Source organism: Dendronephthya gigantea, unplaced genomic scaffold (genome assembly GCF_004324835.1).
Source record: "Dendronephthya gigantea isolate DGI-Jeju-01 unplaced genomic scaffold, DenGig_1.0 000176F, whole genome shotgun sequence".
In the NCBI taxonomy this organism is placed as follows: domain Eukaryota; kingdom Metazoa; phylum Cnidaria; class Anthozoa; order Malacalcyonacea; family Nephtheidae; genus Dendronephthya; species Dendronephthya gigantea.
Genome location: NW_021163186.1, coordinates 315,615 through 387,703, shown reverse-complemented (window position 1 = coordinate 387,703; position 72,089 = coordinate 315,615). Strand labels below are relative to the sequence as shown.

At 36.7% G+C, this 72,089-nt stretch overlaps 5 protein-coding genes across 28 annotated transcripts in view; 3 read left to right on the top strand and 2 right to left on the bottom strand.

The window, feature by feature from the left end:
• The window catches only part of LOC114538147 (interferon-induced very large GTPase 1-like), a 7,888-nt gene extending 1,207 nt beyond the window's left edge, over positions 1-6,681 (bottom strand). Inside the window, exons 1-3 of one of the 2 annotated variants that reach the window (XM_028559261.1) lie at positions 6,595-6,681; positions 5,020-5,102; positions 1-4,570 (exon numbers count right to left, since the gene is read on the bottom strand). The exon at positions 1-4,570 is cut by the window's left edge and continues 1,207 nt beyond it. In XM_028559261.1, the coding sequence (XP_028415062.1) occupies positions 1-4,570; positions 5,020-5,098 (4,649 nt within the window). In that variant the 5' untranslated portion in view covers positions 5,099-5,102; positions 6,595-6,681. The remainder of the gene's footprint in view (positions 4,571-5,019; positions 5,103-6,594) is intronic. The other variant, XM_028559262.1, reaches the window with a different exon arrangement.
• A 41-nt stretch (positions 6,682-6,722) lies between these two features.
• LOC114538148 (glutamate carboxypeptidase 2-like) lies at positions 6,723-12,134 on the bottom strand. Of its 3 annotated transcripts, XM_028559264.1 has the most exons (9): positions 11,482-12,134; positions 10,693-10,906; positions 10,374-10,577; positions 9,868-10,153; positions 9,488-9,772; positions 8,735-9,094; positions 8,208-8,508; positions 7,350-7,697; positions 6,723-6,787 (listed from the first exon to the last, which is right to left on the bottom strand). In XM_028559264.1, exons 1-8 carry the CDS (start codon positions 11,715-11,717, stop codon positions 7,358-7,360), a joined length of 2,226 nt encoding a protein of 741 aa, XP_028415065.1. In that variant the 5' UTR covers positions 11,718-12,134; the 3' UTR covers positions 6,723-6,787; positions 7,350-7,357. The 3 variants fall into 3 exon arrangements, with proteins under 3 accessions (XP_028415065.1, XP_028415064.1, XP_028415066.1); XM_028559263.1 differs by lacking the exon at positions 6,723-6,787 and having other exon boundaries at positions 7,092-7,697; XM_028559265.1 differs by lacking the exon at positions 6,723-6,787 and having other exon boundaries at positions 7,092-7,697; positions 10,693-10,877; positions 11,482-11,559.
• An 867-nt stretch (positions 12,135-13,001) lies between these two features.
• On the top strand, positions 13,002-18,934 carry LOC114538160. Its single transcript, XM_028559279.1, has 16 exons — positions 13,002-13,685; positions 14,313-14,427; positions 14,536-14,744; positions 14,920-14,979; positions 15,363-15,421; positions 15,720-15,801; positions 16,002-16,166; positions 16,308-16,444; positions 16,671-16,782; positions 16,928-17,014; positions 17,109-17,379; positions 17,499-17,582; positions 17,704-17,776; positions 17,864-17,923; positions 18,060-18,244; positions 18,354-18,934. Exons 1-16 carry the CDS (start codon positions 13,173-13,175, stop codon positions 18,932-18,934), a joined length of 2,793 nt encoding a protein of 930 aa, XP_028415080.1. The 5' UTR covers positions 13,002-13,172.
• Positions 18,935-26,323: 7,389 nt separating this feature from the next.
• Positions 26,324-54,051, top strand: LOC114538181 (interferon-induced very large GTPase 1-like). Of its 21 annotated transcripts, none has more exons than XM_028559325.1 (8): positions 26,324-26,496; positions 29,809-29,965; positions 30,426-32,021; positions 32,460-32,957; positions 33,301-33,558; positions 33,995-34,576; positions 34,841-34,984; positions 35,586-40,510. In XM_028559325.1, the coding sequence occupies exons 2-8, from the start codon at positions 29,854-29,856 to the stop codon at positions 39,680-39,682; spliced, it is 7,287 nt and encodes a 2,428-aa protein (XP_028415126.1). In that variant the 5' UTR covers positions 26,324-26,496; positions 29,809-29,853; the 3' UTR covers positions 39,683-40,510. The 21 variants fall into 21 exon arrangements, with proteins under 21 accessions (XP_028415126.1, XP_028415122.1, XP_028415119.1 ...); XM_028559321.1 differs by having other exon boundaries at positions 30,426-31,778; positions 31,989-32,957; positions 35,586-40,509; XM_028559318.1 differs by having other exon boundaries at positions 30,426-31,859; positions 31,989-32,957; positions 35,586-40,509.
• Positions 54,052-70,244: 16,193 nt separating this feature from the next.
• The window catches only part of LOC114538159 (interferon-induced very large GTPase 1-like), an 8,004-nt gene continuing 6,159 nt past the window's right edge, over positions 70,245-72,089 (top strand). The window contains exons 1-3 of the mRNA XM_028559278.1: positions 70,245-70,443; positions 70,532-70,741; positions 70,951-71,157. Of these exons, the coding sequence (XP_028415079.1) occupies positions 70,245-70,443; positions 70,532-70,741; positions 70,951-71,157 (616 nt within the window). The remainder of the gene's footprint in view (positions 70,444-70,531; positions 70,742-70,950; positions 71,158-72,089) is intronic.

The following is a 72,089-nucleotide window of genomic DNA, read 5'->3' as shown; positions in this document are numbered from 1 at the left end:
TTGTAACCAATTATTCCCAGTGGGCGATGAGAGAGTGCAGAGTGAACATCGTGATTTGGGATGGCATGATCACATAAAGTCTCGCAAAATGGGCAAGAACATATGCAAGAAAACATAGTGTTTGACAAACAATCCACTGGAGAAGGATTCCATTGTCGAAACATTTCGAGATCAACCACAAGCTTGTTTAAAGATTCGAAATGACTAGATACTTTTTCATTAACTTCATTCCTGAACAGATCAATATTTTCCAGATTTTCCATTGTAGCCACACTAAACATTTCTTTCTTTATAGCCAAGGAAGGGCACTCTTCCACAAAGCGTTCAATCCAAAAGTCGAGTTTTCTGCTTCCAGTTGCTTGTGTATTCATCTTTTCTGTTTCGTCACTGGCCTTTGAAATAGCAGACAAAACTTCGTCTTCGAACCTTTTGACTTCGTTCTTGAGAAGTGAGTCGACAGAGGCAGGAATTCTTTCCAAACAGAATTTTTCAATTGATTCCATCAATTTTGTTCTGAGAAATCCAAGCTGATTTTCAAGATAAGGAATGTATGGTCCAAACTTACCATCTTCTCCAAGCTGAATGAGGACCCGGGCATGAAATTGACTTTTATTCTGGAACTTATTCTCCTTCGATATTTTTCTTGTCACTAGAGGGCCCATAGACGAATTTAGTGCGGATTCAATTTGGTTTTCAAGAACGTCGCAAAACGAAGTAGCTGCTAGCATTTCCTTTCCCATTTTTGTGCAAACATTAAGGAAGTATTGTTCCAATCTTGGACGCAGGTCTTTCTCCATCTGACTCCTAATGTCTCGTTCTTGACAAAAGCGTTCTTCCATCTCGTGAAAGATTGGGTAAGCCTTGGCAAAAGTGTGAAGCAAAGTATCACATTGTAAAGAATTCTTGAATTTGAAGGGGAACTTCTTGGTGGCTTCCTCTATGGTGGTAATCACAATCTGGGTCATTTGTATGATGTAATTGCAATTAAACCTAATCCCCGATTCTGAAGAAGCACTTCTCGCTAAATGAAGTGCTTTCGTTATCGAAAATTTTCTTATGCGTTTAGCGTCAGGGAGATGTCTTGATTTTTCTGCATTTTGCACCACTGACGGAGCCATTTTAAAAAATCCCTTCCAATTAATCTCAAAAGTAAGGTCATCAACAAAAATATCGCCTTTGCTGTCCAGATAATTTGATATAATATGACCTTGTTTATTTATTTTTTCTCTGATTTCTTGACTTAGGACAGGAACTTTCGTGGAAAGATAATCTACAATTTCTTTGTTTATATCAATCTTTATTTCTTGACAAGGTGGAACTTTCTCAATCCACTTCTGCCATTGTTCTTCGAAATCTTCATTCATTTTTTCCGCATCTTCAATATCATAGGCTGAAGTAATAAACGACTTAGCATTTTCTAGAAGCTCTTCTTCATAGGTGCGTCCCTTATCTTTGATATCTTGTACTCTCTGCAAGTGATTAAAAGTTGACAAGCATTTCTTCTTTACTTCTAAGATGTGTATTTCTTTCTCTTCTTTAATTTTAGTCAATATGTGTTCTTTCCACTGTTCAACAGTTGTCTTATCTTCATCCGTTTCGAAGAATTCGTTCATTTCTTGCGCCATTTCCCCTGCAAGATCTTCAGCTTCTTCATCTATTTTCGTTCTACTGTCTGCCCATCGCTTTTCACGCTCATCTGCTGCTGAACATCTTTCTAGAGCTACCATAATTCTTTTTTCAAGCTCGGCCATTCCTGCTACCATAATAGCTACGGATTTCTCGAAATATTTTCGGTCTAAAGACATGCGAGCTCTAACTTCGATCGTATTACGGAGACTAAATATGAAATCTTCCTTTAGAATCGCTTTCCAAAGATTGATGACCCTCCTTCGAAATTGAAATACACTGTGATATGCGCTTCGTTTTGAACACATCACGGCAATCACCTCTTTCTTTATTTTTTGAACCGCTTCTCCGTATTTAGGGTTCACTGGAGCCATTGGCGGATTTCCTTTCAGAAGAGAGGGTAAATAGAACACATCTTCGTTTTCATTGAATGAAATGATATCATTAAATTTGTTGTATTTGTCTTCACATTTTTCTTGAATTGCAGCAAGTTTCGTCATTTCATCCAGACCTTGTCTGAGGTTAAAACGGTTCCCAACCAATTTCTCTGTTGCATTAGTGGCTGTGACATTTTGGTGGACAAATTTGCAAGACTTTTTCTTTTTTTCCTCCACAAGCTTCATTTTCAAAAACGCATGCACAGCAATTTCCAAGAAATCTTTCATCGTATTGTGATTCTCACCAAAGATATTGACAATGGTTAAATCTGCAACGCCAATTGCAAAGGTTGCCAACTCATTATCATGTACTCGCAACTGAGGATCTGCTGATCCCCTTAGACCTTCAGTATCAATTACCAAAACGTAATCAAACTCTGACACAGTCTTCAACGAATCACTGACAGGAATAAGACTGGCAAAAACGCCACGAGTGCACCTTCCGGCACTGACTGGAAATTCTAAACCAAACATTGTGTTTAACATTGTAGACTTACCTGAACTTTGGATTCCTACGACAGAAATGATAAATATTTTGGCATTTTTCGTTTTATCCTCCAGCTTATCAAACACAGCATCAAGCCATCGCGGTGGAATGTAAAATGAATCTCCATCGAGTATCTCGAGAGGTTGTCCTGAAAGCAACATTTCCGCTGCAACACCTGCATAGTCGTATTTGCTTCCTTCAATCTCGTAAAGCTGAGCAAGTTCTCTGATGATGTGTTCTAAACCAAACGAGTGTTTTGAGATCGATTCCTCCAATTCTTTTAAACGTTTCTCTTCAGGCGCTTGTGTGTTTATTGTCTTCAATCCTTTGTCTCTTCGTGTCTCCTGCCGTTGTAGATCAAGTGAGAGAGTGCAATATTCTTGGTGCAATTTTGTAATGACCTCCAAAGACGTCTTATCCAACTGATGCTTTACTTTATTCAAGGCTTGATTTCGCTCCGTTTCATTCATATTTACCAAAGATTTGAAACAATTAATAATCCTTTCATCTAGATGTCTGAAAGATTCTTTTCGAGCTAACTCGTTTTCCCCAATTCTTTCCTGTATTTCGTTTTGATATTCTTCAACAGATTTGCCATCACGATGTTTTTGACGATGTAACTCACGTTCCAATTTTGCGAATTCAGGTACGTTCTTTTGCAAACTAAGAAGGTCTTTAGCATCTTCGATCTTCATTTTCAACCAGTTGTCTGCACCTTTTGAAAATAGTGTGTTTGTTTGATTTTCATCATGTTGAATCCCAGATTCGCTTGTCCAAGATGCAAGATCGACCAGAGGCTTTGCCGTCACATTGTTTATATTCTTTTGAATGCTTCTTCGAATAGTTTGAAGAAAATCATATTCATTGGGTTTTTTGGCTTTCGTTATCAAAGAAACCATTTTACCGTATTTATTTTTTAATTCTTTTAAGTATTTTTTATGTGCTTCTGCATTTATGTGCATCTGTGATTTTTCATTTGCATGCGCCTTTTCACAAAAGATGACAACGAGTTTTGCTCCGCTAACAGTAGCCTTTTCAATAATATCCGTCAAATTTTCAACAGGACACTCCGAGGGTAGCACTACACATACAACGGACGAAATTTTCAATATTACATTAAGCTGGATCTTGAAATTTGCAGCGTCACCCCGAAGATTTGCAAAACAAATTTCTTGTTGTAGTATTTGTTCACGATTCTCACCAGGAAGATACCAGCTCAATTCGACCAAACCATCGACAACTTTTCTTTCGATATTGCCACCTTTCATATCTTTGTGGAAGAAAAATCTATGGTCTGTGCTTCCATCGCTCATTATTTTGTTAATCAAGGAGGATTTTGACATGGTAGTTTGGTCAATACGGATGAAAGAAACCACAGGAAATTGATGTTCTGTCGCAAATACATGTCGTACGTTTTTGTTGTCATCTAAACCACTACTCCAAGACTTTGTGATATTCTCTAGAGCTGAGAGCAAAATTGTGACTTTTTCCGATGTCTCCTCAAGATTGGGCAGAAGAAATGGAACACTAAGTTGACATTCAGACAATTTTACAGCAAGATAACGTCGTAAAGAAATATCGGAACCGTAAAAAATACTAATCAATGCATCCATCGGATGGACTACAATTTCATCGGCATCAACAACTTCATCCTCGCTGTCATCAGAGTCGTAATTATTGTTGGTTTTACATTTATTTAAAGGTAATTCAAGAACATTGTGATCAGCTATCATGAGTTTATTGAAAATATATTGATCTAAACAGGTTAATTGATCATCGGTAAGTGTACGGTTATCGATTGTTCGTGCTTGTTTTAAAGAATATTTAGGTTTTAAATTAAGATCAGCCCGGAGTGTTGATAGTGCAGTGCTAGAGGTTGAGCATGTATCGTGTGTTTTTGTGGCCTCAGATTCGGCAGGTGTTGCTAAGGTATCTGTAGATCTAGATTGGATGCCTGGTTGATTTCCGCCTGTTTTTGAACCAGGAGGACATTCTTTACCAGAGAAGTTTGCAGCTGGCGCTACAATCAGAAAATAAAGCTTGGTGCAAACTTCAAACTTCATGCATTTGGGCCAAATGCATTAAAAAAGGAAAATAAGTTGTTTCAACTGAATATATATCTATCATTATAAACTAATCTAGCTTTTTAACATGCTGCTGACAAAATCTGGTTTCGCAACATACAGCAGAACTCTCATATTACACGAAGGCCGCGAACGGCAAAATTCAAGTCGAAATAAACCAAAAATAACGATAAACTTGAATGCAGAAACCTATCTGTACTGAAATTCAATCATTCTGGCAATTTTTACCATATACAGGAAAGCGCGCTTTTAAATAGGGCAAATTGGTCGGAATATTTCTCATAGGTCTATTTTGACTCAAAGCGATGCAGCTTCAGACTAGAGAAGATGATTTTATCAGTAATTAACGATACAGTAGATAATATTTTCGTTACATGAACTATACCAGTTTCGTCCACATGTTCCTTTGGTAACTTTTCTGATTTTGGGTGGTTTGAATAATTTTTTCCTTTTTCTCCTTCCATGCTGCTGCAAAATAGAAATTGAGTCGTTCATTGTTTGCAATATTCTACTGTAATTTATATATAAATATTTTGCACCAAATATGGTATAACAATTAACTGCCTGAAGTGTGCATAATTCAACTCGAAGTGAAGACCGTTTAAACCCCTAGAATTTACAAAATCACTAGTAGAGCCTATGCTTGATGATATTCAACTAAACAAACTGATATCACCTATGATTTGATATTACCAGGAATGTCTTTGATAATTCGCGGAATCTTGCAACCGCCCACACACACACAGATATAACAAGACACTTACAAAATTTTGGCGTTTTCAAATCGTTTTTCAGGTCTATCTTATTGTTTAGACGCCCTGTTCATACAACCCAAGAAAAAATATGCTGAACGTGTTAAATTAACTTCAACTTCTATTGTAAATTGACGGTGTTTGAAACCGTTTTGGCATGAAAACGCTCGACCGCGTTGGCGTTACCATGCATGCATGCATGTGCAAATATCCTTTATTGGCAGTTGTTAGACGATAAAATTTTCGTTCCCTGAAACTTTATAGAACGCTTTTTTTATCATATTTCGTTCATTATATTTATTATATTTCACTATGTTTATTATATTTTTGAAAATAAAAGATCACTTAAGGCGCTTTCCATTAAGCAGCCAAAATGGTCAGACCGGTCATATTTTAAATTGAAATCGAGTATTTCGTAAGACTATAGCGATGAAACTGCATTTCCCGTGCTATAGTCAGATGTAAATAACGATATACTTGAATGCAGAGTTCTTGAAACATACTAAAATACCAGTAATCTGAAGTACAACAGGACCGATTTGGCCGTTTTTTCCGCCGTTATAAAGGAAAGCGCCCTTAGTTGCTATGTCAGACGGCAAACGAAGACTCTTTGTTTGCCGTTGCCATGCATGCAGTGGCAATGAAGCCACGTTTTTGATCTAGTGATTCTGTATCATTTGTGTTGCTGGCTTCGAAAGACGACGTGTCTTCTTCGAAAGCCTTCGACTTTGTGTACAATATCTCAATCTCTAGCAGCTATTTCAGCTATTCATAAAGATTAAAGAGCTAAAATAAAAGAACAAACTGGCACATACATGCTTGTATATAGGTTAGTTATTAGTAACCTTGGGGATGAAAACCAATAGGCAATACAATAAACGCCAGAATAAAAGCATTCGTATATTATCACTCGTATATAAATGTAATACGTGCAGTATAGTGATAATAACTGCAGCTGGCCTTTGTCCTCGATATGCAGATGTTGCGGTGCATGCAAGACGGCTAAGACGTACGTGATAGCCTATAACATATTATATAGCGGTTTTAAACGAAGCGCGGAAACGAAAAGCATTTTTTACAAAATGGTAGTAGATATATACTATACTCAGTCTATAGGCTTATTTCACTATAATATTTACAAGGGATAACACATGAAGACAACAGCTCTTAATAATTATCGAATTCATAGAAGCGATCAATCTACTTACACTTAAATTCTCGTCCTTTCACTGAATTTCGCTGGCCTTCTGATCTTTGCTACACAATTAAACTTTCATACAACATTTGCAAGCATACAGTGGCAGTTTACTACGCACTTCTGGACGACATTTGGGATCGTTCATACATCAATAATAATACCCTTGTGTTTCTTTGTGCTTCGCTCATCAACTGGGTGGATACCTGAGAAACCCCAAAGCGAGGGTTACTTTCGATTTTACTAATGAGTTCATGAATAATATATTATTCATGAGTATACATATGCTGAATGAAGAGCAAAGCTTGGGACAATTGTATTGCCCTAATTTGAATTTTAAATTCCTAGATTGATGAAAATGATTGATTTTTCTTCACTAGGCTAGTTTATTCGCGCGACACGAAGCGATTGGTCTATAAAAAATCAGTCGCCGCAAAAAAATTTTATACGGAGACAACAACCATTCCAAAATGTTATTTTTCTGTCAAATTAAAGCCCCATTTCCCCGCCATATTCGTATGTTTTTCCCGCGTGCGTGATCCTTGCGTGACGCTCACGCAGTATGATCTTTGTACGTAGCTGGAGTAAGTAGTAGAAAAAATCCAACAATAATTGTCAAAAGTACATGTTACCAGGAGGAAGGCAAAGGCCACTTGCAGTTAAGCTTGAACACTCCAACAAGCATGGCTTTTAACAAGTTCATTTAAGGCCTAAAATTATGTCTATGTAATCTAATACCTGAGAACTACAAGTCACCGAAGTCCTAACCTCTAGTGTCAATCTTTAGCGTCTTTGTTCAAGCTTTCTACCGCTGACATAATCGACTTAAATACAACAGAAACCTGCTTTCTTATTTCTCCCCAGTCTCTCGAAGTCTCATTGCTCGGAATCATGAGATCAATAATGCCGGGGAAATGCGCACTGCCATAGTTGTTGTTGGATGGTGGCGCAAAAATAACATGTCGAGTGAAGCTTTGATTTGGAAGACCAAAACTGTAAATGAAAGATTTTTCCACGTTCACCATTCTGTCATTTAGATCACGTAGTTGAATGTCGTTCATACTTTTCACGGCTGTTTCCACCTCTTTCTGGAACTTCAGAGACGCGTTGTGAAATCTGCATAAGAAGGAGAACTGATTTCTGATGTGTACTGTGCTGTACTGTGTTGTAGTGTGTTGTAGTGTGTTGTAGTGTGTTGTAGTGTGTTGTACTGTGTTGTACTGTGTTGTACTGTGTTGTACTGTGTTGTAGTGTGTTGTACTGTGTTGTTCTGTGTTGCACTGTACTGTAGTGTGTTGCAGTTTACTGCAATGTACTGCAATGTACTGTAATGTACTGTAATGTAATGTACTTCAATGTATTCTACAGCTGTACTCTGATGCACTGTACTCTGTACTGTACTGCATTGTACTTTGATGTACTAAACTGTACTTTAATGTACTGTACAGCACTGTACTCTGATGTTCTGTACTGTGCTTTGATGTACTGTATAGTGTGGTACTGCACAGTTAATATACGGCAATTACTATGGAACGTTATAAACGGCTATACAGTACTATTATACAGCACAATACAATACCATACGGCACCATACGTTACTAATGGATTGTGACTTCACCCACGTACTTTGTAACAGCAGCATCGACGTAATCTAACGTGATGTTATTCCGCCGAAGTTCCGCGCCATGATTGTCATTCAAGATTTGAAAAGAACGTCTCAAAGTCTTCGAGTATTGAACGACATCAAAGGGTAACACGATGTCGTCAGCGATGGACATCAGAGCTCTTGCAGCGACCAGAGTTGTCGTGAGATGGTAGGAGAAGTCTGGGTCGACTAAACCTTGAAGCCACTTGTACGTGTCATGAACACTGTGGTATATTGGATACAATCTTTCACCATAATAAGACATATCTAACGACGGTACTCCTAAAGACAGAATTCAAAGTCGGACACAGAATTATACCTCAACTGAAATGTTTTATCTTGGGATTTAAGACAAAGTCTGACCACATGGTCTTTGAGATAAAAATATACTGAATTGACTTTTTCAACAATGTCGTCACTCGCGGAAGGTCTGATGTCTCACATTGACTACGAAAGGTACCCAAATTTCGTGAAATATCAGACAATAAATATTTCAATAAATTCTTACCAACGAACTGGTAGAAAGTGGCATAATCCGACCCCGCACCTAGACTTGGGAACATAATTTCACCATCTTTCCCTCGCCTTTTTTCCAGCATTCTTTCATAGACCGTTTGATGCAATCCAGGGCTATTGAGATGAGGATCTTGAACATTTTTAACAGTCTCAATGAGCGCTGTTTTCAACAATGGAGATCCTGAAAGATGAAGCACGTAGGTTCCGCCGACAGAGACGTCGACGTTGATGTAAGAGACGGCTTTTGTTGATAATGCTCGTTCGTGTTCCTCGACCCATTCGTTGGAGCCAATCAAGCCCGCTTCTTCGGCGCCCCAGCTGCAGAATTTGATAGTGCGACGTGGACGCCAGCCTGTCGGTGAATAAATTGAATTTGTTATGCTTTCCGTCACAGACAAGTCGTGGACAAGTCCTCTAAAGTCAAGTTCACACTTAGGATTTTTGCTGAAACTTTAAGTGCGATTTTCTTCTTCTGATAGATGTGAACGAGTACTTAGTTACGATTGCTCTGCTATATTATAAGTCATATTTGAACATCAGTAACTAATTCACTCGTTAACATCTATCAAAAGAAGAAAATCTAGCTTTAAGGCTAGTACTAGCAAGAAACAAACTTTGCTGGTTTCATTAAAGCATTTTTATCAGTGGTTCAACCGTTCAAGTGAGGTTCAGGTTCATATCGAGACCTTGGTAGTCCATTATCCCTTCGATCCCCTAAATATCCTTATTCCCCCTCCTGTCTTACCTTGCTTCAATAACATACTCAACCCGCGTGAGATTTCCATCATGGTTGCTGTACCACTGGAAGCATCGACAGCACCGAATCCCCAAGCATCCCTATGATTCCCTATCAGTACCCAACGATCCGGTTCTTCACTACCATAAATGGTTCCGATGACGTTGTATATATCCTGTCGTGTGTTGGGAAAATTAACTTCAATTCGTATGCTATTGTTCCCTTCTATCCCCGCATCACCCAGTCTGTAGGTGATATTCAATGTGCCCTTCCAACTCGTCGGGACCTCGCGACCTTAAGAATATTCAAAACTCCAATTTCTAGATAAGATATCTACAATTATCCACTCATTAGCTTACAATAACAAGATATCCTCAACTTTAAACTACCTTTCATTATTTTTAAGATGTTTACAGCGTCTCCGTAAGGCATAGGCGTCGCTGGAATCTGTGGAAGACCTGCGTCTTTGGGAGATATTCGGAACACGCCGTCGATAGACGGCAAACCAGGTGTGATCGGATCTCCACGAGTGGTGATAATGCTACCTCGCTGCACGCCGGTCTTCGGTAGCCAGATGTAGTTGGGATAAACTTTGTCCTGACCTTCAGGAGCATAATCTGCTGGATCGTTGTACAAAATGGCGCCAACAGCACCGCATTCATGCGCGTTTTTGACCTGAAATAGAAGAAAAAGGATTTGAACAACGTTGAAAAGGTCATCAGAGCAATGGTATTCTCACATCTGTACTAGGCGAGATGTAAAGAATGCAAAACTGACATCCTACAGAAGATGAAATGATTTAATTGCAACCTATATGGTCTGTTGTAAACATGCTAAATTTCCTATCGATTGATTTTCATCTTTTACTAACGATCGATCGAATATAGTTTCATACCATGGAGCCTCTGAAAATTTTTCCGTATCTCATGATAGCAATGCGCCCGTTACAGTTTGGAATGCCGAAGTTCTTCTTCAGGACTTCAAAATCCTCCGTTCGACCGTAATTGACGTAGAGCAACTTGCCACTTGCCGAACTCTGCTTCGAGTAGCCCAGAAATGGAGGAATCATTTGGTCATCATCCTCACTTGGATCTGCCAACTTTGGGACATCGAGGAAAAAAAAATAAAAAGAAAAGGTTGAATTACCAGCGAATGCCACAGTAAAGTATCTTTAAGGTAATAGATTTATTCTTTTGTTAATGGGCTTGACTTACCTCTTCCTTCCCAGAAAACTCGCGTAATACTTTTCTGCCAGAATCCAGAATTTGCACTTTGTTTGAGATGTTTGGATTGACGTATGGTAGAAGGACATTGTATTTTGGCATCTCAACTTCATCGAATTTATACTCCCTCCAAAGCCGGGCGATTTCGACTGCCAACTCTTTGGTTCTTGGAGTCCCTGGAACATGAGGTCGGGAAGAAAAGTACCTTTTGAAAAACGCAAAAACACAATTCAGGAACGGCGATGAAGATGGAAGGTGTATTTAACAAAGTTGTCAGGATTTTGGTTTCAGGATGGGGTAACCTTTTGAATAAAAAAACATAAGGTCAAGGAGGCAAGAGGACAATCAGGAGATTGCGACATACCGCATAAACAAGTCGATCTCTCGAGAACATACAGAGATCAAGCAATGAAGCTTATATTCTCGTACGCAGCCGGTAATTAGTCAAGAGATGCCGAGGGTTCGACCTTTTCAGCTAAATTTCCGGATATTTACAACAAATATTGTATAGGCATCGAATATTTTGATAACAGAAGGGTTTAATTACAAAACAGTAATAAACCGTGGCATATTGTTTAACTATTCCCTTTGCTTGTGCAAAATGTAGATTGTTTACGAGCATTAGGCTATTATAACCTGTTGTAACTCCATCCTGATAAGCGATATAGATTATGATGAAGATAATAGAAAGATATTCTTCCTGCTGTAAGTAATGCGGGTTTCCCAGCAAGAGAGATTTATTGATCTAGCCGTCTACAAGAGTAATGTTAGTTAACCTACTTCAAGGACTTTCCTATTTCCTTCTTGTCCAGGGTTTGGTAAAGCTTGCTGTGATATGCATCCTTTTTCTTTCGTTCCTCTTCGCGTTTTTCTTGAAATGAACGTGGTGTTTCAGGTGATTTCTCGTCGTCTGGAGCAGTGAAGAAGCCGATGAGAAATCCCAAAATAAACAACGTAATTCCTGCGATCACAAGAACAGCGAGTTGTCCTCTTCTAGACAAGCCTAACACAGTCATTTCAATGCAACTCCGGCGAGCTCTTTAACGTTGAATATACCTGAACAAACTGTTACAACTAGATAAAAATAAATTTCTAATTTGGCTACGGTATAAAACACTTCATTCACTTGACCATTGCTGAAATCACAGCTAAAATATATAAAAAGCGGTGTTTAATATGTAAATCGTCTGATATTTGATCGGGTTACAGGCCCAGTATCATGTTGCCAACTTTTATACATTCAAGTAATCCGTTAATTTTGTACTGATGACAGCTTAAAATTTCACAGAGACGAGACCTATTTGTCTCTTTAGGGCTCTCTATAAGATTCCAGCTTAGCAACGAAATGCATGAAATGATTTTAAAATGATTTTGAGGTATTGAAATAAGTATATAGCATACAACATTCTTAGAAGATTATAATATATGCTTGCAATGTAAAAAAAGGCGTTTACGTTAATAAATTAAACGTTAACAATGTTGAATATAACTCGTGTTGAGCGGCGGATCCAACGGAAATTCAAAGTACCTCAGTAACTATGGTATTGGATATAAATTTCAAATTTGTTTAGAATTCAAATCTACCAACGAAACCATTTTAAATCCGAGGAACCGGTTATTGGCTTTATTATCGTCAAGTCATTCGTGAAAAGTGAAAGTTGTTTTTGCAATCAATATAGCGTGTCGGTTTCAAGCGAAGCAAGGTAATAATATTTCATGAAATTATTTTCGACTTGTTATTATCTATGCCTAGTATTGGTAATATCTAATATCTAAATACATAATATATGACTATAGTTTATTGCTCGGAAGGCTTTATTACTACGATTCTGTTGTTTTATCGAACAACTTTCACTTTTAACAAAGAGCGACGTCATAGAACCATTTGTAATCATTTCAAATCATAATTACTCCGCCTGCGTATGCGCAGCGGAGTCTTAAAATGCCATGGTCTTTTTTCCTTTTCGTCGTTTTGGGCGACAGAAGCTGGCATTTCTACAGGTAACCCAAAACATTTTGACCGAGAAGCTCTGGTTTACACGGTCCACGGATGAATTAGGTACATCAGTTGGCATGCAGGCGGAGTGAACGCCTTGAGCAGGCGTCTTGTTTCCTTTTATTTAGTAGTCGTAGTTTTGAGCGACAGAAGTTGGCATTTCTACAGGTAACCCAAAACAACTTGATTTTTGACCGAGAAGCCCTGGGTTACACGGTCCACGGATGAATTATGTACATCAGTTGGCATGCCAACCTCGTACCCAGGGTCTTTACTCAAAAGACCCTGGGTACGCACCCGATGCACATGAAATCACCAGTATATATACTGACAAAATCATTGGCCGTGTCAGTATATATACTGCGTCATGGGATCCCCTCGAGTCCTCTCATGCATAAAACCGCAAATTATGCCGTTTGCATGTTCGTTGCCTTACCGTAATATTTACATGAATTGCGCTTTATCGAGTTGAAGTATGCCAAAAAGAAAAAAAACCAAAGACTTTTTGGAGGATTTGGGAAGCTTCGAGTTCGACGAGTTAAGCGTTAGTCGCACGGGGAAGATTGTTGAGGAAAACAAGCGTTTAGAGCTAGATTTTACAGGCTTTCTTAGGTGTTGTAGCAGCGAAGATGTGTCAGGAAAATCTAGCGACGCACATGTTCATGAGACAAGCGATCATGAAGCAGATCATTTGTGCGACGATACGAGTATTTTTGGAGAGAAATCAGACGAAGAAGGAGAAAGCCTTTCGTCGCACAACAAAAGAAAGTTGAGACTTCTTTCGTCGTGGAGAAAGGAGCGAGAATATTTGATAAGGGCATTCAGATTGTCAAGCTGTATTCCTCACACAGCATTTTGCTGCATTTGCTTGTCTGAAAATCCAGAATTTCGGTGTAAAGACTGTGGGCCTTACTCTTTCTTTTGCTGCAAGTGCTTGGTCGAAGTTCACAACACGAAAAATTATTTTCATACACCAGAGAAATGGCAGGTAAAGTAGGCCAACTGCAACCCATTTCAGTCATTCATGTTAACTTTATATTGTAATAATAATTGACTTCAAAAGGAATAAATAATGCAGAACACAAATATATGAATATTGCCCCCCCAACCAACACCCCCCCCAACCAACACCCCCGGGCCCCCCCAACCCCAATTATCATTCTGTCTCTGCCTCTGCATTGTGCACTGATGTGCCTGAGACTTTAGTATAATTCTCTGTTTATAGCAAGGCAATTTTACTCATCAAGAGTGAATGCTGTAATAATAGGTTAACAGCCCCATCTCTCATGCAATGTGTACCCTACCTTAGTATTATACTCTGTCTAATGCCAGACAGTATTGCTCATCAGAGGGCAAGGGCTGGCACAGTGTCGCTTAACATGGCCCACACATCTAGTTAACACAGAGCTGCTCCCAATTATCATTACTTGCCAATTTATTATTCTTAATTGATTCTTGACAGTGATTAATCAATTATGAAAGTATGATTTTGAGAGTAGTTCTAAGTGATTAAAAAGACCTAAAGTTCTTTTTAAGTTTTCAGTAACAAAGTCTTTCCCATAATTAATTTTTTGATATAATTGAAGTAAAGTAGACTATTTTATTGTTTTAATAGGAAAACATGTTTGTTAGTGTTAAAATTAAAACACCAAAGCTAATAAATCCACATCATCATTGCGAATTTCCTGACTTGGAATATTTTAAACCTGTTTTGATCACTGATAAAAAAGGTTGGTTGTGGATCAGGTTTTATATGCTTCATACTGGAAGATGACTAGAACAATAATTACTACTGTATGTATGGTTTCACTAAACAAATGTGTTTTTATGATACACAGGTTTTCAACACGAGTATCAAGTGAGGTTTTGCAGATGTAAAAGTGAAGCATGTACATTGGTTGAGCTGGGTCTCTGGCCTGCTACTCCTACCAAACCTGTAATGGCTTTTACATTTGGCTTGATGGAACTGGTGGAAAAAATGTTTCTTGTTGCTAAGGTGTCTGTTCAGCAATGTTGTGCATCCCTTCCTGCATTCTCTAATTTTCCTGTAAGTACATATAATGATAGCAAATATATAACTTGTACAGTTGTATGATAATATATTTCTCATTTGCAGTTAATACTCAATAATGTTACTTGAGATGGATTACTACTTGTCATTTTGTATCAATCAATTCTTTTGAAAGTTGAATTTCATTTATTTGTTATCAAATTTTTTTCAGAGACATGAAGTGGTAATTAATTACCACAATGAAGGACAACATTTTGTTCAAGCGATAAATGTATGTATAAAAGATTCAACAATTCTGCTCATGATGCAAGCAAATAATCTGTAATTGTTGTTTAACCAATTAAGCACCAGCACTCTGCATAGGACACAATGCTGCTCAGTAGGGTTAATTTGTTATAGAAAAGGGCATGGCAATTTTTCAGAATGTGGGTTTGGCATGAGATAAATGTATTTTAAAAACTGATGTCCAGACTTTAAATTTTTGAAGCTCCCATTTTCACATTTTTATAATTAGCTAATTGTTGTTTGCGGTTGATTAATATTCACGAATTGTATTGAAGAAATTAAATCTTAAACAGCTACTGTGACATTTTGAAGAGTAAACAATGTGTTTCCAATATTGTTTTCCATTTTGTGTATCTTTTTCATTGTTAGATTGTTCACAAGCCTATTGAAATTTATCGAAATATGTTGGATGCATTTGAGGAGTTTAGGTAAATTAATAAATTATTTTTGTTCATAAATTTCTCAAATATTTTTTTTAATTCTCTGTCTTTTAATTCTCTGTCTAAATATTGTATTTGCAGATAATTTTGATGACCACCTTTCTCAATAAGCTCGCTATATATTTTTATATTTCCAGGCCTGTTAATGCATTTATTACACTAAATAAACTTTGTCTTGTTTTAGAATGAATGCAGAGGGCTTTTCTTTTTATAATTTTAAAACATACAATGTTACCTATTAAATTAATTATTTAATTAATTTTGCACTTATTAAATAAACATTTAGGCATTTTAGGTTTGACTTACGTGAACTGAAGGATATATGTCCTGAACGCGATGGAGAAAATGTTTGTCCAGCATGCCCTAAGGTAATTTAAAGTTTTGGCAATACCCTGTATTTGCTGGAGAAACACAAAAAATAGCTACCTTAAATGACATAATGATCTATGGAATCACTGTTTCAAGTGAATTGGATAACGACCGCAATTTAGAGTTACCGTCTTTCGTATTTCCTTATATAATAGGAAGATATTGATTAATTCGTATTGGTTGATGAATTATTTTTAAGGAGAATGGTGTCTCATTTGAGTCTTTTGATGCTCTCTTTGGACTACCGAGAAAGAAATCATCTGGCTCTAGCGTGTTAGATCCTGTACGAACTGGCATTCTGTTTGCTGATCAGCATATAGTGGATAATTTTGTTGCCAATTATCAGGATAAGAGTTCTGAAAGTGTATGCAATATTTCTACTGTTTACAATTACAATTCCTTAGTATTTGAGGAATATTATACATGTATTATATATATTCCAAAACAAATTGAGATATTCTAATACATGATATTTGACTTGAAACAATATTTGTCAAAATTGTAGGATTGCAACAATTTCTTGGCTGGAAATGCATTACGATCGAACCAAAGGTTTGCAGGGTTAGACGAGACGGGGATATTCGGCAGGGCATGCAGACATGAGTTTCCGAAAGCTTTTGTAAATTTAAAACATGGTGAAAGGTACATTATGCACAGTACAATTTATGAATTGCTTGTAAATAAAGTAAACTAAGTTCATGGGTTGTATGTAGGCTCGAAACGTGATAATTTGGGAGTGCATGTAGTTGGTCCATGTATGTTTATGTCGGACACCAATATAAGAAAAATATGACTATTCACCCCTCCCCTTTCTAAATAAGCAGTTTATTTACAGCATATTAATTAATAAAATGCTTCTTGTATTTAGAATTTCGTACGCTGTTTGGCTTATTAAGGAAATGGTGTCAAAAACAAAGGAGGCGAATGTTAGCTACAAAGTCTTGTATGACATTTCTTGTATTCTTCACCGCCATTTGCAGGTAAATTGCATGGAACTTGTCATATATATACTCATTTTTATTTTCCGGAATATTTTTATTAATTTCTCAGAATATACCACATATTTCTAAAATGTATCCAAAGTTTACATAGCATTCAAGAATTGAAATATATTGTGTTGTTTAGAATTCTGCGGAGTTCTCAGACGTTTTAGACCATATCGATTTGGCTATCCCGGTATTTCATGTCTACGGTCATAAAGCTGAATGTCAGGTAGACATTTACACTTCTTTCGTACAGAGCAAGAATCAAAAGAACAACTAACCAAAAACAGTCAACTACATTATACGTATTCTCATTCGTTTAGATTATGTATAGCCCTAGACGCATAGCAGGATTCGGTCTCACTGATGGTGAAGTAATGGAGCGTTTGTGGTCGTATTTGAGGGGATTTGCATCAATTACTAAGGAGATGTCTCCTTCCAGGCGAATTGATGCATTAACTGATTGCTTGTTACATTATGGTCGACAAAGTAAGTCAAAACTTGGAGAAAGGTTGAGGAGACGAATGGTGCGTGCAATGGAACTGCAAAAAACGGCAACGAAGACATTTGATGAAATGGTGGATACTATTCCGGGTAATATATTATTTAACCCTGCAAGAATGAAGATTTATCAAGTTTGTTATTGAAAATACGAAAAATGTCATATTTGTATTGTTGCGTGGCATTTTAGATGTATTTTATTAATTGTTTAGACTTCGACATGTCCCATATTGACACTTGGCTGGCTGAGGAGAAGGAGTATTTCTCTCATAAACACGCTAGAAGTAGAAACGAAGGTATGTGCCTAACAGTAATACCTGGAAACATTCCCTACAAGCGTAACCCTCAGCCCTAAACCATGGGGTAGAAACTTGTTTACAGCATAGCAAATGTGCCATGCTTGTTTTTTTATTGTAGCTGGGCTGGTAGAGCGACTTGAGCCGTGGAAGGAACAATATTTTGGAAAGCTTCAACGATATTATTGTTTAAGGTTGGTTTACTTGCAACTATGTGATTATAATAAACTCAACCCACGACACGGTTTCAATTCTTTAAATTTGGGTGATATAATTTTTAGAGATGAAAGTGTTTTGCGAGAGTCGGGAGATGACAATAGCATCGTGGAAGAAATGTCCAAGTAAGTGATATTAAACATTTTCATTAACATCCACAGCACTTAGTAAGTGAGTAATTTAAAAAAAATTGATAAATAAATGTTGATATTGAAGTCTGCTGCTTCATGATGAATAATAAATATATATATATTCATTCAGATTAGATAAAATGCTTCTGGAAACTGAAAGAAATTTCCAGATAGTTAGATGGAAAAGATCCGATCCCGACTACCTCCACTTCAAGTTGCTATATTACCGTAAGCGCTTGGAAAGTCTCGATTGTGATCTTACCTCGTCTGCTAGAGAATACAAGTTTATGACAGAGTTAAAGAAAAAATATGCAGGTATATTTCAGATGATCAAGCTTCTCATATATTGAAAATCACTTCAAACATAGGGAAACTATGCAGTAGTTGTACGGTTTGAAAAACTGACGTAACGCTTCGTTTTTAGATGGTCAAGCAATAGCAAGCAGAATCGAGAGAGTTGTGAAAAAGCACACAAGGAAAATTAGGCGTTCCTTAAAAGAACGGGAAAATATTTGCAAGACATTACATGAACTAGATGATACGACAGAATACGAAACATATACCTTCAATGACGTTGTCTCTTCACTCATATTTGAACAACGTGGTACTTCCCAAACCGCTGTAGCTTTAGTTTCACAACCATTCAGGCAGCAAATTTTGGACTGTTACCAACTGAGAGAAAGATGTTCGGAGGAAATGGGGCTACTCGAGGCTGAGATGAAAAATGTAGTAAAATTTTATGTTAATGACATAAAAATTTTACAGAAGGTTGATACAGATCTGTATTCCATGGGCGACATTGCTGTTGTAAGACAAGAAGTAGAACAACAGAAAATCCGTCTTGGCGTGCTTATATCACATTTTCAACCGTTTACCAATGTTCGGGAACTTGTTGGTGATGAAATACAAATTTCGTATACAATAACAGAGGAGCTGAATAGTTACGACAGTGATAGCGATAATGTTGGCAACGATAGTGATGATGAAATGGTTGGAGCGTGCTAGGAACAAACCCACTCCCAGGGCTGGAGTCCTTGCAGAAAAAATATTCGTTGTGGAATTCCCACCCTGAATATATGAACGCAGCAGTGTCTTGCAAATTAGGCGATTCACGGATTTAATTGTGCATGTAAGGTTCTGTACATCATTTCAGAAAATAAAATAATCGCACATTGTTTATTTATTGTCATATTCGTAGCTGCAGCTTTTGTCAGTACAGACAATCTAATAAAACGTGTTTGTGTTAAAATATCCCAGGGGGTACTGCATTGTCTTCTAGATCTGACGTATTTATATGATATATTAAATATATTTAAAACACATTTCAAAAAGTTACACCTATTCTTACCAGACATGTCCCATATGCACCCTATATTTTCTAATATTTTCACAAAAATACGTCCTTTTTTGAAACACAGGGTGTATTTTCAAAATATATTACACAAAAACAACATTTGTGCCATATATTTCCGAAATTTACCCCTGATTTTGTAATATTTTTAAAAAAATGCGTCATTTGTTGAAACATGGGGTGTATTTCGAGATATACACACAAAAACAACATTTGTGCAATATATTTCCGAAATTTACCCCTGATTTTGTAATATTTTTATAAAAATACGTCATTTGTTGAAACATGGGGTGTATTTTCGAGATATATTACACAAAAACAACATTTACCATATATTGCCGAAATTTACCCCTGATTTGTAATATTTTTAAAAAAACGTCATTTGTTGAAACATGGGGTGTATTTTCGAGATATATTACACAAAAACAACATTTGTGCCATATATTTCCGAAATTTACCCCTGATTTTGTAATATTTTTACAAAAATACGTCATTTGTTGAAACACAGGGTGTATTTTCGAGATATATTACTTAAAAACAACATTCATACCATATATTTCCGAAATTTACCCCTGATATTGTAATATTTTTACAAAAAACGTCATTTGTTGAAACATGGGGTGTATTTTCGAGATATATTACACAAAAACAACATTTGTGCCATATATTTCCGAAATTTACCCCTGATTTTGTAATATTTTTACAAAAATACGTCATTTGTTGAAACATGGGGTGTACTTTCGAGATATATTACACAAAAACAACATTTGTGCCATATATTTCCGAAATTTACCCCTGATTTTGTAATATTTTTACAAAAATACGTCATTTGTTGAAACATGGGGTGTATTTTCGAGATATATTACACAAAAACAACATTTGTGCCATATATTTCCGAAATTTACCCCTGATTTTGTAATATTTTAAAAAACGTCATTTGTTGAAACATGGGTGTATTTTCTAGATATATTACACAAAAACAACATTCATACCATATATTTCCGAAATTTACCCCTGATTTTGTACTATTTTTACAAAAAACGTCATTTGTTGAAACATGGGGTGTATTTTCGAGATATATTACACAAAAACAACATTTGTGCCATATATTTCCGAAATTTACCCCTGATTTTGTAATATTTTCACAAAAATACGTCATTTGTTGAAACACAGGGTGTATTTTCGAGATATATTACATAAAAACAACATTCATACCATATATTTCCGAAATTTACCCCTGATTTTGTACTATTTTTACAAAAAACGTCATTTGTTGAAACATGGGGTGTATTTTCGAGATATATTACACAAAAACAACATTTGTGCCATACATTTCCGAAATTTACCCCTGATTTTGTAATATTTTTTACAAAAATACGTCATTTGTTGAAACATGGGTGTATTTCGAGATATATTACACAAAAACAACATTTGTGCCATACATTTCCGAAATTTACCCCTGATTTTGTAATATTTTTTACAAAAAACGTCATTTGTTGAAACATGGGGTGTATTTTCAGATATATTACACAAAAACAACATTCATACCATATATTTCCGAAATTTACCCCTGATTTTGTAATAGTTTTTTACAAAAATACATCATTTTTTGAAACATGGGGTGTTTTTTCACGATATATTACACAAAAACAACATTCCGACCAAATATTTCCGAAATTTAACCCAAGGAGTCAAAATTTAACATCAATTTGTTTCAACCTGTTTAAAAAAGAACCCCATTAGAACTAACAGATCGATAAACAAGTGAAATCATTTCTTTGTTTCAATCTTGTAAACAAGCATGCTACCATATTTCAATTCGCATAATTTTAATACCACACATATGATGTTGATTATTACATATATATTTACAAACTCAATAGCTTCAAATTCAGTGTTGATTATTCCAAAAATATATTTACAAGTTAAAGTGAGGAGCTTATTTGATTTAGTTAATTTTCTGTGAAGGGAAAAGATAGGTTCTAGGCCACTCATAAATCTGTCCAGCTACTACTCTATTTTCCCCATTTTTGTCCTCGTAGAATGGCCTGGCATCATCTGCGCAGGTAATCTTTACCATGGCTATTTTACAAGAATCCTCTCTAATATCTTTAAAGTGCAATTGCTGCCCGGGGAGAACAACAGCAGCACCAAATAATGTAGGTTTTCCAGCAAAAACCCCAATAACAATTACACTCTCGCCTACAAGAAAATACCATTAAAAAATTGCAAAGTGTATTGATTATTCATGTCAACACTCAAAAGCAAAATAATTGCCGGCTTTTGCCGCAAGCTTGGATTAGTTATATTTAAGTTCTATAGTATAAACAATGCCTGATTGCATTATAACAATCATGCTTTTATTTCGCTGACAAGCTACTGTACTAGATTAAACTGTTTACAGCTATTTAATTCTGAAGGTTTGCATAGGTATTTACCTGGAATTGGATTGTAGTCAACATTGGGAATCTGTAGATTCATGACACCATGTGGTTGTTGCTGTTGCTGTTGCCATTGCTGCTGTTGTTGTTGCTGTGGTTGCTGTTGTTGCGATTGCTGCTGCTGCTGTTGTTGTGGTTGCTGTTGTTGTGGTTGTTGTTGTGGTTCCTGTTGTTGTGGTTGCTGTTGTTGTGGTTGCTGCTGTTGTTGTTGTGGTTGCTGCTGTTGTTGTTGTGGTTGCTGCTGTTCTTGCTGCTGCCTCTGTTGTTGTTGTTGCTGTTCTTGCTGCTGCCTATGTTGTTGTTGTGGCTGTTGACCAACAACGGCAAGTTGTTGCTGCTGCTGTTCTTGTTGTTTATTCGGATTTTGGTGCAATGGCTTTTTAATCTATCAGACAAAGTGAAGAACATACATTAGATTATAATATCTACTCTTTACTAGTAAACTTTATCTACTTCTAAGCAAACAAATACATTTTCTATAAAGATGCACGTTAAGATGCCACTTACCACTTTTATAGCTTTTTCACAGGAAACTATAGATCTTAGTTGGTTGGACCCATAGTCTTTTGGATTCCTCAGCTTTAGACCAGCAGGCAATCCATGCAAAAAATATGGAGATGTCCCTTTAATCATCCGCTTATATGGCATCTTTTGTTCTGGTTTACCGACCGCTAACCCTACAAAATTAAAAGAGAAATATGTACACTATATATATATCATTCGACAAATATAATTTGTTTAAAATTAAAAAGTAAATTCTAGAGGTTGAAAGGGTCTTAATTTCGAGTGGAATTATCCACACTTCAAACTCAAGCCAGGAACAGTTGACGGAAATTTGAGTCAACTATCGGTCCTCTGCTAATCGAACCTACGCTTTTGCGATGCCGATGCAATGCTCTTGCCACTGAGCTACAGAGGTAACAGACAAGAGCACGCGTGGTTAATTCTAGAGGTTGAAAGGGCTTTAGAATTTAACTTTCAACCTCTAGAATTTACCTATTTCGAGTTAAGTGCCAAAAATCATAATTGTTTAAAAAGTAATCATAAAGTTTAACTTAGAATGAAAGAAACAAGGCTCAAATAGGGGTTCATACTTGAATTGCAAGTTTGAATTACTGCAATCATGTATATGCATGACACTCACCGTACGCTTGATTGAAAATATTTTTTACTTTTGTAACCAATCCATCACGATGTAAATTAGTTTCACCTTAGAAAAATGACAAAATAAAAAATAAGTTTGATGCAATCCATAATTATAGACTTGCAACCACATTGAATCATTGAATGATTCTTGGATTTTGCAACGTAGTGATTAATGAACTAATCAAAATTTATGTAATAATACATTTGCACGTTGCCATTGGTATCTTAACACATCAGATTAGATGCTTTCACTATGCAGCAGAAAAAGTGATTTTTCTGGCCCATTTGTCTAGTTTCAGGTTTTTCAACCCTAAGGAGTTTAGGCTTTGCATATCAAAGGAGAAACATCATGCAAAGAAAAATAAATTACGCACAACAAGAATAAGGAGAAATTTACTTGCAATGCTTGTGTGTGATGTTTTCAGCATGCTGGTGGCATTGAACCGAGTTGCAAATTATAACATCACCATATTTATTTTATCATCCATGACTTTGACACTTGGTACAGTATATACTGTATAGTGTATACACACGACCAATAACATACAATGAAAACAATATACTGAGTTGCGTACCAGGAGTTTTTGCCATCTCAGCATATATTTGGTTAAGGATTGCTGGCTTGTTAACAATTCTTTTCCCATTTTCAGACCCAAGGCGCTTTAATTTATTGTCATAAAAAAGCAAGGCACAACATTCCACCCCCAGTGATTCCAAGTAGTCAATCTAAGATATAAGACATTTGCATTTTAAATGTAAATCACAATAAAAAACACCACCAGGTCTGAGGATCTCAAGGGTAAAATATCAGCCTTGCCTTAAATCTAAGTTCCTCTTTTTCTTGGGGGGGGGGGGGTGTAATAAAATCGCCAGTATAACTGATATGTGATATTCCAACAATATGGAAGTAGATTTACATACATGTTCTTGTAGCTTAACCAAGGCATTATTAACCACTTCCATCCTTGACTGCGGTGAAGAAACCTTTTCATTTTCCTCATTTCTTGCCCTAGTGTTGAATTCTTCTTTTCTATGTACTTCCATATTTTTCCATGCCTTAGAAAAAGCTTTGTTTTTCTCCGCAAGGGACTGAACTTTTTTCGATTCTGTGTATTGAGAATTGATACCGTAGTTAATTAGTAATAGTAAGTGTACTAAGTGCACAAATTAACTTTTAACTATAGTTAGTGACAGAATTGACCAATCAGAGTCATGTATTTCTGAGTTAACTAAGATTTAGCTACGCAAAATGTAGTTAAGGGTTTATACAACCGGCCCCAGGCTGGTATCAGGCCTAAGGTACAATCAGGGGTGGATTGGAACCACTGCCATGCCCTTGAAATGATTAATGATTAACACAAATGTTCATGCAACAAAGTCTAGCAATACTATGGACATGTTGAAAACATCACACATGACCAAAAGTTTCCTATCCAGTTACTTGACTACAGTATTCATGGATTGATCAAAATTTATACAACCTTCACTCCTCATAAATTCACGATAAAAAATATTTGCTCCTGACAACTTTCTCCTCTTTCTTGGTGCTCCATCAGCTTTTGGTTGTTGACTCGTTTCAACAGATGATGCCTCTTGCTTCCTATGGTGGCCAACAGTTTTTACCTTTCGGTTTTGGTTGCGGATGTAATTCTAATAAAAATATGGAACGTTTTGTTTATGTGACTAAATGTTATCCCCACTATTGCAGTTGGCACATATTTATTTTGAGATAGTTGAATACTGTAAATAACATACTGTATGATGTAAATACAGTCAATAATATTTATGAAGAATTCATTATATCCAAAAACCCAAAAAGAATAGTTTTCAAAATTACCAAAATCATGCATTATACATATTCAAAATGATAACATTAACCCCATTAAATGCTAAAGTAGGGCACATCAAGGTACAATGCCACTCAATGAGTTAACTAGACACATTAAAAGATATGCCAGTTAACCAGTGCTCTCCCCATGAGTAAATCATCTGGAAATAGGCAGAATAAAAACTAAAGTGGGGTGCATCATGAAAATTTATGTGATTGGAAAATGCTGATTAGAAAAGCAAACCACTATATACTGTTTGATTTACTCAAGTTAATTAAGCACTACATGAACACATGCACTACGTGAAGCTGAAGAACTGCCCCACCCTAAGTATCACCAATAATATTCAAATTACCTAGAATTATGAATTTATTGCATGGAGTGGTTTTCCACAGAAGTTAAAACTTTATGATCAGCAAAATTATACTCATTCCTCTAGTAAGTAGGTAGAGCGCATTAATTACAATTATTGGGCATTGTCTGCATTGAATAACTCTTTTTACAAGAGCAGTGACTCCAATCAGTCCAATACCGAAAGTAGAACACATGGAGGTGAAAGGCATTAGTTTTCCTGATAATTTAACTTCCCATGACTCCCACTCATTAAACACCAACTCCACAAGCCAGGTCCTACTTCAAAGGAAGTGAAGAGCCTGGCAGACAAGGACAAGGGGTGAGTGATTACAATTTAAAAACAGAAGTATTACAATTCATATATATCCAATTATATTTGATACAGGTTTATAAACATTGCACCCTGCATTAGCATTTACCCTGAGCTTAAATATATAATATCACCACAGAAGTATTAAACAATGACTATTGTATGACTATGGCATTGCAAACCCACAGGTGACAATTTCAATATTTTCAACTACGCCTACGCAATGACGGAGATGGTATCTTAATATTAATGATACAAACGCCATCTACTGGCATCTACTAGTTAATATAGTTATGACATTCAAAGTATTGCGCTAGAATTTAATCAGTATTCCTGCGAGCACTTGGTTTTATAAATATATTTGGTATTGCGCCAGAATTATTCCAGCGAACACGTGTTTTTACAAATATATTTGATATTTATAATAAGAATAGTTTCTACTATAAGAAAATACATTAAATATTTTAGCAATTCTAAATTTCATGATACAACATTACCTTAACTTTATCCGCCGATAAGCCAATTTCTTCGGCAAGCAATGAAATCTGCGAAGCGCTTTGTTTTCCAGTTGATCGCAACCCAGACGACCACGCTTGTTCCAAACGAGCCTTTTGCGTAATGGAAAATGTGGATCTGCCTGCTTCGGACATTATATAATAAACAAATTAACTGAAAATACAAGCGCAAATATACAATATATGATAATGAAAAGATACCACTTCGCGACTTCGATACAAATGCGGCGCGAAAGACACAGAGATGGACTTGAGCCGCTAAACGGCATAATTTGCGGTTTTATGCATGAGAGGACTCGAGGGGATCCCATGGCGCAGTATATATACTGACACGGCCAATGATTTTGTCAGTATATATACTGGTGATTTCATGTGCATCGGGTGGGGTACGAGGTTGTTGGCATGCAGGCGGAGTGAATGCCTTCAACAGGCGTCTTGTTATCTTCAAACACTCACGCTGCGACAGTCAAATAAATGTCGCTTGGACAGACAACAGATCTAACGCTCTAAGTCGGATATTGTGAATTCTGCTTCGCTCCTTGGCGTCAAGTTTTGATCGCACCTTAAGCTTATATTCAGCAGTCGTTCGTCTGATTTTGTTCAACAAGAAAACATGTAAATGTAAGTGAATTTGTTTCTGTCTTCGCATACAAATTAAATATTTAAAATGTTTTTAATTTTTATGGTTTGCGCGTTATTTCTACGAAAACATTTTTTTAAGAAACCCACTAATTCACAGCGCAGTGCTTGCATAAATGATAAAACGACTTATTTTCTTGATGCATGGTTCTCGTGAAATATTCTTCAGACTTTTGTCGACGAGCTGAACCACTTTAAGTATGGTGAATTGCAACAATTATTCGGGGATGACAAAGGTTAATATTCATGGCGTAAACTAAATCGAATATCGACGTTACCATGCTGTGTCGAGTCATTGCCATCCCTGAAATGGTCGGTTCACGGTGCATCGTTACCAGACGCCCAACTTCATCATAGCCTAGTGTTGAAATAAAATCGAGATTCACATCTATAGAAGCTCATTCTAAACATAAATATAAATTCTTGCTCTGCTGGAAACCGACACGCTATTGATTACAAAAACAATTTTTAATTTCACATGACAATAAAGGCAGCACAAATTATTGCCAATAAATGTGAACTTTACAGTCTTTACGGAAAGGAAAATTCTTTTGAAAGGTGAGAATAAGGTAGTTCTTTGCTGTTCCAGTTAAACTCATAATCGATACTTTAGCTGATGGCGTAGCTGTCAGGTGGCAAAAATCTATCGTCTAGCTTTTTGTCGTTTATTAAATTTACATGTATATATTGATCTCGACTTTTCGTTTAATAAATTAATTCTATAGTTGCAATATCTGCATATATTATCGATTTAAAATAAACAAGACGTCTACTAGGCGTCGTAAATGTTCTTAATAATAAAAATGAACAATATACCGAACTATAGGTCGCATGTTGAAAGCAGGAGAAACACAGAACAGCCCATTTCAAAACCGCTCTATATCTTTTACTTAGGGTAGCCGGTGTAGGCTTACTGTGCTCGGCGTGTGCAGTTGTATGTATGTGTAATGAGCGTAAAAATAAAGATAGCACTTGCTAGCATTTTGATCGCTTTTTTGATTCTACTTTACTGCTTCGAAGGGAAGGTGAAACGAAATATGCCCAAAGTGAATACAACACGTGATGTAATAATAGAGCCAATGATAGAGTCTTGTTTAACCGTAGCCTAGCAACGTATCTGTGCGCAGGTCCACGATGAGGGTGATATGGCCTGCAGTTAGCGACGCTGGGGGTCGACCCGAGAGGAAAATAATAACAAGACGCCAATTCTCGCGGTAACTGCGTCGCGCCAATCGTTGCATGCAATATTTCCTGTCAATATTTATTCCTTTAGAAAAATGTTTCTTTCTTAGGGTTTCTAGTAAATAGAGCACTTCGTACAGAATATAGGGGTAAAACTGCATTATTGGTGCTAGGCAGATGTAGCTAACGATATACGTGAATAAGGCTGAGTTTGGAATCATGTACTCTAGGAATCTGTTTGTACTGAAATTCAATAGGATCGGTCTGGCCGTTTTTACCCTTGAAAGGAAGGTGCGGTTTGATTGAAGAATGGCATAGAATGGCATACAAGGCTTTCATAGCATACAAGACTTTCATAGCATACAAGGCTTTCATGATTCATGTGATCGTTGTCTGTAAACCCGTTTTAGTGTAGGTTTACCATGATCAGTGTGTGCTAGTGTATGCAGAGTGAGCATAATAATCAAACAAGACCGTAAATGTTCTTAATAATAAATATGAACAATATACCGAACTATAGTCGCATGTTGAAAGCAGGAGAAACACACAACAGCCCATTTCAAAATCGCTCTACATCTTTTACTTAGGGTAGCCCATATAGGCTTACTGTGCTCGGCGTGTGCAGTTGTATTTATGTGTAATGAACGTAAAGATGAGGAAAGCGTTTGCTAGCATTTTTATCGCTTTATTGATTCTACTTTACTGCTTCGAAGGTGAAACGAAATATGCCCAAAGTGAATACAACACGTGATATAACTAGCAACTTACCTGTGGGCAGGTTCCCGATTAGGGTGATATGGCCTACTAGGCGTTATATGATCGCGTCGTTCACAGCGGCGTAGGCAGCCCAGCTATGCAAATTTTGTGTCCTAAATGTTCTTAATAATAAAAATGAACAATACACCGAACTATAGTCGCATGTTGAAAGCAGGAGAAACAGACAACAGCACATTTCGAAACTGCTTGAAATCCTTTAGTGCAGGCTTACTCTGCTCGGCGTGTGCAGTTAGTTGTATGTGTAATGAGTGTAAAGATAAAGATAGCACTTGCTAGCATTTTGATCCCTTTATTGATTCTACTTTACTGCTTCGAAGTTCGAAGGTGAAACGAAATATGCCCAAAGTGAATACAACACGTGATATAACTAGCAACTTACCTGTGCGCAGGTTCCCGATTAGGGTGATATGGCCCGCAGCTAGCGACGCTAGGGGTCGACCCGAGAGGAAAAAAATAATAAAAAAAACCCAAGCCGAAACTATAGATCGCTGTCGCTACGCGACGCGATCAAAAAGCCGAAACTATAGATCGCTGTCGCTACGCGACGCGATCAATAGTAAAAAAAGCTGAAACTATAGGTCGCTGTCGCTACGCGACGCGACCAATAAGACGCCTACTAGGCGTTATGATCGCGTCGTTCACAGCGGCGTGGCCAGCCCAGCTATGCAAATTTTGTGTCGTAAATGTTCTTAATAATTTTATATGAACAATATACCGAACTTTAGGTCGCATGTTGAAAGCTGGAGAAACACAGAACAGCCCATTTCAAAACCGTTCCGGCTACATCTTTTACTTAGGGTAGCCGGTGTAGCTAGGCTACCTTAAAAAACATAGTCACACTAGGACAGCAACATAACTTGCATCGCCTGGTCAGAAAACAGAGTTCAGCGAGCAAATTGCACAATACCTTTTAGCATATAGTCAGGGAAGTGTACGCAGAAATATAAATGAAATTACCTATTGGAATACAATTATATTAGGCGTGCTCTGAATTCCTAACTTCATGGGAAACCATGCAAATACAACTCATGCATATACAACAGATTTAATTGAAGTTGAACTTTTTTGCGAAATATTTTTATTACGATACATTTTTGGATCAATCCCACAAATTTTCACTCGTCAAAAAAGCCACGCGATGCATGTGCGTCTTTCTTAGGTAATACAAACAATCACTCACACAGTTACATAATTTGCGTTGGCTGCATGGGCAGAAAACAGCGTTCGCTCTGGTAATTACTTAATATTTTGGCTACAACGTTTTTAATAACAAAAATTCTGAAAAACTTTTACAGATCTGACTTCATCTTGCTTAATTTTCTGACGTTCTGACAGAGATAAAACTGAAAATCATTAGCAAAAGTCGAAGCAAGGGCTGCGATGGAAGAAAAAGTTGATGAACCGGATTCAAATTTAAATTCAGTCAATTTCGAGAAATCGATCGAAGACATTCAAAAGCCTAACGAGAAAACAACCGAAGATTCGAGAAATGGTATGAAATGTATTTTGTATGATGTATATTTGAGTCTATAGTGCTAGGCCTAGGCTTGGGGTAGCAGAGAGGCAAAATTGCCGGGGCCCGGAATGCTCAGAAGGTGTCAGAACGTCAGTAATTAAAGTTTGCTCTCGCCTTTCGAAATCTGTCGCGGGCCCTGGGCTGGTCTCGCTGACCTTGGTTTAGTGAGACATTTGTGAAGATGGGGGGTAAGGAGTATTTGTTCGTTTAAGCCACGAGCAGGGCCTCCTTAACACACTGGGTAGATTTGGCAATGCGAATTACACTTTTTTACGACTGAATCACACAGATCACATTCCTTAATTTTTTAATAAACGCATAGGATTTAGGATATAAATCAGTGCCTGTAAATTATCCATGTGAAAGAAAAACATTAGCATGCATTTCTTTAAAACACACAGAGCTCACCTATCTTTTTTATCCATAAACCTAATAGAAGCCGTGAACTTTGCTCGTGATCTCACGAATCGTTCATCTTCAGTGTCAAATGGTGAACCGATACAACAAAAGCAGCCTTCAAGATCATCGGCAGCAACTGCAACAATTAAGACAACAAATACACACAAAATGTACACTTTAAACGATGCACGAAAAGTCGATAACAATAGACCAATCAGTGAAGAGTTAACGTCCCAAGATAAAATACCTAATTATATATTTAAAATGTTAATGTCAGTTGATTATCACGTACGTGAATTTCAATTAAAGAATGATTCGACCAAAGGTAATGATGAAGATTCGGACAAAAGTGAAGATGAAGACGATCTAGGAGTCAATCCGATGGATGCGATGCTTGGCATACTTCATCGATCAGATGACACTTTGCGACGTTATATTGTCAATAAATTATCTGCGTGCCAACTCAGTGTTCCATTTCTCCTGCCACACCCGGATGCACCTTCCGAAAATGTCAAAATTCTGCTCTCAGCGTTAGAAAGCATCACAAAATGTTGGAAGGATGGGACAGACACAAAACTAGTGTTTGCGACAGAACATCCATTTCCAGTGGTTTCTTTCATCCGTATTGGCAAACCTACCATGTCGAAATCATCGTTGATTAACGAAATCATGAGTGACGGAGAGAGCACCCATAACTTCTTTTTTAACAAAAAGATGAATGGTGGTCACGTTAAAAGAAAAGTTGTCGATGGATTGGTTGAAGTCAGCTGGTTTCTTCCTAGTGGAAGAGAGACACAGATATTACAAAATGAAATTTGTTTTGCGAATCTTCGGGGAGACGCGAGATATTTTAAAAAGCAACTTGACCTACTCTCAGCAATCTCATCCATAATATTTATCTTATTACCTTCTGAATATGGAGAAAAAACAGGCGAAACCATTCCGATTAAATTTTTGGAAGAAACGATATTTTCCATTACCAATTTTAATGGAAAAGCCATACTTATTTTCAACGAAAAGATACGACAAACAAATGCATTGGAGTATTTTAACGATCTCAAAAGTAGAAAAACAGAGTTGTCCTCGATAACAAGTGCAAAAAAGCAAAATTATCATCGGTTTCTCCTGAGTATACGTGAAAAAATTCAGGTAAATGTAAATAGAAAGCTTAAGGAATCATCACCTCTTGTGAAGCTGGCATCTCGAAAAAACCATGATCTTGATGAAACTCTCGCACAAGCAGTTTCAAACTTGGACCAGGTACGTGCAAAACAAGATGATACCGACCCTGAAAACACACGTGGAAAAGATTATATTTCCCTTGACAACACAAGTGGAAAAGATGATACTGAAACTAAAGACACGAGTGGAAAAGATGATATTCCCGTTGATGATACCAACACTAAAGACACAAGTGGAAAAGACGATATTCCCGTTGATGATACCGACACTAAAGACACAAGTGGAAAAGATGATACTGACACTAAAGACACAAGTGGAAAAGACGATATTCCTGTTGATGATACCGACACTAAAGACACAAGTGGAAAAGATGATATTCCCGTTGATGATACTGACACTAAAGACACAAGTGGAAAAGATGATACTGACACTAAAGACACAAGTGGAAAAGATGATGCTGACACTAAAGACACAAGTGGAAAAGATGATGCTGACACTAAAGACACAAGTGGAAAAGATGATACTGACACTAAAGACACAAGTGGAAAAGACGATATTCCCGTTGATGATACCGACACTAAAGACACAAGTGGAAAAGATGATATTCCCGTTGATGATACTGACACTAAAGACACAAGTGGAAAAGATGATACTGACACTAAAGACACAAGTGGAAAAGATGATGCTGACACTAAAGACACAAGTGGAAAAGATGATGCTGACACTAAAGACACAAGTGGAAAAGACGATATTCCCGTTGATGATGCCGACACTAAAGACACAAGTGGAAAAGATGATATTCCCGTTGATGATACCGACACTAAAGACACAAGTGGAAAAGACGATATTCCCGTTAATGATGCCGACACTAAAGACACAAGTGGAAAAGACGATATTCCCGTTGATGATACCGACACTAAAGACACAAGTGGAAAAGATGATACTGACACTAAAGACACAAGTGGAAAAGATGATACTGACACTAAAGACACAAGTGAAAAAAATGATGCTGACACTAAAGAAACAAGTGGAAAAGATGATACCGACACTAAAGACACAAGTGGAAAAGATGATATTCCCGTTGATGATGCCGACACTAAAGACACAAGTGGAAAAGATGATATTCCCGTTGATGATACCGACACTAAAGACACAAGTGGAAAAGATGATATTCCCGTTGATGATGCCGACACTAAAGACACAAGTGGAAAAGACGATATTCCCGTTGATGCTGACACTAAAGACACAAGTGGAAAAGATGATATTCCCGTTGATGATACTGACACTAAAGACACAAGTGGAAGAGATGATACTGACACTAAAGACACAAGTGAAAAAAATGATATTCCCGTTGATGATGCTGACACTAAAGACACAAGTGGAAAAGATGATACCGACACTAAAGACACAAGTGGAAAAGATGATATTCCCGTTGATGATGCCGACACTAAAGACACAAGTGGAAAAGATGATGCTGGCACTAAAGACACAAGTGGAAAATGATGCTGGCACTAAAGACACAAGTGGAAAAGATGATGCTGACACTAAAGACACAAGTGGAAAAGATGATGCTGACACTAAAGACACAAGTGGAAAAGATGATGCTGACACTAAAGACACAAGTGGAAAAGATGATGCTGACACTAAAGACACAAGTGGAAAAGATGATGCTGACACTAAAGACACAAGTGAAAAAAATGATGCTGACACTAAAGAAACAAGTGGAAAAGATGATACCGACACTAAAGACACAAGTGGAAAAGATGATATTCCCGTTGATGATGCCGACACTAAAGACACAAGTGGAAAAGATGATATTCCCGTTGATGATACCGACACTAAAGACACAAGTGGAAAAGACGATATTCCTGTTGATGATACCGACACTAAAGACACAAGTGGAAAAGATGATATTCCCGTTGATGATACTGACACTAAAGACACAAGTGGAAAAGATGATACTGACACTAAAGACACAAGTGGAAAAGATGATGCTGACACTAAAGACCACAAGTGGAAAAGATGATGCGACACTAAAGACACAAAGTGGAAAAGATGATACTGACACTAAAGACACAAGTGGAAAAGACGATATTCCCGTTGATGATACCGACACTAAAGACACAAGTGGAAAAGATGATATTCCCGTTGATGATACGACACTAAAGACACAAGTGGAAAAGATGATACTGACACTAAAGACACAAGTGGAAAAGATGATGCTGACACTAAAGACACAAGTGGAAAAGATGATGCTGACACTAAAACACAAGTGAAAAGACGATATTCCCGTTGATGATGCCGACACTAAAGACACAAGTGGAAAAGATGATATTCCCGTTGATGATACCGACACTAAAGACACAAGTGGAAAAGACGATATTCCCGTTAATGATGCCGACACTAAAGACACAAGTGGAAAAGACGATATTCCCGTTGATGATACCGACACTAAAGACACAAGTGGAAAAGATGATACTGACACTAAAGACACAAGTGGAAAAGATGATACTGACACTAAAGACACAAGTGAAAAAAATGATGCTGACACTAAAGAAACAAGTGGAAAAGATGATACCGACACTAAAGACACAAGTGGAAAAGATGATATTCCCGTTGATGATGCCGACACTAAAGACACAAGTGGAAAAGATGATATTCCCGTTGATGATACCGACACTAAAGACACAAGTGGAAAAGATGATATTCCCGTTGATGATGCCGACACTAAAGACACAAGTGGAAAAGACGATATTCCCGTTGATGATGCTGACACTAAAGACACAAGTGGAAAAGATGATATTCCCGTTGATGATACTGACACTAAAGACACAAGTGGAAGAGATGATACTGACACTAAAGACACAAGTGAAAAAAATGATATTCCCGTTGATGATGCTGACACTAAAGACACAAGTGGAAAAGATGATACCGACACTAAAGACACAAGTGGAAAAGATGATATTCCCGTTGATGATGCCGACACTAAAGACACAAGTGGAAAAGATGATGCTGGCACTAAAGACACAAGTGGAAAAGATGATGCTGGCACTAAAGACACAAGTGGAAAAGATGATGCTGACACTAAAGACACAAGTGGAAAAGATGATGCTGACACTAAAGACACAAGTGGAAAAGATGATGCTGACACTAAAGACACAAGTGGAAAAGATGATGCTGACACTAAAGACACAAGTGGAAAAGATGATGCTGACACTAAAGACACAAGTGAAAAAAATGATGCTGACACTAAAGAAACAAGTGGAAAAGATGATACCGACACTAAAGACACAAGTGGAAAAGATGATATTCCCGTTGATGATGCCGACACTAAAGACACAAGTGGAAAAGATGATATTCCCGTTGATGATACCGACACTAAAGACACAAGTGGAAAAGATGATATTCCCGTTGATGATGCCGACACTAAAGACACAAGTGGAAAAGACGATATTCCCGTTGATGCTGACACTAAAGACACAAGTGGAAAAGATGATATTCCCGTTGATGATACTGACACTAAAGACACAAGTGGAAGAGATGATACTGACACTAAAGACACAAGTGAAAAAGATGATATTCCCGTTGATGATGCTGACACTAAAGACACAAGTGGAAAAGATGATACCGACACTAAAGACACAAGTGGAAAAGATGATATTCCCGTTGATGATGCCGACACTAAAGACACAAGTGGAAAAGATGATGCTGACACTAAAGACACAAGTGGAAAAGATGATGCTGACACTAAAGACACAAGTGGAAAAGATGATGCTGACACTAAAGAACACAAGTGGAAAAGATGATGCTGACACTAAAGACACAAGTGGAAAAGATGATACTGACACTAAAGACACAAGTGGAAAAAATGATATTCCCGTTGATGATACCGACACTAAAGACACAAGTGGAAAAGATGATGCTGACACTAAAGACACAAGTGGAAAAGATGATGCTGACACTAAAGACACAAGTGGAAAAGATGATACTGACACTAAAGACACAAGTGGAAAAGATGATGCTGACACTAAAGACACAAGTGGAAAAGATGATACTGATACTAAAGACACAAGTGGAAAAGATGATACTGACACTAAAGACACAAGTGGAAAAGATGATATTCCCATTGATGATACCGACACTAAAGACACAAGTGGAAAAGATGATACTCCCATTGATGATACTGACACTAAAGACACAAGTGGAAAAGATGATACTGACACTAAAGACACAAGTGGAAAAGATGATACTGACACTAAAGACACAAGTGGAAAAGATGATATTCCCGTTGATGATGCTGACACTAAAGACACAAATGGAAAAGATGATATTCCCGTTGATGATGCCGACACTAAAGACACAAGTGGAAAAGATGATACCAACACTAAAGACACAAGTAAAAAAGATGATATTCCCGTTGATGATACCGACACTAAAGACACATGTGGAAAAGATTATATTCGTGCTGGCATTAATGCCCACCAAATGAGTGACGATGATTCGCATGAATTACGTCTAGAGTTTGAAATGAAATTTAGCAGTTGGTTAAAACTGGAAATAGAAAATATCAAAGACCTTCTAAAATTGCAAAAGCACATCCCAGTATTGGCTAAGTTGATACGTGAAAGATACTGTCCCAAATTTTTGAGCAGCAAAACCGAAAAAAGTGAGAACGTTCATGAAAATGTGGATAAAATTGATAAAAATATTAAAAGTGAGAAGATAGCTCAAAAGGAAACCCTCAAAAATATGGACGAAAGAATTCTTAATAGTCTTAACTGTATTGCAACGATGTATGAAATTGAGCGAAATTACACCGTGAATAGTTTGAAACATTGTTTGGATAAGATGTCTCTGCAGATCATGACCAATTTGCGAGAAGACTATGAAATAGCAAAGAAAGAACTTCGGAAGAAAGAAGAAACGAGTCCTGAGTCCGATCAACAATCGCCTGAAGAGAAACATTTGAAAGAGTTGGACGAAGCAATCTCGAAATATTCGTTTGGTTTAGAACACATCATCAGAGAACTTGCTCAGCTTTACGAGATTGGTGAAAGCAAATACGACTATGCAGGTGCTGCAGCAGACATGTTGCTTTCAGGACAACCTCTTGAGATACTCGATGGCGATTCCTCGTATATTCCACTTCGATGGTTTAAAGCTGTGTATAATAAACTAGACGATAAAACGAACAAAGCCAAAACGTTTGTAATTTCTACATTGGGGATTCAAAGCTCAGGAAAGTCAACAATGTTAAACACGATGTTCGGTCTTGAATTTCCAGTCAGTGCTGGAAGGTGTACGCGTGGAGCTTTTGCTAATCTTCTTCCTGTCAGTGATTCACTCAAGTCCAATTCGGGATTTGATTACGTTTTGATCATTGATACTGAGGGTCTTGAAGGGTCTGCAGATCCTGAGATACGAATACATGACAACCGAATGGCGACTTTCGCGATTGGTGTTGCTGATGTGGCCATTGTAAATATTATGGGTGAAAGCCACCATGAAATAAAGGGATTTTTAGAAATAGCCGTACATGCGTTCTTGAAGATGAATCTTGTTGAAGATAGAAAGAGGTCGTGCAAAATTGTTCACCAAAATGTTGAAGCCGCTAACGCGGAAAACATATTGTCCAGCAAACGTTCTGAACTAAAGAAAGATCTCGACAAAATGACAGAGCTTGCTGCTACGGAAGAAAATTGTGGACCAAAGTATAAAAAAATTGGCGACATAATTTCATTTGATGAACATGAAGATGTGTTTTATATACCAGGCCTTTTAAAAGGAAGTCGACCAATGGCTCCAGTGAACCCGGACTATGGAAGAGCGGTTCAAAGAGTGAAAGAAACCATCATCAACTTGATGTGTTCAGAAAAATGTTTAAAAATTTCTTTTTCCCAGTTTCAGGATAGAGTCTGCAAGCTCTGGGAATCCATGTTAAGAGAAAATTTTATATTTAGCTTTCGTAACGTGATAGAGGTCAGAGCTTTTACGTCACTGGACCGCAAATATTTCAATGAATTAGTGAAGTTGATGGTGATAAAAATGGGCGAACTTCAAACGGAAATTGAAGTGGCTTTAAAAAGATGTTCAACACAAGAGGAGCTTATCGAGGAATGGGAAAGAAAGGAAATAGAAATTCCTGAAGAAGCAGACAAACTTGGGAATAAGATGAAGGAAGCGATGAATGAATTTTTTAAAACCGACCAGGACAAGGCAATTCTTGAACAATGGAGGGAAAACATTATGAATAGAATTACAGAACAAAAAGAAATTCAAGTGCGACAGGTTCGACGAAATTGCGAATCAACTTTCAACTTTTTGCAGAACTTACAAAATGTTGAGAAAATAAAACAAACTTATGAAAAGGAGTTCCTAGAAAAAGCCAGGAACTTCATAACGTCAACTGCTGCTGTTATTGACGATGAGAAAGAATTAAACGCGAAATTCGAACAAGAGTGGGAACAATGGATTGCAGGCGTTCCCAAACATAAAGAAAAGAAAAATGACGTCAATAACGAAATGGTGAATGTTCTTTGCAACACAAATCCTGCCCTGAATGCGAAAATGAGAAAGAAATTAGAAAAACAAAATTACAACATCGTAACAATTAATGATAGTGATGCATCAACGGGTATTCTTGAATCAGCCTGGGGTTACGTTCTAGGAAAGAAAAAAAAGCCATGGCATCCAGAAGACAGAAGAATCAAATATACTGCAAAATCAAAGGCAGTAAAATTTGCGAAGAAAGCATTGAGATCAGGGGCAAGATGCACACGCAACAACCTGACACAAATGTCCCACATAGTGGTCACCACCATTGACGAAGAAACAAAGAAGTCTATTTTTAAATCCAGCAAATCACAAGAATCGTTGAAATGTGATATCTTGCTTCATGCTTTTTCTGCGTCGTATGAGATTTTTAATGAAATGGAAGAACGCTTTATTCAACGACGAGATATTAGAGCTGAGCTGGAAAGAAACCTGCGACCAGAGTTTGCAAAATATTTTGAAAATGCTTGCAAGGAGACGGAAAAAGAAAAATTAGCTGCTACATCGTTCGTTGAAGCCCTTAAAACTCCGTTTAAATTAGCGTTGAACAGCACCTTGGGTGGGGCAGTTGCAAGCAAAATGTCAGATGAAATCACATACAAACGCAAAGGTCAATTTCATGCAAAAGCTCTCATTGAACTTGGTGAGGGAAAAAAATTTGAATCATACAAACATTATCTTGCGGATCCAGTTGACTTTCTAAGTACGAGGCTGAAAGTTTTGGCCGAAGACTATTGTCTCAACGATTCGAAGAAGATGGAGGACAATTCCAAGCCTGAAGAAAGATCTGTTTTCAAAGAAAAAATCAGGGAAATAGAAAGCGAAGTTCTCCAAGCTATTTCAACTGCCAACAAAGAAACAGAGAGTGAAAACAAGAAACTAACCTCTTGGATTCAACGCTTTGTGGATCAGTGTAAAACACTCGTTATAAAGAATGAAACGTTTGCATTAGTTGAAATTAATGATCTGGAAGATATCAAAGTGTACAAGGGAGACGTTATTAACAAGGTGAATGATTTTGTGAACACCCTGATTAATAACGGGTTAAATCGTGAAGATATTAAATTATTGAATCCATCGCCGAGTGATATCTTGATAAACGAAACGATAGGTTGTCAATGTGTTTGTCCTTTTTGCGGAGTTTTGTGTGACACAGATCCTAAAAATCATGAAGGCATGGAAGAAAACAACACACACGCTACGCGCGTTCATCGTCCGGGGGGAATACGTGGTTATTTCTATACTTCCTCACGTAAACTAGTCACCGAAATCTGCACAACGAATGTGGCAGGAAAAGGCAAGTTCAAAAACCGTGATATATCGGAATTTATTCCATTCAAAGATTATCAGTCAGTGAATGATTATTATAAATCCTGGGCAATTGAACCCAATAAATTACTTGAATATGAAGCATTGAAGTATTTCAAGTGGTTCATGGTGCACTTCTCGAAAGAATTAGCAGAATACTACAATGCCGAAGAACCAGACATCCCTAAAAAATGGAAGAGCGTTACTTTCGAAGACGCAAAAGAAGAACTTGAACAGAAATACAATTTATAAAGCGCACAACACAAACCAAATTTACTGACATGGGTTGTCAATCGAAATATCCATGTTCTTATATTATCAAAAGGAAATATTTAAAGCTACAATAAATATTTTAAAACGTTCGCTGATAACATATATATCATCATTTCACCTATAGCTATACATAAATAAAAATTAGGAATAAAATACAACCGATATAACTACATGCACAAATGTTATATAACCAAAACCATCATATATAACTTTGAAAATGTTGTTAATTCTAACTAACAATCATCAGATAAGGTCTTAAAAGACGACGTTTATCGCACTTCAGTCTGAACATAATAAAAACACAGCTGCTATAAAAATCTAAAAAAGTAAAAACACTCACGTGAACTTTTATCAATACATGTACATGTGCTTGGTCAGAACTTGCAAACCTGTCTCGATCATCTGTCTGAAGTTGGCTCCTGTACAATCTACCATCATATCAACTGTCATTATGGAAGGAAGCGAAGGATAACAAGAGCAAAAAGAACTGCACGGATTCTTCTGAGAAGGAATGCTAAGTTAAAGTATATTATTCAGTGACATTTGAATTGCTGAGATCACTTCCGTATTTAGGCATATTCTTAAGAGATTTAGAATACTTCATTATAGAATAGACGAATGAAACTATAATAATGCTGCTCTAACATTTACATGCACTCTAGCCAAGTATCATACAGTAGATATGGTGTCTGGTACTGATATCATCTCATGCATCATGGCACGTGGTATGTTGAAAATCTGTTGAGAAATTGCAATTTTTTCAGTAGGTTATAATCAACCATTGTGTTGTACATCATTGGAATTTTCTCTCAAGTCTTATGAATCATCATTATTCGGTACCTGTTTAAAAATATTATGAAATTTAGTGACAGTGTCGCGTTTTAAATATTACAACATGGAACCTAAGAATTAAAGTTCGTGTTAGAGAATATTTTGAAAATGATTTTCTAAACACATTATTATCCGCGAAATAGAACATGTGGATTTAGTTTTAACTATCTTTGTCAAGTGGTGGACCAATCTTCGAGAAATCTTAAAGTAAAGAAAAAATGCCAAGAACAAATCTCAATTCAACTAGAACTGTATTCTCAAAAGGTTTAACAGGGGATGAAAGGCGATGATCATCAAGCATTGAAGAACACCTTGAACTAAAGTAATTGTGGATAGAAATTAGATCTTGCAAGGCGATTTCATAGACATTGACAACGTGGTTGTGCCGTGAGATTTGAGATTCCCAAGGATTACTACAAAATACATTATGACGTTAGAAGAACGGCAATTACCGGTTCTTCGAAGTCAAATAACCTAAATTACTGTCTGTTGGGATCCCGGCATAAAATTAACTTGCATTGCTGGACAGTGGACTTGATCGAGTACAACAAACTACAACACTGAAATGATAATAATGGGAAACGTTTTCTACGAAAAACGCGAAATACGAGAAGTTTGAACAATAAAAGCAAAAAGGATTAAAGTGAAGAGCGTCATCTTCAATCTTTAATATGATCACGGGATACAAGAATTTGCAAACTATAAAGATGCTTTTAACGCATGTCCAAAAGCCTCATCACTGGCAAAAATAGGTGGCCACTTGGTCCACATTTGTTGATCGTGTGATTGGATGAATGATGTGGAAAGTGTATCATTTTCAGAATATCTTCTTTTCAAAGAGTTTTTTGATTTTGTAGGTTTTTGCTGACAAGATCATAGAGCCATTTGATAGCAAATTCAATGACTTTGATTGAAAAAAATAACCCAAAAACTTTTCAACGTTTTACTCTGCAATTTTGTTGCAAGAAAATCTTAAAGGCAAAGTTCGATTGAAAGAAAATACAGTACATGCCTACATGCAGGCTAGAAAAAACATATATATTTTCAACATATCGCGAAACCATTCTGATATTTCTACTTTTCCCAAAAATGACCTTAATCGTTTCTATAGCATGGTTGTTGTCTAGTTTAAGAAATAATAAGTATAATAATGTAACCAGTTCAAGACGTTATAATTCTAAATATACAATATATACTCCATTTGCACTGTTAATGTTATGTATTATCTTGTGATATACGAATATATATAATATATATCGTATTTTCGTGAGTCCTGACTTAATATTATACACTGGATAGCGAAATTTTTAATGACTTGTATTCATTTAACCAACAACAGGGCAGAAATTGGTTTTTCGTGTCACTTCGCGGCAACCAATTTAATCCCCTAGTGAAAAAGAGGAACACAGTGAATAACCGCTTTATTGCAACCACCGGGTTTCTGGCTAATTTATGAATTGTATTAAAACATTCTATACGGCGTGAACGACCAATCAGAATCACTTCTAATATCGATTATTCCAGAGCCAGAGTTTCAGAAATCGCAGGCTCAGGGAACGAGATTGCACCACATTAATGAACTCGAGAACTCGAGGGGAATGGGAACGATAAATGGTTTAGTACGGTGCCCTTTTGTACGGCTTTCGGACGTGTTTTTATTGAATTTGGATCCACCGTTCCTTAAAAGTGCCTTAAGAGCGACGTTTTCATCGGGACGGTAAAGCTCTGCGAATCGAATTCAATTAGGCTTCATCCAATCACACTGGAGTTATCTTCCAGTCTACTTAGAGGTCACTGCACATACGTCACACAACTGTTTAGATTCAACCTCGTGCCAGGCGATTGAATGCCCTGTCGTTACGCAACAATACCTTCATCAAATTATCTAATATAATGTTGCTTTCCTTGATATATATTATATATTTTTTATATGAGCTTTATATATCAATATTTTGATGATTTTAAGAATGCCTAGAGTTTATATAACTTCGAATTTTATTCCCCAAACGTATTAAAACTTTATTTAATTCCTTTCCTTGCTGGAAACCGATACCCCGTTGGCAAAGTAAAGCAGCTTTCACTATTAACAATGAGCAAAGTCATGGATCGTTTATATCTTTTGTTGAAAATATTTCAAATTATCATTCAATTTGAAATAAACACACGGCAACATTACATTTTCGACCAAGATTGCGCTCCTCATATGCTGTTATAACCCTGTATAAAATTCGCTGAGGTTTCTACGAGTTTCTTTATTCGCCATAGACGATGAACTTTCAGGTGTAAATTGGGCCAGATTAAAAAAGTAGGTAAATATCAGTTGCTATCAACGCCTATGCAATATTATATACCGTGTTAAACATTGCTTGCATTATAGAGCTTGCATGCATTTAGTTATAAAAACTTGCTATTGAATCAAAGTTAAGTATAAATTGATCTTTATCTTCAACGTTTTGTATTGCAGCTTTTAATGCGATCAATACTGAAATCTTAATAATAAATAACGGCTACAGGCATCTTCACATATCCGGATTCGTTGCGTTTACAAGTTTCCAATATTTGCTCCGTTTTCAAAAGTTTACGATAGCGTATACGCACAACAAAAAGTCGGTGGATACAAACGAATCCAGATACCAGTAAATAAGGCCTAAATATCAACCCTGCAGTATTGGTGCTAAATATTTTTCAGATTATATCTGCTTATATAATTTTTTTTTATATTATAACTTTAAAGATGATGTTAAGTCCGTTCTGCGCATATATTCTGCGCATAACAATGTTTGTTTACGTTTGTTATATAATCTTTACATGACGTATGCGTCGTTTTAATACTCGCTACCTCGCAAGCCAGGCTCTTCTACCTCCGCTCCACGGCCCACGCTGCGGCGAAGACCCTGGTTAAGGCTGGTCATGTGAGAGCGCAAAATCTTTCAAAATATGGGAGATTTTTAATTAGCGCTTAGTTCATATTTTTAGCACTTGTGACAGTCCAGGTGGCTTTGTACTGCCGCAACCATAGTATATAGACGAAGTAAACAACGTAAGCGCGACACGCGCGCGAGTATCACACGCGCAAGTCAAAGTCTGGGCTTCCTATGCTGCAACTAAAAATAACGGTTCACTCAATAAATTAAATAAATACAGCTAGTATGGCGCAGCAGAAAACTCCAAAGAACAATAAACCGAATTTAGATTCAAAGTATGTGTGAAGACTGTATCATCGTCGATAGAATCAGTTTTAGTATCGTCACAAGTTCTGTTGATATTCAATACAGACACTCGAAGGCCTGTGCTACCTTCTTAATTTGGGCGTTGATGAGCGAATTTAGAGGTCAAATAACAATAACGACACAGGTTATTTCGCTTTGCAGTACAACAGCACTCGATATTCAGGCCTTAGAAACACGCTGTTTTAACTAATGTGATTTATCCTACTTGTGTCCCACCCATCCCCACACGGGAGAAGCGTAACAAAAGAATCACATGACCAGCCTTAACCTAGGTAGAAAAGCCTGGCTTGTAGAAGAGCCATGTCGCTCGACAGGCTGTGATGAATATGCTTATTTTATATTATATTTTGAAGAAAATATAAAGCGAAGCTTGTAAATAAACCGTTATTTAAAACTTTATATATTTGTAATTGTAGGACAAGCGAGAAAGTAGCGACGGCAAATAGCGTCGCCATGTCGTGTCCTCATTCAACAAATAAATTCATGAAGCATTCCTCTCAGCATAATATTGCTTTTTTACAACGCGCTAATATCGCATATCATTAACATTCCAAAAGTTGTTCCCCCCGAATGCAATGTGTTGCTGCGCGGAATATATGTGCACTTTACATCATGCTAAATATATAGAGAGAGATAAAATGGCCGAGTAATGGACTATATATAGTCTATAGCAGGAATTAGTGAAATCATCGCCAATGGAACCCTAAGATTCTTCCAAATACTTTAGGGTTGAAAGACAGATCGACTATTGCAAAATTCACAGAAGAATGGTATTGTTTAATGGTAAATTATTCAATATATTTGTTGTACCTACCTTTACGTAATAGCGTCTTAATTTTACGCAGAATAATTAAGGGTGAAAAAGCTAAAAGGAATGATCAGGGCCAGAAAGTGAAAAATCAACAATACTAATCATGCATGCAGTTACCGAGCCAAAGGAAATTGCCAAATAGCACAGTAGCTATATGCTGTGTGCATGACCGATTCTTAATTCCTATACATGATTGTTCCAATATATATGTATATAAATATATAAGTTTTAATTGTGTAGAGTCTCGTTAACTGGTAGAAACGTCTAGCCAAGGTGTCAATGGAGACTGAAATGGATGAGAATAAAGACAGCAGCAGCTCAGAAAGTCTGTACTCTTCGGATGACGATTCGAGTGTACAGTGTCTCCCCAAATATACTTTAAGGGAAGCACGAACAATTGATAATCACACACTAACCGACAAAGAATTAACATGCACCGATCAAATACCGAAATATATTTTAAACAAATTAATGATAGGTGATTATCGTGCACGAGAATTTAAAGTTAAACCTTTAAAATCAAGTAAAATTAAAACTAAAGATGCTTATGGTTCTGATGACAGCGATGATGAACAAGAACGTGTGAACCCAATGGATGCACTGTTATTGCTTTTTCACCTCTCCGATGAATGTTTACGACAACATTTAGCTTTAAAGTTGGATGAATGTCAACTTAGTGTTCCGTTTCTCTTGCCCCATCCTGAGGCGCCTACAGAGAAAGTCACAATTTTGCTCAGGGCCTTGGAGAACATCACAAAGTTTTGTCGCAGTGATGCCTCGAATGACAAGAAAAGAACACAAGAAGTGTTCGCCACGGAACATCCATTTCCAGTGGTTTCTTTCATTCGAATTGGCGATATTACCATGTCAAAGTCATCCTTGATTAACAAAATCATGAGCGACGGAAACGAGCATCACGACTTTTTTTTCCACAACGATGTCAAAGATCCTGATGTTTACAGAAAAATCGTTGACGGTTGTGTTGAATTGAGCTGGTATCTTCCAGGAGGGCGCGAGAAACAAACATTAGAAACAGACATTTGTTTTGTAAATCTTCGAGGAGACGCGAGAGTTTTTAAAAAGCAGTTTCGTCTTATTTTGAAGATCTCGTCCGTCTTATGTATTTTGCTACCTTCTAATTATCAAGACCAAACCATAACAGAAATTTTGAAAGAGGCAACATACTCTCCAGCAAATATCATTCTTCTATTCAATGAAATAAGATGTTTGGACTCAGTAGAAAAGTATTTTGACGATATGAAAATCAACCACCGTGGAAAAATGTCTCTGTTAACGAACACCAAGAAATTTGATGAAGACTATTTCATTCAAAAAATGCGAATAAATATTCAGAAGAAGATACATGAAGTAAAACCAACGCCACTTACTGAGCTTGAATCCTGTGCAAAGAAATTTGGCTTCCACCTTGATGGAAATGAATCGCATTTTACTTTGAGGAAGACCGTAGATTCATGGCTAGGAATGGGGATCAAAGAAGCTAAAATTCGTCTAAAATTGCAAATGCATGTCCCAGCGTTAGCTGATCTGGAACGCGAAAAATATTTTTCAAATCACGATGGTAGAACCGACCATATAGGACGAGATATTGACAAAATCTACAAAGCCATTGAAGAAGTAAAGACGGCTCAAAAACAATCGTTTGCGCACCTGGATGAACGAATTGTTCATTTTCTAAATTCCATTGCAGAAATGAATACAACGGAACGAAATTGCACTTTGAATAAAATGAAGCATGAATTAAACAAGATGTCCCTACAGGTCATGCCAGAATTACATCAAGAATATCGTCTAGCTTTGCTCAAAAATCGAGACAAACAAGCGCAAGTGTGGAAACATTTACAGCAGTTGGAAGAATCAATCACAACACATTCGTTTGGTTTAGAACACATCATCAGAGAACTTGCTCAGCTTTACGAGATTGAAGAATGTAAATACGACTATGCAGGTGCTGCAGCAGACATGTTGCTTTCAGGACAACCTCTTGAGATACTCGATGGTGATTCCTTTTACATTCCACTGGAGTGGTTCAACGGAGTATATCGTGAACTAGAGAGTAAAACAAAGAACGCCAAAATTTTTGTTATTTCTGTTTTAGGAATTAAAAGTTCAGGTAAATCAACAATGTTAAACACAATGTTTGGTTTGGAATTTCCAGTCAGTGCTGGTAGATGTACTCGCGGTGTTTTTGCCAGTCTTCTTCCTGTCAGTGATTCCACAAAGTGCAATTCAAGTCTTGAATATGTTTTGATCCTCGACAGCGAAGGTTTTAGGGGATCAAGGAATCACGAGAATGAGTTGGGAATGTTTGTTATCGGAGCTGCCGATTTAACCATAGTGAATATCTTCGGTATAAGTCGTGACGAAATCACACAATTTTTAGATAAAACTGTACATGCTTTCTTAAGAATGAAACTTCTCACAGAAAAGAAATCTTGCAAAATTGTTCATCAAAATTTCGAAGCGGCCGAGGAACGAGAAAAAATTGACGATGTCCGACGTAACCTAAACCAAGATCTGGATAGAATGACTAAGCTAGCTGCCACTCAAGAAAACTGTGTAGAACAATTTCAATATTTCAATGAAGTTGTATCATTCGATGCAAACGAAGATGTGTTTTACATCCCAAGCCTTTACCAAGGTAACTCACCAATGGCTCAAAGACGTCCAGAATACGGAAGAGCTGTTCAACGAATTAAAGAAAACGTCGTAACTTTGATGTGTTCAAAAGAAATGTATAAATATTCCATCAGTCAGTTTCGAGAGAAGATTTGCAATCTCTGGGAAGTCATTCTAAGAGGAAGGGTGGATGAAATAAGTACAGACGAATTTAAAAAAACCCGAAGACAAAAAATAGCGGAAACGAAATTTTTTCATGATCTTATTGTAAAACCTGTTTCAAAGTTTACTTTACAGAAAGCACGAACAGTCCGTAGCGATATACTAAGACCTGAAAAATTGACGTCCGAAGATAAAATACCTGATTACATTTTTAAAATGCTGATGATAGCTAATTACCACGTACGAGAATTTGAATTGAAACCATTACCTTCTAATCTTTATGAAACCGAAGACTCTTCCGAATGCAGTGACGATTCCGATAATTGGGACGATGAATCTGTCAATCCGATGGATGCGATGCTTGGCATATTTCATGGATCGGATGACACTTTGCGACGTTATATTGTCAATAAATTATCTGCGTGTCAACTCAGTGTTCCATTTCTCCTGCCAGACCCCACAGCACCTTCTGAAAATGTCACAATTCTGCTCTCAGCGTTAGAAAGCATCACTAAATGCTGGAAGGATGGGACAGACACAAAACTAGTGTTCGCGACAGAACATCCATTTCCAGTGGTTTCTTTCATCCGTATTGGCAAACCTACAATGTCGAAATCATCGTTGATTAACGAAATCATGAGTGACGGAGAGAGCACCCATAACTTCTTTTTTAACAAAAAGATGAGAGGTGGTCACGTTAAAAGAAAAGTTGTCGATGGATTGGTTGAAGTCAGCTGGTTTCTTCCTAGTGGAAGTGAGAAACAAACTTTACAAAATGAAATTTGTTTTGCGAATCTTCGGGGAGACGCGAGATATTTTAAAAAGCAACTTGACCTACTCTCAGCAATCTCATCCATAATATTTATCTTATTACCTTCTGAATATGGAGAAAAAACAGGCGAAACCATTCCGATTAAATTTTTGGAAGAAGCGATATTTTCCATTACCAATTTTAATGGAAAAGTCACACTTATCTTCAACGAAAAGATACGACAAACAAATGCAATGAAGTATTTTAACGATCTCAAAAGTAGAAAAAATGAGTTGTCCTCGATAACGAGTGCAAAAAAGCAAAATTATCATCGATTTCTCCTGAGTATACGTCAAAAAATTCAGGTAAATGTAAATAGAAAGGAATCATCACCTCTTGTGATGCTGGCATCTCGAAGAAACCAGGACCTTGACAAAACTCTTGCACAAGAAGTTTCCAACTTGGACCAGATACGTGCAAAACAAGATGATAACGACCCTGACAACACAAGTGGAAAAGATTGTATTCGTGCTGGCATTAATGCCCACCAAATGAGTGACGATGATTCGCATGAATTACGTCTAGAGTTTGAAATGAAATTTGGCAGTTGGTTAAAACTGGAAATAGAAAAAGTCAAAGACCTTCTAAAATTGCAAAAGCACATCCCAGTATTGGCTAAGTTGATACGTGAAAGATACTGTCCCAAATTTTTGAGCAGCAAATCCGAAAAAAGTGAGAACGTAAATGAAGATGTGGATAAAATTGATAAAAATATCGAAAGAGAGAAGATAGCTCAAAAGGAAACCCTCAAAACATTGGACGAAGGAATTCTTAATAGTCTTAATAGTCTTGCAACGATGAATGAAATTGAGCGAAATTACACCGTGAATAATTTAAAACATTATTTGGATAAAACGTCTCTGCAGATCACGACTAAATTGCGAGAAGACTATGAAATAGCAAAGAGGGAACTTCGGAAGAAAGAAGAAATGAGTCCTAAGTCCGATAAAGAATCGCCTGAAGAGAAACATTTGAAAGATTTGGAAGATACAATCTCAAAATACTCGTTTGGTTTAGAACACATCATCAGAGAACTTGCTCAGCTTTACCAAATTGAAGAAAGCAAATACGATTACGCAGGTGCTGCAGCAGACATGTTGCTTTCAGGGCAACCTCTTGAGATACTGTATGGTGATTCCTTTTATATTCCACTGGAGTGGTTTAAAGCTGTGTTTACTAAACTAGACGAAAAAACGAACAAAGCCAAAACGTTTGTGATTTCAATTATGGGAATTCAAATCTCGGGAAAGTCAACACTTTTGAACAGGATGTTCGGTCTTGAATTTCCAGTCAGAGCAGTAAGGTGTAAGCGTGGAGCTTTTGCTAATCTTCTTCCTGTCAGTGATTCACTCAAGTCTGATTCTGGATTTGATTATGTTTTGATCATTAATACGGAAGGTCTTGAAGGATCCGCAGATCCTGAGATACGAATACATGACAACCAAATGGCGACTTTCGCAATTGGTGTTGCTGATGTGACCATTGTAAATATTATGGGTGAAAGCTACCATGAAATAAAGGGATTTTTAGAAATAGCCGTCCATGCGTTCTTGAAGATGAATCTCGTTGAAGAAAGAAAGATGTCTTGCAAAATTGTCCACCAAAATGTTGCAGCCACTGACGCAAAAAACATATTGTCCAGCAGACGTTCTGAACTAAAGAACGATCTCGACAAAATGACAGAGCTTGCTGCAACGGAAGAAAATTGTGGAGCAAAGTATAAAAAAATTGACGACATAATTTCATTTGATGAACATGAAGACGTGTTTTATATACCAAGTCTTCTACAAAGAAGTCCACCAATGGCTCCAGTGAACCCGGACTATGGAAGAGCGGTTCAAAGAGTAAAAGAAACCATCATCAACTTGATGTATTCAGAAAAATGTTTAAAAATTTCTTTTTCCCAGTTTCAAGATAGGGTCTGCAAGCTCTGGGAATCCATGTTAAGAGAAAATTTTATATTTAGCTTCCGTAACGTGATAGAGGTCAGGGCTTTTAGGTCACTGGACCGCAAATATTTCAATGAATCAGTGAAGTTGATGGTGATAAAAATGGGCGAACTTCAAACGGAAATTGAAGTGGCTTTAAAAAGATGTTCAACACAAGAGGAGCTTGTCAAGGAATGGGAAAGAAAGGAAATAGAAATTCTTCAAGAAGCGGAGAAATTTGGAGATAAGATGAAGGAAGCGATGAATGATTTTTTTCAAACCGACCAGGACAAGGCAATTCTTGAACAATGGAGGGAAAACATTATGAATAGAATAACAGAACAAAAAGAAATTCAAGTGCGACAGGTTCGACGAAATTGCGAATCAACTTTCAACTTTTTGCAGAACTTACAAAATGTAGAGGAAAGAAAACAAACTCATAAAAAGGAGTTCCTAGAAAAAGCCAGGAGCTTCATAACGTCAACTGCTGCTGTTATTGACGATGAGGAAAAATTAAAAGCGAAATTCGAACAAGAGTGGGAAGAATGGATTGTAGGCGTTCCCAAACATAAAGAAAAGAAAAATGACGTTAATAATGAAATGGTGAATGTTCTTTGCAACACAAATCCCACCCTGAATGCGAAAATGAGAAAGAAATTAGAAAAACAAAATTACAACATCGTAATAATTGATGATAGTGATGCATCAACGAGTATTCTCGAATCAGCGTGGGGTTACCTTCTAGGAAAGAAAAGAAAGCCATGGCATCCAGAAGACAGAAGAATTAAATATATTGCAAAATCAAAGGCACTAAAATTTGCGAAGAAAGCATTGGGGTCAGGGGCAAGATGCACACCCAATAACCTGACACAAATGTATCACATAGTGATCACCACCATTGACGAAGAAACAAACAAATCTGGTTTTGAATCCAGCAAACCACAAGAATCATTGAAATGTGATATCTTGCTGCATGTTTTTTCTGAGTCGTATGAAATTTTTGATGAAATGGAAGAACGCTTTATTCAACAACAGGATATTAGAGCTGAGCTGGAAAAAAATGTGCGACCAGAGTTTGAAAAATATTTTGAAAATGCTTGCAAGGAGACGGAAAAAGAAAAATTAGCTGCTGCATCGTTCGTTAAAGCCCTTAAAACTCCATTTAAATCAGCGTTGAACAGCACCTTGGGTGGGGCAATTGCAAGCAAATTAATGTCAGATGAAAGCGCATACAAACGCAAAGGTCAATTTCATGCAAAAGCTCTCATTGAACTTGGAGAGGGAAAAAAATTTGAATCGTACAAACATTATCTTGCGGATCCAGTTGACTTTCTAAGTATGAGGCTGAAAGTTTTGGCTGAAAAATTTTGTCTCAACGATTCGAAAAAAATGGAGGACAATTCCAAGCCTGAAAAAAGATCTGTTTTCAAAGGAAAAATCAGGGAGATAGAAAGCGAAGTTCTCCAAGCTATTTCAACTGCCAACAAAGAAACAGAGAGTGAAAACAAGAAACTAACCTCTTGGATTCAACGTTTTGTGGAACAGTGTAAAACACTCGTTATAAAGAATGAAACGTTTGCATTAGTTGAAATTAATGATCTGGAAGATATCGAAGTGTACAAGAAAGACGTTATAAACAAGGTGAATGATTTGGCAAACACCCTGATTAACGACGGGTTAAATCGTGAAGATATTAAATTATTGAATCCATCGCCGAGTGATATCTTGATAAACGAAACGATTGGTTGTCAATGTGTTTGTCCTTTTTGCGGAGTTTTGTGTGACATAGATCCTAAAAATCATGAAGGCATGGAAGAAAACAACACACACGCTACGCGCGTTCATCGTCCGGGGGGAATACGTGGTTATTTCTATACTTCCTCACGTAAACTAGTCACCGAAATCTGCACAACGGATGTGGCAAGAAAAGCCAAGTTCAAAAACCGTGATACATCGGAATTTATTCCATTCAAAGATTATCAGTCAGTGAATGATTATTATAAATCCTGGGTAATTGCTCCTGATGAATTACGTCAATATGAAGCATTAAAGTATTTTAAGTGGTTCATGGTGTACTTCTCCAAAGAATTAGCAGAATACTACAATGTCGAAGAACCAGACATCCCTGAAGATTGGAAGAGCGTTACTTTCGAAGACGCAAAAAAAGAACTTGAACAGAAATATGAGTTATATAAAGCGCCCAACACCAATTAATTTACTGACATGGGTTGTCAATCGAAATATCCATGTTCTTGTATTGCGAAAGGAAATACTTAAAACTACAATAAATATTTTAAAACATTCGCTGATAACATATATATCATCATTTCACTTATAACTACATAAATAAAAATTAGGAATAAAATACAACCGATATAAATGCATGCACAAATGTTATATAACCAAAACCATCATATATAACTTTCAAAATGTTGTTAATTTTAACTAACAATTCATCAGATAAGGTTTTAAAAGACGACGTTTATCGCACTTCAGTCTGAACATAATATTCTGTAAGCATAAAAACACGGCTGCTCTAAAAACACTCACACGAACTTTCATCAATACATGTACATGTGCCCAGTCAGAACTTGCAAACCTGTCTCATCTGCCTGAAGTTGGCTCCTGTACAATCTACCATCATATCAACTGTCATTATGGAAGGAAGCGAAGGATAACAAGAGCAAAAAGAACTGCATGGATTCTTCTGAGAAGGAATGCTATGTGAAAGTATATTATTCAGTGACATTTGAATTGCTGAGATCACTTCATGTACATATTTAGGCATATTCTTAAGAGATTTAGAATACTTCATTAATATAATAGACGAATGAAACTATAATAATGCTGCTCTAACATTTACATGCACTCTAGTCAAGTATCATACAGTAGATAAGGTGTCTGGTACTGATATATCATCTCATACATCATGGCATGCGCAGTATGTTGAAAGTCGACTGTTGAAAAATTGCAATTTTTTCAGTAAGTATAATCAACCATTTGTATGTACTTCATTGAATTTTCTCTCAAAGTCTCTATGAATGAATCATCATTATTTGGTACCTGTTTGAAAATATTATGAAATTTAGTGACAGTGTCGCGTTTTAAATATCACAACATGGAACCTAAGAATTAAAGTTCGTGTTAGAGAATATTCTGAAAATGATTTTCTAAACACATTATTATCCGCGAAATAGAACATGTGGACTCAGTTTTTTATAACTATCTTTGTCAAGTGGTGGGCTAATCTTCGAGAAATCTTAAAGTAAAGAAAAAATGCCAAGAACAAATCTCAATGCAACTAGAACTGTATTCTCAAAAGGTTTAACAGGGAATGAAAGGCGATGATCATCAAGCATTGAAGAACATCTTGAACTAAAGTAATTGTGGATAGAAATTAGATCTTGCAAGGCGATTTCATAGACATTGACAACGTGGCTGTGCCGTGAGATTTGAGATTCTAAAGGATTACTACAAAATACATTATGACGTTAGAAGAACGGCAATTACCGGTTCTTCGAAGTCAAATAACCTAAATTACTGTCTGTTGGTAGCCAGGCATAAAATTAACTTGCATTGCTGGACAGTGGACTTGATGGAGTACAACAAACTACAACACTGAAATGACAATAATGGGAAACGTTTTCTACGAAAAACGCGAAATACGAGAAGTATATGAACAATAAAAGCAAAAAAGGATTAAAGTGAAGGAGCGTCATCTTCAATCTCTAATATGATCACGGGGATACAAGGATTTTGCAAACTTATAAAGAATGCTCATTTAACGCATGTCCAAAAGCCTCATCACTGGCAAAAATAGGTGGCCACTTGGTCCATATTTGTTGATCGTGTGATTGGACGAATGATGTGGAAAGTGTATCATTTTCAGAATATCTTCTTTTCAAAGAGTTTTTCGATTTTGTAGGTTTTTGCTGACAAGATCATAGAGCCATTTGATAGCAAATTCAATGACTTTGATTGAAAAAAATAACCCAAAAAACATTTTCAACGTTTTACTCTGCAATTTTGTTGCAAGAAAATCTTAAAGGCAAAGTTAGATTGAAAGAAAATACAGTACAAGCCTACATGCAGGCTAGAAAAAAACATATATATTTTCAACATATCGCGAAACCACTCTGATATTTCTACTTTTCCCAAAAATGATCTTAATCGTTTCTATAGCATGGTTGTTGTCTAGTTTAAGAAATAATAAGTATAATAATGTAACCAGTTCAAGACGTTATAATTCTAAATATACAAATATATACTCCATTTGCACTGTTAATGTTATGTATTATCTTGTGATATACGTAATTATATATACGTAATTTTCTTGAGTTCTGACTTAATATTATACACTGGATAGCGAAATTTTTAATGACTTGTATTCATTTAACCAACAACAGGGCAGAAATTGGTTTGTCGTGTCACTTCGCGGCAACCAATTTAATCCCCTAGTGAAAAAGAGGCACACAGTAAATAACTGCTTTATTGCAACCGCCGGGTTTCTGGCAAATTTATGAATTATATTAAAACATTCCATACGGGCGTGAACGACCAATCAGAATCACTTCTAATTTCGATTATTCCAGAGCCAGAGTTTCAGAAATCGCAAGCTCAGGGAACGAGATTGGGCCACGTTAATGAACTCGAGAACTCGAGGGCAATGGGAACGATAAATGGTTTAGTACGGTGCCCTTTTGTACGGCTTTCGGACGTGTTTTTATTGAATTTGGATCCACCGTTCCTTAAAAGTGCCTTAAGAGCGACGTTTTCATCGGGACGGTAAAGCTCTGCAAATCGGATTCAAATAGGCTTCATCCAATCACAATAGAGTTATCGTCCAGTCTACTTAGAGGTCACTGTACATACGTCACGCGACCGTTTAGGTTCAACTTCGTGCCAGGCGATTGAATGCCCTGTGATTACGCGATAATACCTTTATCAAATTATCTAATATAATGTTGCTTTCCTTGATATATATATTTTATATGAGCTTTATATATCAATATTTTGATGATTTTAAGAATGCCTAGAGTTTATATAAATTCGAATTTTATTCCCCAAACGTATTAACACTTTATTTAATTCCTTTCTCTGCTGGAAACCGATACCCCGTTGGCAAAGTAAAACAGCTTTCACTATTAACAATGAGCAAAGTCATGGATCGTTTATATCTTTTGTTGAAAGTATTTCAAATTATCATTCAATTTGAAATAAACACACGGCAACATTACATTTTTGACCAAGATTGCGCTCCTCATATGCTGTTATAACCCTGTATAAAATTTGCTGGGGTTTCTACTAGTTTTTTTATTCGCCATACACGATGAACTTTGAGGTGTAAATTGGGCCAGATTAAAAAATAGTAGGTAAATATCAGTTGCTATCAACACTATATATGCTATATTATATACCGTGTTAAACATTGCTTGCGTTATATATTATAGAGCTTGCATGCATTTAGTTATAAAAACTTGCTATTGAATCAAAGTTAAGTATAAATTGATCAATACTGAAGTCTTAATAATAAATAACGGCTACAGGCATCTTCACATATCCGGATTCGTTGCGTTTTCAAGTTTCCAATATTTGCTACGTTTTCAAAAGTTTACGATAGCGTACGCACAACAAAAAGTTGGTGGATACAAACGAATCCAGATACCAGTGGATAAGGCTTATATATCAACCCTGCAGCATTGGTGCTAAATATTTTCCGATTATATCTGCTCATATTAAATATTTTTCATATTATAACTTTAATTAAAGATGATGTAAAGTCCCGTTCTACGCATATATTCTACGCATAACAGTGTTTGTTTACGTTTGTTATATAATCTTTACATGACGTATGGGTCGTTTTAATACTCGCTACCTCGCAAGCCAGGCTCTTCTACCTACGCTCCACGGCCCTTGTTAAGGCTGGTCATATGGGAGGGCAAAATCTCCCAAAATATGGGAGATTTTTAATTAGCGCTCAGTTTATATTTTTAGCACTTGTGACAGCCCCGGTTCACACAATCAACTAAATAAATACAGCTAGTATGGTGCAGCAAAAAACTCGAAAGAACAATAAACCGAATTTAGATTCAAAGTGTGTGTGTAGTCTGTATCATCGTCGATAGAATCGGTTTTAGTATCGTCACAAGTTCTGTTGACATTCAATACAGACACTCGAAGGCCTGTCCTCATATCATTCCAAAAGTTGCTCCCCCACTAATGGAATGTGTTGTTGCGCAGAATATATGCGCACTTTACACCATGCTTTAAATATAGAGAGATAAAATGGCCGAGTAATGGACTATATATAGTCTATAGCAAGAATTAGTGAAATCATCGCCAATGGAACCCTAAGATTTTTCCAAATATTTTAGGGTTGAAAGACAGATCGACTATCGCAAAATTCACGGAAGAATGGTATTGTTTAATGGTAAATTATTCAATAAATTTGTTGTAGCTACTTTTACGTAATAGCGTCTTAATTTTACGCAGAATAATTAAGGGTGAGAAAGCTAAAAAGAATGATCAGGGGCAAAAAATGAAAAATAAACAATACTAATCATGCATGCGGTTAACGAGCCAAACGAAATTGCCAAATAGCACAGTAGCTATATGCTGTGTGGATGACCGATTCTTTATTCTTATACATGATTGTTCTAATATATATGTAAATAAATATATAAGTTTTCATTGTGTAGAGTCTCGTTAATGGGTAGAAACGTCTAGCCAAAGTGTAATTGGGGACTGAAATGGATGAGAATAAAGACAGCAGCAGCTCAGAAAGTCTGTACTCTTCGGATGACGATTCGAGTGTACAGTGTCTCCCCAAATATACTTTAACAGAAGCACGAACAATTGATAATCACACACTAACCGACAAAGAATTAACATGCACCGATCAAATACCAAAATATATTTTAAACAAATTAATGATAGGTGATTATCGTGCACGAGAATTTAAAGTTAAACCTTTAAACCCAAGTAAAACTAAAACTAAATATGTTCATGATTCTGATGACAGCGATGATGAAGAAGAACGTGTTAACCCAATGGATGCACTGTTATTGCTTTTTCACCTCTCCGATGAATGTTTACGACAACATTTAGCTTTAAAGTTGGATGAATGTCAACTTAGTGTTCCGTTTCTCTTGCCCGATCCCGAGGCGCCTACAGAGAAAGTCACAATTTTGCTCAGGGCCTTGGAGAACATCACAAAGTTTTGTCGCAGTGATGCCTCGAATGACAAGAAAAGAACACAAGAAGTGTTCGTTACGGGACATCCATTTCCAGTGGTTTCTTTCATTCGAATTGGCGATATTACCATGTCAAAGTCATCCTTGATTAACAAAATCATGAGCGACGGGCACCACGACTTTTTTTTCCACAATGATGTCAAAGATCCTGAAGTTTACAGAAAAATCGCTGACGGTTGTGTTGAACTAAGTTGGTATCTTCCAGGAGGGCGCGAGAAACAAACATTAGAAACAGACATTTGTTTTGCAAATCTTCGAGGAGACGCCAGAGTTTTTAAAAAGCAGTTTCGTCTTATTTTGAAGATCTCGTCCGTCTTATGTATTTTGCTACCTTCTAATTATCAAGACCAAACCATAACAGAAATTTTGAAAGAGGCAACATATTCTCCAGCAAATATCATTCTTCTATTCAATAATGAAATAAGATTTTTGGACTCAGTAGAGAAGTATTTTGACGATATGAAAATCAACCACCGTGGAAAAATGTCTCTGTTAACGAACACCAAGAAATTTGATGAAGATTATTTCATTCAAAAAATACGAATAAATATTCAGCAGAAGATACATGAAGTAAAACCAACGCCACTCACTGAGCTTGAATCCTGTGCAAAGGAATTTGGCTTCCACCTTGATGGAAATGAATCGCATTCTACTTTGAGGAAGACCGTAGATTCATGGCTAGGAATGGGGATCAAAGAAGCTAAAATTCGTCTAAAATTACAAATGCATGTCCCAGCATTAGCTGCTCTGGAACGCGAAAAATATTTTTCAAATCACGATGGTAGAACCGACCATATGGGACGAGATATTGACAAAATCTACAAAGCCATTGAGGAAGTAAAGACGGCTCAAAAACAATCGTTTGCGCACCTGGATGAACGAATTTTTCATTTTCTAAATTCCATTGCAGAAATGAACACAACGGAACGAAATTGCACTTTGAATAAAATGAAGCATGAATTAAACAAGATGTCCCTACAGGTCCTGCCAGAATTACATCAAGAATATCGTCTAGCTTTGCTCAAAAATCGAGACAAACAAGCGAAAGAGTGGAAACATTTACAGCAGCTGGAAGAATCAATCACAACACATTCGTTTGGTTTAGAACACATCATCAGAGAACTTGCTCAGCTTTATGAGATTGACGAATGTAAATACGACTATGCAGGTGCTGCAGCAGACATGTTGCTTTCAGGACAACCTCTTGAAATACTGGATGGTGATTCCTTTTACATTTCACTGAAGTGGTTCAACGGAGTATATCGTGAACTAGAGAGTAAAACAAAGAACGCCAAAATTTTTGTAATTTCTGTTTTAGGAATTCAAAGTTCAGGTAAGTCAACGATGTTAAACACAATGTTTGGTTTGGAATTTCCAGTCAGTGCTGGTAGATGTACTCGCGGTGTTTTTGCCAGTCTTCTTCCTGTCAGCGATTCCACAAAGTGCAATTCAAGTCCTGAATATGTTTTGATCCTCGACAGCGAAGGTTTTAGGGGATCAAGGAATCACGAGAATAAGTTGGGAATGTTTGTAATCGGAGCTGCCGATTTAACCATAGTGAATATCTTCGGTATAAGTCGTGACGAAATCACACAATTTTTAGATAAAACTGTACATGCTTTCTTAAGAATGAAACTTCTCACAGAAAAGAAATCTTGCAAAATTGTTCATCAAAATTTCGAAGCGGCCGATGAACGAGAGAAAATTGACGATGTCCGACGTAACCTAAAGCAGGATCTGGATAAAATGACTAAGCTAGCTGCCACTCAAGAAAACTGTGTAGAACAATTTCAACATTTCAATGAAGTTGTATCATTCGATGAAAACAAAGATGTGTTTTACATACCAAGCCTTTACCAAGGTAACTCACCAATGGCGCCAAGAAGTCCAGAATACGGAAGAGCTGTTCAACGAATAAAAGAAAACATCATAACTTTGATGTGTTCAGAAGAAATGTATAAATTTTCCATCAGTCAGTTTCGAGAGAGGATTTGCAATCTCTGGGAAGTCATTCTAAGAAGTGGAATTGATGAACCAAAACATGAAGACCATTCCACGCTAAGTACAGACGAATTTAAAAAAACCCGAAGACAAGAAATAGCGGAAACGAAATTTTTTCATGATCTTATTGTAAAACCTGTTTCGAAGTTTACTTTACAGCAAGCACGAACAGTCCGCAGCCATATACTAACACCTGATGAATTGATGTCTGAAGATAAAATACCTGATTACATTTTTGAAATGCTGATGACAGCAAATTACCACGTACGTAAGTTTAAAATAAAATCATTTCCTTCTAATCTAGATGAAACCGAAGACTCTTTCGAAAGTGAGGATTCCGATGAAGATGACCAAGGGATCAATCCGATGGATGCGATTCTTAGCGTATTTTATAACTCAGATAACACTTTACGACGTTATATTGTCCATAAATTATCTGTGTGTCAACTCAGTGTTCCATTTCTTTTGCCAGACCCTTTGGCACCTTCTGAAAATGTTACAATTTTGCTTTCGACGCTAGAGAATATCACTAAATGTTGGCAAGATTCATCCGATATAAAACAAGTGTTCGCGACAGAACATCCATTTCCAGTGGTTTCTTTTATCCGCATTGGCAAAATTACAACGTCGAAATCATCCTTGATCAACAAAATTATGAGTGATGGAAGCAATCATCACGACTTCTTCTTCCACAGGTGCATGGAAGGTGGGCATTTTGAGAGAAAAATAGTCGATGGATTGGTTGAAATGAGCTGGTATCTTCCTAGAGAAAGTGAGAAACAAACATGCCAAAATGAAATTTGTTTTATGAATCTACGAGGAGACGCCGGGGTTTTAAAGAAGCAACGAAATGTCCTTTCAAAGATCTCATCTGTTTTATGCATTTTACTACCTTCGGAGTATCCAGACGAGACCAGGAAGAAAATACTGGAAGAGGCGATGGATGACAAGGCAAAAATCATTCTCATTTTTCTTGAAAAACCTGGGCAAGAAACAAAGCAGTACTTCAAAGAGCTGGAAGGCGAAAAGTTATCTTCATTAACGAGATCTAAGCGAGCCAATGAACACGAATTTGTGAAAATGATACAAGAAAAAGTTATAGGAAAGCTACAAGATGTTCAAACAACGTCTCTAAGAGACTTGGCATCTCTTGCAAGTGAACATTGCATCAATTATAACATCGGTCAAACACAAACCAAATTTGAAGAAAACGTTGACAAATGGTTGAAAATCGGAATAAAAGAAGCCAAAGATCTTCTGACATTACAATTGCACGTCCCAGTATTGGCGGACCTGGAAAGAGAAAAATATCGACCCAGACGCCGGGGTACCAAATCTCTTAAAGATGATATGGACAAAATATATAACAAAATTAAAGATGAAAAAAATGCCCAAAAGAAATCGTTTAAAGAACTGGATCGGCGATTTCTTGACTTTCTTGATTCCCTTTCAAAGATGAATGTGACTGAACGAGTAAAAGCGTTGACTAGGTTGAAGCATCAAATGAATAAAATGTCTCTCCGTGTCATGGCAGAATTGCATGAAAAATATCAGAAAAAAAAGGCAGCAACGTCCCAAGAGTTAAAAGAAAAACGTTTGAAACATTCTCGAGAGAAGTCCAAATCCTCGTTTGGTTTAGAACACATCATCAGAGAACTTGCCCAGCTTTACCAACTTAGAGAATTCAAATACGACTTTGCAGATGTTGCAGCGGAGATGTTGCTTTCAGGACAACCTCTTGAGTTAGTAGATGGCGACTCCTCGTATATTCCATTGAAATGGTTCAAAGCTGTATATACTAAGCTAGAGAAAAGAACTAAAAACGCCACAATATTTGTTATTTCTGTTCTAGGTATTCAAAGTTCAGGTAAGTCGACAATGTTAAACACAATGTTTGGTTTAGAACCTCCAGTCAGTGCTGGAAGGTGTACTCGCGGTGCTTTTGCTAGTCTTCTTCCTGTCAGTGATTCACTGAAGACTGCTTCAAAGTTTGATTATGTTTTAATCGTTGACACTGAAGGTCTTTCAGGATCTGGAGATCCTCAGGTACGAGAACATGACAATGAATTGGCAATTTTTGTTATTGGTGCCGCCGACTTGACCATAGTAAATATCATGGGCGAAAATCACAATGATATGAAAGAATTCCTAGAGATTTCCATGCATGCTTTGCTGAAGATGAGACTTGTGAAAGAGAAAAGGACGTGTAAAATTGTTCACCAGAACGTTGCTGCGACCGACGCAAGAGACAAGTTGACCGATGACCGTTTAAAACTGAAGAAAGATCTCGATAAAAGGGCAAAACTAGCTGCCATTCAAGAGAATTGTGAAGAAGAAATCAAAAAATTGGATGATATAATATCATTCAATGAAAATGAAGACGTGTTTTATATACCAAGCCTACTTCAAGGTGACCCCCCAATGGCTCCAGTAAACCCCAACTATGGAAGAGCTGTGCAAAAGGTAAAAGAAAATATCATTAGCTTGATGTCTTCAAAACATGGTTTTCAACTTTCGATTGCTCAGTTTCAAGAGAGAGTTTGCAACCTTTGGAATGCTATGCTGAAAGAAAATTTCATTTTTAATTTCCGTAATGTAATTGAAGTGAGAGCTTTTGCGGCATTAGACCGAAAATACTTCGAGGAAACAGTGAATTTGATGGTGACAGGAATGACGGAGCTGAAAACAAGAATTGAAGTGGCTCTAAGCAGATGCACAACACGAGAACAACGTGAAGAAGAATGGAAGGAAAGTAGAAAACAGATATGGAATGAAGCAGCAAACCTTGGGAAAAAAATGGAAACAGCTATGAAACGCTTCTTTGAAGAAAGCGAAGATAAAGCAACTCTTGAGCAGTGGAGGGAAAACACCATGTTGAAAATCAAACAAATGCAAGAGAATCAAAAGTTAGAAGTCACTACCTATTGCTCAGAAGCTTTTCGTTATTTACAAAATCGTCAAGACGTCGATGAAAAGAAGCAAAGCTTTGAGAAAGAGATTCTTCACAAGGCAAAAAAATTCATAACTTCAGCTCAAAATACTGATGATGCAGAGAAATGCTTAACGGCTTTCGAGCAAGAATGGAAGAAATGGATGGCAGACATTCCACATTATCAGGAAAGCAAAACTGACGTCGCTGACGTTATGGTTAATGTTCTTTGCGAAACAAACCCTGCTCTGAATACACAAATGACAGAGAAGATAAAAAAGCAAAATTATCAAATATTAAACTTCAAGAAGAAAGTTCCGGTGCTCACTTTCAGTTCACTGGTTCCAAGGAGCATCCAAACAATGGCCAAATTCTTCAACTTGTTAAATAAACAACTAGATTCGTCTGGCAGAAACATCAATGATCAAGCAGTTGATAGCGCACTTGATTTTGCGAAAAAAAAAGCAAAATCAGGAGTTCGATGTACTCGCAATGACCTTACATCAATGTACTACAAAGTTATAACAACCTTGGACAAAGAAGCAGAAAAATCTAAATTTAAATTCCACGATTTGTTTAAATGTGATATCCTGCTTTATGCATTTGCACATACTTACGACATTTTTGAAAAAATGGAGCAACGCTATTTGGAAGAACGAGATATAGAAGGCGACCTTGAAAAGAACCTTCGACCAAGGCTAGAAACGTATTTCAAAAATCTTTGCGATAAAATGGGAAAAGAAATGTCGGCTGCTACCTCCTTTGTGGATGTACTTCGAACACCAATTGAATCAGCGCTGAACCGCGCCATGGGTCCCGCAGTTGCAAAAGAAGTCCTGAAAGTTAGCAAGTTTCAGAGCAAAGGTCAGTTTCATGCCAGTGTATTGATTGAACTCGGCAAAGAGGCAGAGTTTGAATCGTACATTCCTTATCTTCAAAATCCGGTTAAATTTCTAAGGACGAAATTAATGGAATCAATTGAAGACTACTGCATAAATGAAAATCCTGACTCCATCATCGCAGTTCTCGAAGTAGAAGTCGACAAGTTAAAAGAAGATGTTTCGACTGGTATTTCATCTGCTAAGGAAGAAACAGAGAATCATGGTGAAAAACTGACCTTTTGGATCCAGCAATTCGTGTCGAAGTGTTCTTTGTTGGCTATCACAAAAGAAATGTTTGCCGTGGCCGCAATTGATGACGATCTGAAAGAGATTGATGTGTTCGAAACCCAAGTTGAGGAAAAGATAGATGAATTTTTTGTATCGTTAATAGAGCGTGGAATAAATGATTCAATTATGGGGGAATGGGATCCATCCCCACACGATCACTTGTTCTCTTCGATATTTGGTTGTCAAAGTTGTTGTCCATTTTGCAAAGGTTTATGCGATCAAACCAATCAAAATCATGCGGGTAGCCACTCTACAAGAATTCATCGCGCCCAAGGATTGAGTGGTTATCACAATGTCGACACAAAAATATTGTGTAGTACCATTTGCACTAACGATGTCGCTAATGAAAAAAGACGTTTTCGAAACAAGGAAACAGCCGGGGAATGGCATTATTACAAAGATTATCAATCGGTGAATGATTATTATAAATCGTGGCAAATTCCTGGAGATGAATCATTTGAGTTATCTAAATATTGGCAGTGGTTCATGGCTAAATTCTCGAAAGAATTGGCAAATTTATATGAGGTCGAAGAACCAGAAATCCCATCAACATGGAAAGATCGTACATTCGAAGAAGTGGAACATGATCTTCGTCAGGAATACAACATGCTGCCGGTTTCGAACTAACCAAGTCAGCCAACATAGCCCAGTAGTTCCTAAGACGTTTTTAATCTTGTCTCTTTTGTTATCTATATCTGTTTGTACGTTCGTGCACGTAGTATTTGTAGGAATTTGGATTAAAGTAGCTAACATCCAAGATTGTTAATTTTTCGTATTTGCACTTTTAACAGCAATTAATTTCTCAAATAAGACCTATATATACTTGAATGGAGTTTACGTCTTTGGCTGTATCACTTCTTCAAACTAATTCTAGTCAGTTTTGAACATGTCTTAGTCGCAGTAAAACAATCAACTACACTTTAAATGTAATCTCCACTTTGCTCGAGTACACATAATACGTTTGAGAAAGGGGTTAGCAATGAAATCTACATATATCATAAACTAAATAAATAAAGCAATTGTCTCATATAACCTTCAGAACTATTATTTATAAAATGATAAATTTTAACACGTGCATGATGTGGGTTTAAATTTGGTAAGTATAGCGTAAAAAGTAAAAACCCGGTAAATAATATACTCTTGTAATCATATATAAAGCAGGCAGTAGGGCTATTACTGATTTTACCATTGACACGGAAAACAATAAATAGCTACATGCACAGTCATAATCTATATATGAACAATATAGCTTACACATACATATAACTTAATTGCATAAATATTAAATTAATCTCACATTTTCAAAAGAACAGACATACCTAAACTCAAAAATACATATTTAAGAAGGGCAAATGCAACGAATTCTGATTGGGGAAAGCAACCTTGAAAGCGGCTGATTCTGGTGGAAAGATGCAAGATACACGCATAGAAAAGCAGGCGATGAACCAAATACGTCAAAAGATTTCTCATAAGGAAGCGTTGTTAATGGTATAGTTGCATGATATGAACTCTTAGTTCGAACTTCTAAATAACTTTTTCTTCACAAGTTGTATGACACTAACAGTAACGGTCAGAACCGTGTATACGTTATTTACTTATAGAGTAAAAAAACAGACTAGTCGTTTCAGACTTCTCGAGATATAAATAACCAAGTTATTGTTATTATATTTACCGTCAAAATGAAAAAAAAAACATGCAAACTCAAAGTCGGAAAGACGAAACGTTAATAGCTAATTTAAAATGATTTGAAAAGTTGGTAAACAACAAACAAAAGTTACTTGCTTTCCTGTTCAATTTACAGAGCCACGATACATTTCTGTCACGCGATATTCTTTCCCGATAAAAATCCAAGGGCATTTAATTTTGACGCTGAATATATAACAATCTAATTTAAAGGTTTCCATGAGAAAAGAAGCACTCAAAAAATGATTTGAACGAATGATAAATAAAATCATTGGTACGATGATATGTCGAAAGTCCTTGCTGCATTTCCATGAAAAATATTTAAAAAAAAATTCTAATCGTTAGTCTTTCAGATTATCTGATACTACAGATTTTGTAACTGCTATCTTCTAATTTACTTCATCGTTGAATTTGCTGTCACATTCGTATGTCGAAATGTTTCAAAAATGCGCAGGTGCAACAATTAGGTACAGCATTTACACGAAATACTTGAAATTAAATGAAAATTCATTAAATACGATCTTCAACAGATCAATCGTCTGGGTGGAGCCGTACTGATGTCATTAGGTACAGTTACGTACCATGCACGAAAAGAGAAAAAAATAAGCCTACAAAAGTGGAGCATAAGGACTTAAAAGAATGTCTGACAACGTCAAGCTAAGTGGTAAAGCAAAACTGAAGCATGGTTAAAAGTCGACTATTGACACTATAGAACGAACGAAATAGTCGAAGCTTGAAATTGTATTCTTTTCAAGAAAATTAACATTGTCAAAGTTTGGGAAAGATTGCCACAGGACTGAGTAACGATTCCAAATGTTTTTAAAAATGAACAATACTAGCTGTACGTACATACCGGTGTTAACGCTACGTATTTTAAAAGCTTATAAACAGTCCTTAACGTGGATTTGAAAGAACTGTTCTCATGGCATGTACAAGCAAGCGAACGGGGACGAAAAACCGACTTGAATCAACAATCACAGGGGATAATAAACTTGGCTTGATAAATCTTGGAGAAAATGCCGGAATATAACGTTTAAGGAGACGTGAGGAAAGAGTCGTCATGCATGACATGCAATGGATACAAATAAAAACATTGTTTCGAAATCAAGATATTCCGACATTGAGATGCTGAGTTCGCGACCAAAAATAAACTGAAAAGCGATACAACGAAGACGAAGATTGTACGTCGTGGGTTCTGCATCGAAAAATACAAATTTTCACATGTAACCAAGTGTTGTGCTTATAGCCTTTGGCGGTTTAATTTATCTACTTAAACCCATTCCTTAGCAATTAGCTTGAAAAGTTCAATTGGTACGTTTTGATACGTTTTCTGATATGCAAAAAATGTGGCCGATAAAACTATATATTACGCATAAACAGTCCTATGAACGTGGATTTAAAACAAAGGGACAGAAAAAGATTGGATTCCAAGGTAGAAATGAGTGATATTGATGACGATCACAGAGGATGATAATCTGCTAAAAAATCTTGGCGAAAATGTCGGGAAAGAACGAATAAATGAACGTGAATAATTGAGGAAAGAGTCGTTATGACATGCAATGGATACAAACAAAAACATTTTTCAAAATCAAGATATTCCGATATTGAGATGCTGAGTTTGTGATCATGAAAAAAACCAGTACAGCCGAGATGAAGACTGCCGAAAACATGAATTTTCACATGATATCAAGTGTTGTATGATGTTGCATGTGTCTAGGAAACGCAAAAAAGCTTAGGCGGTTCAGTTTTTCTATTTTATTTCATTTCCTCGCAGTTCAATTGCATAGATTGATAGGTTTCCGAGTTTCGACAAAATATTCGCCGATAAAATTATACAGAATGTGACAGCAAATGACAATGTAAAAAAAACATAAAATGAAACTCAAACAACTCAAATTCGGTCAAATTATTTTCCGAGCTTCCCATGAATTTCGTTGCAAATTATCAAATGATGATATGGACTTACAGAAGACCAGAAAGGAAATCCAGAAAACTCGTGAATTTTCAACATATCGAAGCCATTGATTTTTATGAATAATTGTAATCGATATATCTGCATGAATTTTATCATTAATTTATTTTAGTTTGTCAGGATCATTACGATCATTGTGACAAGTTTGCACACGTACCTTACTATTATAATGTAATTTATTATTAAATTACTAAGTATATTTGCACATTTACGCGTTATATATTATCATGTATTGTAATAATCAATATAGTTGTTTTGAAAATGTATTTGAGTTTCCTTTGGTTTAGCGTAATGGCAAATCCCAGGCGTAAATTCTAGCGCCTAGTTCAAAGTCTCTCTGTGTCTTTAAAACATTTGAATGAAATATATTTGTCGACCATCTCCCAATTAAGTTATCATTCCAAGCTCCAAGTATATTTTCTTACAAATATGAACTTTTTTTTAACTTTCACGTGGGGAGCACTACCCGCAGTAATTAGAGGGGCACTATATCCATTGCAACATCGACAATGATACCCTATAAAAGCACTTGCCTCGCATTGCTCATTGCTGGACATCACCTGGACAACAAATTGTTGACGAATCGTTGGATGAAAATTTACGTTACATAAAATCCTAACAGAAAATCCTAATCTAAAAACTCCTAAGAAAAAGCTCATTCCAAACTGCTGCCGTTTAAAAAGGCAAGGAGTAACTCGACATGGAGATATTTTTGCATGTTGTAAGGCTGGAAATCAAACAATTACTCTTTATAGTTTTGAGATAAACAAATTTAACTGCGCAAGGGTTCCAACGAAATTAATTTTTAGATCGATGAATATTTCTTATTAATTATTCAACGTCATTACTTGGAAAAAGCAATATTGATGAGTTCGAAGAAGTGTAAATAATATTTGTTGTTTAGTGATACGGGCTGAAAATATCAGAGCTTACGTACAATTGTAAGTACATTTTCATGAACACCTAATCCAGCCCAACATACAGCATTAGTTACCAAATAAATTGAGGCTTAGATCTGTTTCGAGCGCATTTCATTTAAATCTCGGATACGCGATAATTGTCACTCGAAAACGTTACAGGTATAAAGTTCCTAACAATATAGACTTCGTTAGGTATCACATATCCCACATTTTAAAGTTTATATTGTTCTTGTTTTATAGTATTTTAGGCATGCAAGCAGAGATGTAAACAAACGAAAAGTCTTGTTTTCTTCATATAGCGTGCATAGTCTAACAAACAACGCCTTCGGTGTTTTCTTTGCGGCCAAACCTTGTAGCTATGATACGGAATGTGTCCTTCCTCCAATATCAACTTCTAGGCTAGTTTTTGCATGTTCAGAAAATCCGATGAGTTAGAAGGCTGACCCCGGACATATAATACACTTCTTCTCGTTTCGTGTCCTATAATTATTTAAAAGCTTAGCGACTTAGATGGCCCGGAAGCAGATACAGGCCGACGAAAAATTTTGTTTCTGTTCACGTACCGTCCTTACAAAAGCAAAACAACGCTGCGCTTGCGGTTCTTTGCGGTTTAGTTTGTATTCTTAGGAATAGATTTAAATAAATCACTGGTACCAGTTGGTCAGTTCGCTTGCGAATTTTTGGTGAAAACAGTTTGCGAAGATTTCGCTACAGATGAATGTGCAATAAGGTAGGCTTATTGTATTAATTCAAAGCTCAGCATGCAGAATTTGAACAGCGCATGAGTGGCGCATCACTAACATTCTAAAGAGAACTTCAGCGGTATATTAGGAGGGGAACGTTACTGGATGAGAATAAATATTGTCGCGCATGTGAAATATAGACGCAAAATAACGTTTCTATATTTATATATAGTTTTTGCATAAAGCGTCTTTTTAAAACAAGACATCCGTTGTGGTTTAGTTTGAATTCTTAGGAATATTGATTTACGATATAACTTAATAGGTACCTTTTTTATCGCTTGCGATATATTTTGGTGGAGCACTTTTCCCAAACGAATAAAACGATATATTATCGTAGTCTAAAATGACTCTGCTTTGAAAACAGTTCAGACATCAGTTAGTATACACCCGGCAGGATTTGAAAAGCGCCTATAAAATTTAGGCCTAATTTATGCTAGGCTTAGATTGTTTTGCAATAAACATTCCCAAAACTAGACATGCGTGATGATATAATAATGCAATAAAATTATTTGCTATTTCTTCATAAATTGCCTGCATGGGCAAAACTCGATTTCCTCAACAATAAAATTTTGTCAATACACAGTGTAGGCCATAAGTGATGTACTGTATGCTAGTTAGATAAATTAGAGATAAAATCAAGCCACGAGGGAATCACATTCAACACGATAAACCATTACGCAGGTTCCTGAACGCATGCATTTGTATTAACCTAAGATTAATTGGTTTTGGCCAATCAACCACTAAAATCCCCCAGGTTATAAAAGCTTCTGACAAATATATAGGATACACTAATCCAGCATCGTCAGTCCGCCTTTTTTTAGCCAAACAACTGTTCTTACGTCAACGAAATAGGACAGTCAAACCCTAAAAGAGTTCCGTAAATACAAAAAAAACAATCCGGCCCCTACAGCACCCATTTGCTGTCATACAGAGAGGGGGAGGGTTTCACTCACCCTTATGTTGGTTCTTCACACAATTTTGGCCACAAAAAACTTTAAATTTTATTATAGGAAAATATAATTGTTAGTGTGCGTTATAAAAGAAACGCAGGACTTTACTATGGAGAAAACGGAGAATAGAAATGAAGGACAAAAAGACGCAATTAAAACAACTTCCAAAAATTTTCCAAAAGAACATGACGAAGATGGTACAGTATCAACTATGCAGAATATTATAAAATTTTAGTTTTAGGGACCATGAAGTTTAACAATTTGTTCACTAACGTCAGTTGCAAACTAATCCAGAGCAACTTTGCAATTAGCTTAATAAATGCACTTTTTCGTCTTACTTTATTTATTAAAGCTTTTTAGAGCATTAATATAATATAATTGTATTCGTCTGGACAATATAATGAAGTAAATGCGCATCACGTCTTGGCAACAATAAAGTTTTATTATGAAGCCAAGGCTTCAAGGCTTGAAAGTTTTATTTTTTGTATTTCAAAAATAACGTATAGGTCAAATGGGAGAAGCTGGAAACAGAGATCGTCAGCAAGATGGAAATGAAACAAAATTAGTTGAAGATAAAACGAAAATAATCATGACAGAACAATCCGTTGGAGAAATGGATTTAAATGATGTGAAGTCAAAGAATTCCGATAAAGAAGAAGTGGGAGACACTGAAAAACGCGAGGAGGAAAAACCTGATGTTTCTGAGCAAGGTATATGAGGTTTATTTACATCAACTTTATGGCCAACTAAAGAATGCTAATTATATTACAAATTTTTCGTATTATCAATAACGTATAGCCGATATGGAGAAAACTAAAAACGAAGATCGTCAGCAAGAAGGTGGAAACGAAACAACATCAGCTGAAGATGAAACGGAAATTACCACGACGGAACAACCCGCTGAAGAAATGGATTTAAGTGATGTGAAATCAAAGAATTCCGACGATAAAGCAGAAGTGGGAGACACTGAAAAACCTGATGTGGAAAAACCGGACGTTTCTGAGAAAGGTATAAAATGTAATTGTAGTATACATTGGGGTGCATCGAGCCCAGGTGACCCCATACCCTGTGCTGTAACTCTAATCTACTAAAAAAAGGTAAAATATTTACTTGCATGGTAGCTTTTTAGGAGTCGTGTGCTATGCTTCAATTAAGGGTATTTATTTAACAAAGACAGTTGTTGTTAACCTTTGAACTTACAATTTGTTTTGTGATAGTCGATGCGGAGAAAACTGAAAACAACAGTCAGCAAGGGAATGAAAACGAAACCACATCAGCTGAAGACAAGCGAGAAATTACCAAGGGAAAACACCTTGTTCGGGACACGGATTTAAAAGAAGTGAAACCAACAAATTCTAACATAAAGGCAGAAGTGGGAGACGCTGAGAAATTTGACAAGGAAAAACCTGGTGTTTCAGGGAAAGGTATGTTGAAATGAGATGAATGATAATTGTACTTTATTATTCAGTTTTAAACTTGCGCCCAACGCAGTCTATTATATTTAAATAACAACAGAGCATTAATTGCACGGCAAAATGGCAGCAAGCTACTCTGACTAACACAACTGCATGCGGAGCATATATAGACACTTTTAACAACTGTTATGACGACTCTTTGGTTAGAAAAGTTCAGAATATCACCTGAAAACCCCGCATGATTTCAAGAGGCAGCGAAATATCCTCTCGAAAATCTCATCCGTTTTATGTATTTTACTACCTTCGGAGTATCCAGACGGGACCAGTAAGAAAATACTGATAGGGGCGATGGATGACAAGGCAAAAATCATTCTCATTTTTCTTAAGAAAATAAAACTAGAAGCAAAGAGATATTTCGACCATTTAGAGAGTAAACACAGCGATAGGTTATCTTCAAATACGGGACCCACGCGAGCCAACGAACACAAAATTGTGAAAATTATACAAGTGGAGATTGAGAAAAATGTTCGTGAAATTAAAGAAACGCCGCTAAGCAACTTCGCATCTCTTGCAAGCAAATATAACATTCAGTTGGATGACGATGAAACATGTTCTGAGTTTGAAAAGAACATAGACAAGTGGTTGAAAATAGGAATAAAAGAAGCTAAAGATCTTCTGAAATTACAATAGCACGTCCCAAAATTGGCGGACCTGGAAAGAGAAATATATCGACCTAAAACCCAGGGTAGCAAATCTATTGCAGAGGATACGAACAAAATGTATGAAAACAAAAGAAGAGAAAAGGCTGATCAAAAAGAAACGTTCAAGCATCTAGACCCAAGAATTCTTGAGTGTCTGAATTCTTTTCCACAAATGAATGAAAGTGAACGAGATAAAGCATTGAGGAAGCTAAAGCATCAGTTAGATAAGATGGTTCTTCA

Bases quoted from the DNA above. Each gene is read 5' to 3' on its own strand.
- LOC114538148 (XM_028559264.1), bottom strand. From the start codon at position 11,717: ATGACTGTGTTAGGCTTGTCTAGAAGAGGACAACTCGCTGTTCTTGTG. The intron at 10,907-11,481 runs GTAGGTTAACTA...GTTTTTCAAAAG, and splicing joins GAAATAGGAAAGTCCTTGAA to GTACTTTTCTTCCCGACCTC. The intron at 7,698-8,207 runs GTACGTGGGTGA...CTTCTTATGCAG, and splicing joins GTCGATGCTGCTGTTACAAA to ATTTCACAACGCGTCTCTGA.
- LOC114538160 (XM_028559279.1), top strand. From the start codon at position 13,173: ATGCCAAAAAGAAAAAAAACCAAAGACTTTTTGGAGGATTTGGGAAGC. The intron at 15,422-15,719 runs GTAAATTAATAA...ATAAACATTTAG, and splicing joins GATGCATTTGAGGAGTTTAG to GCATTTTAGGTTTGACTTAC. The intron at 18,245-18,353 runs GTATATTTCAGA...CTTCGTTTTTAG, and splicing joins GTTAAAGAAAAAATATGCAG to ATGGTCAAGCAATAGCAAGC.
- LOC114538181 (XM_028559305.1), top strand. From the start codon at position 29,854: ATGGAAGAAAAAGTTGATGAACCGGATTCAAATTTAAATTCAGTCAAT. The intron at 33,559-33,994 runs ATGATGCTGACA...CAAGTGGAAAAG, and splicing joins TAAAGACACAAGTGGAAAAG to ACGATATTCCCGTTGATGAT. The intron at 34,577-34,840 runs ATGATGCTGGCA...CAAGTGGAAAAG, and splicing joins TAAAGACACAAGTGGAAAAG to ATGATACCGACACTAAAGAC.